The sequence below is a fragment of the Oncorhynchus kisutch genome, linkage group LG3, assembly GCF_002021735.2.
Source record: "Oncorhynchus kisutch isolate 150728-3 linkage group LG3, Okis_V2, whole genome shotgun sequence".
NCBI lineage: Eukaryota > Metazoa > Chordata > Actinopteri > Salmoniformes > Salmonidae > Oncorhynchus > Oncorhynchus kisutch.
Genome location: NC_034176.2, coordinates 28,752,101 through 28,807,818, shown reverse-complemented (window position 1 = coordinate 28,807,818; position 55,718 = coordinate 28,752,101). Strand labels below are relative to the sequence as shown.

General features: G+C 43.2%; 1 protein-coding gene across 4 annotated transcripts; it reads right to left on the bottom strand.

Annotated features, from left to right (window-relative positions):
* Positions 1–3,024: 3,024 nt before the first annotated feature.
* On the bottom strand, positions 3,025–51,912 carry LOC109879721 (transcription factor 7-like 1-B). Of its 4 annotated transcripts, none has more exons than XM_031820293.1 (12): positions 50,999–51,912; positions 50,747–50,819; positions 50,503–50,630; positions 24,051–24,134; positions 9,584–9,719; positions 9,283–9,385; positions 7,312–7,395; positions 5,534–5,680; positions 5,120–5,282; positions 4,894–5,001; positions 4,612–4,663; positions 3,025–3,919 (listed from the first exon to the last, which is right to left on the bottom strand). In XM_031820293.1, the coding sequence occupies exons 1-12, from the start codon at positions 51,182–51,184 to the stop codon at positions 3,441–3,443; spliced, it is 1,743 nt and encodes a 580-aa protein (XP_031676153.1). In that variant the 5' UTR covers positions 51,185–51,912; the 3' UTR covers positions 3,025–3,440. The 4 variants fall into 4 exon arrangements, with proteins under 4 accessions (XP_031676153.1, XP_031676140.1, XP_031676159.1 ...); XM_031820299.1 differs by having other exon boundaries at positions 3,174–3,919; positions 5,120–5,279; positions 50,999–51,905; XM_031820280.1 differs by lacking the exons at positions 24,051–24,134; positions 50,503–50,630; positions 50,747–50,819; positions 50,999–51,912 and adding an exon at positions 22,222–24,044.
* Positions 51,913–55,718: the final 3,806 nt, after the last annotated feature.

Below are 55,718 nucleotides of genomic sequence, written 5' to 3'. Positions count from 1 at the left end.
CAAAAGTATGTGGACAGCTGCTCGTCGAACATCTCATTCCAAAATCATGGGCATTAATATGGAGTTGGTCCCCCCTTTGCTGCTATAACAGCCTCCACTCTTCTGGGAAGGCTTTCCGCTAAATGTTGGAATATTGCTGCGGGGATTCAGCCACAAGAGCATTAGTGAGGTTGGGCACTGATGTTGGGAAATTAGGCCTGGCTCACAGTCAGTGTTCCAATTCATCCGAAAGGTTTTGGATGGGGTTGAGGTCAGGGCTCTGTGCAGGCCAGTCAAGTTCTTCCACACCAATCTCAACAAACCATTTCTGTATGGACCTTGCTTTGTGCATGGGGGCAATACTGAAACAGAAAAAGGCCTTCCCCAAACTGTTCCCACAAAAATGGAAGCACAGAATCCTCTAGAATGTCATTGTAGGCTGTAGCATTAAGATGTCTCTTCACTGAAACTAAGGGGCCTAGCCCGAACTATGGAAAACAGCCACAGACCATTATTCCTCCTCCACCAAACTTTACAGTTGGCACTAGGCATTTGGGCAGGTAGCGTTCTCCTGGTAACCGCCAAACACAGATTTGCCTGTTGGAATGCCAAATAGTGAAGCGTGATTCATCGCTCCAGAGTCCAAAGGCGGTGAGCTTTACACCACTCTAGCCGACGCTGGGCATTGCTCATGGTGATCTTAGGCTAATGTGTGGCTGCTCGGTCAAGGAACCCATTTCATGAAGCTCCAGACTAACTGTTGTGTTGAAGTTGCTTCCAGAGGCAGTATGGAGCTCAGTAGTGAGTGCTGCAACCGGGGCACACGATTTTTACGCGCTACTCACTGGTCCCTTTCTATGAGCTAGTGTGGCCTACCACTTCGCGGCTGAGCCGTTGTTGCACCTTGACGTTTCCACTTCACAATAACAGCACTTTCAGTTGACCTGGGCAGTTTTAGCAGGGCAGAAATATGACGAACTGACTTGTTGGAAAGGTGGCATCCTATGACGGTTCCACGTTGAAAGTCACTGAACTCTTCAGTAAGGCCATTCTACTGTCAATGTTTGTCCATGTAGATTGCATGGCTGTGTGCTCGATTTTATACACCTGTCAGCAATGGGTGTGTCTGAAATAGCCGAATCCACAAATTTAAAGGGGTGTCCACATACCTTTGTATATATAGTGTATGAAACAAGGTATATCTAATACTATTGCCTTATCACAAATTCTGCACCTGTATTCCTATGATAATTTTTCAACAATAATGCAGTGATGGATATTGACTGAAATTCATTGACATTGCTTGAGCCATGTTTTGAAGCAGTATTACATGGCTTGAAGCCAGCCTGGAATAGCCAGCATATTTTAAGTCATTCACCTGGAGTCTCTCAGTTTTATGTGTTACTGACTATAGAGAATGCAACATTACAATAGATGTATAGCCTTGAGGAGACAGTTTCATCGGCTGTTTTTGACAACTCATTACCTGTCATTTCAGTGATGGATTGGAGAAGTAGCTGAGGGTAGGCAGGCATGGCACCAGAGACCACTGCCTCTGCCTGTGGTGACATAAACAAGCAGAGACTAATCATTAGTTAAAACATTGCTGGGAGACTGACATCTCAGTATCTCACCGCAGGGCAAAAATTGAAACAAATCCTCTGTGTGCACATGTCCGTCAGTCTGTCGTTCGCAGTTCAGGCCATAAAGAACCCAGTCTAAGAGAGAGCGAGACACCCTTGTCTGAGGGCATTGTCCTACAGCTGTGTTTAGGAAAGGGTTCAATTTATAGATTATGGATAACACTAATGAATGACAGCTATTGGTATTGGTTGCATACGTATAGAATTAGAATAAAACTCATAATTTTGTGTACAGAGCCATATTATTTTACTCTGCTCCATCAAAACTAGGCTAATCTGTATGTTCATAGCCTCTCAATCAGAGCTGATAAGGATGCTGAGCATGGTAAGCAAATGAGTGTGCATGTTGTCAACCATCGTTAGTGTGACACAGGAGGGGATACCCTGGGGAAAACAAAGAGGAGTGGATTTGGGACAGGAAGGCTGGTCAGTCTCCTACCATCTGGATGTTACAGGAATACAATGACTAATTGCTTACTTCTTCCATTTGATTTTTAGAATACCCAAACTACCAATTATCTCAATGGCAATCTAACTGTAGCCCTCCTCTCTCTCTTCTTTGTGGGAAGTGTGGTTAAGGACAAGGTAAGGTCTAAAACATAGAGTCACAGGGTGAAGGAACTTCAATGTGCTCTTCCAGGCTAGTACCAGAGCTAGAGGGTAATTGGACCATCCCTGGCACTGGTCCTCATCTCCAAAGCCACCAAAAACTGTAACCTACCTTGTGTATTTTTGACTAACTGAATATCCTAATTAGGTCCCAGGAGCTACATCCCATTACCTCGGAGTTAATTAAGCCTCAGCACTGTGCCAAACGGTGAATAAAGATGCAGTAAAACTGTGCGAGGGAAAGGGCTTTGGTGTGCTGGGGAGGAGGCTGACCTGCTTGTTTGTCGTTGTTATGGAACTCTACATTCCAGGATGTCTTTTATTTTTATTTTTTATTTATATTTGGCTTAAAATGTTGTTACCTTGGCACAGGTTCTCATTTTCCAGCATGGTTAGCCTAAATTCACCCTATTAAAGATGAACTAGTGATTCTTCCCCCACTATCGTCATGATATATTTATTATCCACAACTAAAGTGCCCAAAATACAACATATCTGTTACTAACTGATGAATGACCACTTCCAATATGTATCTTGAAGAACTTCATAGTGCCTCCATCAGCTGTTAAGTTTTAAAACTCCCAGCAAATAGGTTCCTTCCAACTTAGCATCTGCACCTGTATTTACATCTACCGGTTTGAATCTGTAGGAAATATGTACATTGTTTCAAAATTCATATAAATGTAACAATTATGTTATTGATTCATATTCAAAGGAATGCGCATGATCAGAGAGCGATGAAAAGAACACTCATCTTGCAGAGTGCATGGAAGAAAAGAGAAGCAGGCATTTCTAAGAAACAATCTCAAAGGTTTATTTAACATGTCAAAAGGAAGGTCACACACTTGGGAATTTAAAAGGGATCGTTGAAATTACTGAAATAATTGGCAAAAACTATGAATTAAACTCAATACTAACATTAAATCAGGTTTTTTCTTTTCCTTGTTTTTTCTTAAACATTTTATACATGGGTTATTTTATACAACTGGTTCATTGGATAAATGCATCAAAAGGAGAAACCAGTTCTGTAGTAAACTTTACAAAAAAATACACTTTGTTTCATTGAGAGTAGAAAAGGACGGGATCAAATATTGACCAATAATATTTCTTCCTTTTCATCATTTAAAAAAAGTTGTTCTAATATCTATTTTTTGAAAAGTAAAAGCAATATACAGCACAATAAAAGAGAAAGGAATTGCTTTTGTAGATTTAGTCAGACGATTTGGTTACCAAGGAAAGGGGCTGTGACTGGAACAGGGCATGATGGGAATGCAGGGCTGCTTGATGGAAAGGAGAGGGCGGGGAGAGCATCGAGTGGTGTAGGGAGCTGAATGGGATTGGCCGAGAGAAAATTGGTGCGGAGTGGCTGCCTGAAGTACCAATAGGGATAGAGATGCTTGGGTGGGACGAGGAGGAAGAGGAAGAAGATGAAGATGACGAAGAAGAAGCAGATCCAGAGGGCTTGCCAGTTAGGAAATGATGGTGCAGGCGTCCCTCTGGTTTGGTGGTGAGGGACAGTGGCTGGGCCTGCTCTGAGTGGGTGGCGGCAGGCGCAGCCGGGGAGGCCAGAGCTGCAGAGGGTGTGGCTGGAGAATCCAGCATGCTGCCGTGAGACGAGGCAGGGCTGTCACACATCTTCTCTGAGGGTAGGTACTGCACACACTGATTCTTGTTCCTGATTGAGAAGTCTGGGTAAACAAAAGGAAGGGGCTTCGTCAATATTGCTGTTAAAAAAGCCGACAATCGTGTCCTTCAACAGTGCCCATTTTCTTGTACACATGATAGCTGGCCAAAAAATACAAAACATTCACAGACAATGTACAGAACATGGAAAACCAAAAGGTCTTGGACAAACAGATAAACTTGAATTAATTTCTTTAAAAAAAGGGGAAGTTGCAGAAGTGAAATTAATAACAAAATGGCATATGCTTTTATAAATAAAACAAATCGGGCGGAAAAACGTCTGTGATCATATAAACAAAGTGGATGACACGTTAAATGCCTGCATGTAAATTAGGTTTGAGTGTTGTGCTGCAACAGACCAAACCACTGCGGGTAGAGTGGAGAGCAGTGGCCTGCAGTTCAGCCACACTGGTTCATAACAGCAGACATACCTGCCACAACGTCACTATTAGCAGTGAACCTCATATGCTGCTTGTCAAAGTATAGAGGGAATAGAGGAGTTAGTAAAGAAGGAAAAAACTGAAGTCAAAAACATAAAAAGGTGTTATTGCATGTTGTATTGGACCACTGCCAAGTCACATGACCAGCAAAGTGAAGCTTGAGGTACTATTTCACACAGGCCTATAGATGGAGTTCTTTCTGCCCTAAATCGAGAAGTACGAACCAAGAGAAGGACAGAGAGAAAAGGGCCCCTTACCCTCTGGTGTTGAGTCTGGCTTATTATCTCTCTTCCTCTTTTTCCGCTTTCCCTGAGCAGATAAACAAAACAATGTGTTTAGAAAAAAAACTGGTCTCTATCCAAGTGACAGCAACATGCTTCAGCACTACCTCATACAACTTCAGTGTATGAGAACACCAGTACAGCTATTATTACAGATACAGTATTGAATCATTTTTAAACCAAGTGGAAATGAGGGGGCGCTAAGCAACCCACATTTCCCTCATTGTTAAAAGATCCATGGAAAGATGTCCTACTCACATAGTTATCTCGTGCTGACCAGCCTGGGTAGAGTTGGGAGTGGAGTTGCCTCTCTTTTCTTGCCAGCTCATAGTATTTCGCTTGCTCTTCTCTTGAAAGTGAGTGCCACTGAACACAAACATGACAAAAGTCAGAGAACTAGTCGAAGCATGTACAGAATTTACATCCACAAACACATTCCCAAACTGTTGTGTGTTTGTGTGGTCAGGCAGTGTGCTGTGCTCACCCTTCGACCCAGTATCTGGTTGATGGCAGCGCTCTCCTTCAGAGTGCACTCAGCCACCACCTTGGCCCTCATCTCCTTCATGTACAGCATGAAGGCATTCAGAGGCTTCTTGATGTGGGGCTTCTTGTCCTCCTCCTTCTTCGCTGGGCCAGGAGACTTCCTGCTGAGACAACAAAACACACATTCAAATGTCACTTAAAATAGTCCTTTTGTGTGAGGTCTGATTCCCTTCCAGAAGACCTGGCTGACCCATTACAAAGGTCAGGATATTCTTGAATCCTGGCCCTTTAAATGGAACTATGAATAGAGACTGGATACTCAGTCAATCATCCATTTGAATAAGATCAGAGTATAAAGAGTTTATATGTTTGGCAATAAGTAAATGTGAAGAATCTGTTAGTTAATGGTCCTTACGAATGCATAGAGGGGCTCATGTGGTCATGACTGTTGGGCTCCTGCTTGATGGCTGGTGATACAATAGCAGGATGAGGGATGCCAGTCTGGTGCATGCCGTGAGGGTGGTGGGGCATCATGTGGGGGGAGAAACGGCTAGACACCAAGCTGGAAAACAACAAAGACAAACACCTGTTAAACTTTTCACAGGCACTTTTTGTCTGCCCTGTCATGTCAACTTCGACTGCTTTGACTGTCTGTCTGGAGTCTAGACTAAAGTAACATCCAAAGTTAGCTACCTATTTTTTTTCTTCTTCAAATAAAGGCTCAAAAACCCCTTTATCCGACCATGCCTGGAGAAAAGTGGAGTGTGTGGTAACCATGGTGACCAAGGGGCCCTGACACCTGAAACCACTTTCCTCCCTGTGTTCCAAACCATGGAGGGACTTCCACAGCTACCAGAACAGAACATTCAGATAACTGTCGGAAAATGAGAGTGGTGCTAACACAACACAATGGTACATTGTACATGGACAAAGGGGGAAATTAAGGTCCGTGCTCCTCTGCCACACATTCCTGTTAAATACATGATTGAATGGAAAATCCTAATGCTTCATAAAAATCTCATAACATTTAAGACAGATATGGTCCATGATTTACTATAGCCTTGCACCGTAAGTTTGTGAGTGTGCACAGACGCTTTCCTTGCTTTACTTCCCCAGAGTCAGGTGAACTTGTGGATACCATTTTTATGTCTCTGAGTCCAGTATGAAGGACGTTCAAGGTAGTTTTCCGAGCGGTTTCCATAGACTTCCAGTCATTGCGATAACGTTAGTTAGCAACTTCCATCAACTTGCACCCAGACAAATGGTATCCACAAGTTCATCTGTCTCCAGGGAAGTAGATAAAGGGCTTCATTGCCAAAATCCTGAAGTATCCCTACAACAGTAACAAGTCAAATTGAGGATAACCCCATAGGGTAAATTTTATGAAAATAATCTCTCCAATATTTTTGGACTTAAAACTATAATCTCATATGTAAGAGGGGCGGGCCTCTTTCAACCATTTGGTAGCAGCCCAAAAAAACAATGAGGAAAAGAAAATATAAAACATAAAAAGTCAAGCAGACATTTTGCTACATACTGTATGAGATACCGTACATAAAGTAATATACTTGTGACGAAACTGTCAAGTATTACCTGACACACGTATCAAGTCTTGTTCAAGGGGGGGCGGATGGTAAGACAAACTTTGTAACAATGTGGCAGGAACTGAGAGTACTATTGATCCCATTGAGACCCTGATGAATATTTCATCCCATACTAGCACCGGAAGGCTCGCTACAAATCTTTCACATTTTGACAGAGGGCAGAGAGTTAAACCAGATGGGAGTTGTCGGTTCAGATTAGCTTTGATTTGTCCTAATCGATTCTTAGCCCTTTCATCTTTGTGTGTGTGTGTGTGTGTGTAACAGAGCAACTCAGAACATTGGCCTGAGCGAGAAAAGACAGTGCTGTCTACCGGGTAAGGTTTTGAATGCCAATAGTCTGTTCGCTTTCTCTTTGGAAGGAAGGCTGATCTCATCTTTAGAAGACTTAGCCCCCACATTCCTTTGTAGTCCCTACCCCACTGGCTGTCCATGGTTGGATACCCCTGTCCTAATACTGTTATAAACTAATGAGCAATGACAAGATCAGAAACATGACTAGAGTGTAATGTAACCACTAGATATTGAATATCTCAATTTTTAGGGAGGGTTAGGGGTGAGTGGGTGACAAAAAGCACAGAGATCCACTCACCTGGACATGGATGCATTCATTGCGAGGGTGGGATAGGGGTGACGGAACCCCCCTGGGGGGATAGAGTACATGTGCTGGCCCTGCCTGAGAATGAGAGAACGAGAGGGAGGCAACAGTGAGAAGAGGATCCGACACAGCTGAGAGAGAACGCAGCAGTACTAATCCAGCCCTCATCAACTGCAATCCCCTGCGTGAGGAACAGCACCATTCAAATTGATTAAAGACCCATGGCAAAACCCATCGAATGTGAAGTATTTATCGTAAATATCTCAAATATGACAGTGTTTTAATATTTGAATATCAGAACGTGTTTTAACGTTTAAGAAATGCATCAGATTGTAGTCAATGTTTCTCCTATACTATAGTTGAAGTCGGAAGTTTACATACACCTTAGCCAAATACATTTAAAAACTTGTTTTTTCACAATTTAATCCAAGTACAAATTCCCTGTCTTAGGTCAGTTAGGATCACCACTTTATTTTAAGAACATCAAATGTCAGAATAATAGTACAGAGAATGATTTATTTCAGCTTTTATTTCTTTCATCACATTCCCAGTGGGTCAGAAGTTTACATACACTCAATTAGTATTTGGTAGCATTGCCTTTAAGTTGTTTAACTTGGGTCAAACGTTTCAGGTAGCCTTCCACAAGCTTCCTAAAATAAGTTGGGTGAATTGTGGCCCATTCCTCCTGACAGAGCTGGTGTAACTGAGTCAGGTTTGTATGCCTCCTTGCTCGCACATGCTTGTTCAGTTCTGCCCACACATTTTCTATAGGATTGAGGTCAGGGCTTTGTGATGGCCACTCCAATACCTTGACTTTGTTGTCCTTAAGCAATTTAGCCACAACTTTGGAGGTATGCTTGGGGTCATTGTCCATTTGGAAGACCCATTTGCGACCAAGCTTAAACTTCCTGACTGATGTCTTGAGATGTTGCTTCAATATATCCACATAATTTTCCTCCTCATGATGCCATCTATTTTGTGAAGTGCAGCAGCCCCTTCTGCAGCAAAGCACCCCCACAACATGATGCTGCCACCTGGTGCTTCAAGGTTGGCATGGTGTTCTTCAGCTTGCAAGCCTCCCCCTTTTCCTCCAAACATAACGATGGTCACTATGGCCAAACAGTTCTATTTTTGTTTCATTAGACCAGAGGACATTTCTCCAAAAAGTACAATCGTTGTCCCCATGTGCAGTTGCAAACCGTAGTCTGTCTTTTTTATGGCGGTTTTGGAGCAGTGGCTTTTCCTTGTTAAGCGGCCTTTCAGGTTATGTCGATATATGACTCATTTTACTGTGGATGTAGATACTTTTGTACCTGTTTCCTCCAGCATCTTCACAAGGTCCTTTGCTGCTGTTCTGGGATTGATTTGCACTTTCCGCACCAACGTACGTTCAGCTCTAGGAGAAAGAACACGTCTCCTTCCTGAGCGGTATGACGGCTGCGTGGTCCCGTGGTGTTTATACTTGCATACTATTGTTTGTACAGATGAACGTGGTACCTTCAGGCATTTGGAAATTGCTCCCAAGGATGAACCAGACTGGGGTCTTGGCAGATTTCTTTTGATTTACCATGATGTCAAGGTTTGAAGGTAGCCCTTGAAATACATCCACAGGCACACTCAAATTATGTCAATTAGCCTATGAGAAGCTTCTAAAGCCATGGCATCATTTTCTGGAATTTTCCAAGCGGTTTAAAGGCACAGTCAACTTAGTGTATGTAAACTTCTGACCCACTGGAATTGTGATACATGAATTTTAAGTGAAATATTCTGTCTGTAAACAATTGTTGGAAAAATGACTTAGTAGATGTCCTAACCGACTTTCCAAAACTATAGTTTGTTAACAAGAAATTTGTGGAGTGGTTGAAAAACGAGTTTTAATGACGCCAACCTAAGTGCATGTAAACTTCCGACTTCAACGTCAATATGAGATTTGGACTGTATGATTTAATGCTGTGTGTTACTCACTGTGGCACCAGCCAGCCCAGAGGATGAGGGATCTGTCCCACTGCACCTGGAGACAGGGGGTAGTATGGAGAGAGCTCTGATGGGTGGGGAGTCCGAGGAATGCCTGAAGGGAACACAAAAGGGGACAGTTTAAGCATTTAGGTCATTATACTAGTCACAGTTAAGGTTATTTTCTCTAAGAAATTAGCCAATGATTAAGTCAGACATACCTCAGTTAAAGTTGAATGCAAGCCATGCAATGCTTTTGGATCAGAGGCGGTATTAGGCAGCAACATGATATTCCATGAGGTTGTGTGTGTACCTGTCTTTGGGTCAAGGATCTCCGGGGAGAGGTGTGAGGGAGGGGTTCCGGGGGAGAAGTGTTCGTTGCTGTAGGTGATGAGGGGGGTCAGCGGGTGGACATGGTGAGCATGCTGCACCACTGGGACCTTGTTGGACTGTAGGAGAGACAAGAGGAACACACAGAGGGACTTTATACATGGGAAAGAGAGGATAGGTTAGAGCAGGGGTTTACTGGTATTCCTGGGTCTCCAAACACTCTCACAGAAATTGGCTCATTCATAACTTACAGATGACACAGTCTGGCATTTTTAACACGTTGTGCATGATGTTTGACATATTCATTGACATACATGTATAGCCTTCTGCATCATAATGTTCCAAATCCACCATGGAGCCAGTGAGCATGAAGGTACAGTGCATTCGGAAAGTACTCAGACCCCTTGACTTTTTCTATATTTTGTTGCGTTACAGCCTTATTTTAAAATGGATTAAATTTGTTTGTTAATATCTAAAAAAAATAATAATACAAAATCGTAAATATCACATTTACATAAGTATTCAGACCCTTGGTTGAAGCACCTCTGAATGCTATTTGTTGTCTGCTCACACTGCTATGCTTTATCTTGGCCAGGTCGCAGTTGCAAATGAGAACTTGTTCTCAACTAGCCTACCTGGTTAAATAAAGGTGTTCTCAACTAGCCTACCTGGTTAAATAAAGGTGTTCTCAACTAGCCTACCTGGTTAAATAAAGGTGTTCTCAACTAGCCTACCTGGTTAAATAAAGGTGTTCTCAACTAGCCTACCTGGTTAAATAAAGGTGAAATAAATCAAAATAAAAATATTACAGCCTCGAGTCATCTTGGGTATGACGTTACAAGCTTGGCACAACAGTATTTGGGAGTTTCTCCCATTCCTCTCTATAGATCCTCTCAAGATCTGTCAGGTTGGATTGGGAGCATTGCTGCACAGCGGTTTTCAGGTCTCTCCAGAGACGTTCGATCAGGTTCAAGTCAGGGCTATGGCTGAGCCACTCAAGGACATTCAGAGACTTGTCCCGAAGCCACTCCTGCGTCTTGGCTGTGTGCTTAGGGTCGTTGTCCTGTTGGAAGGTGAACCTTCACCCCAGTCTGAGGTCCTGAGCGCTCTGGAGCATGTTTTCACCAAGGATCTCTATGTACTTTGCTCTGTTCATCTTTCCCTCGATCCTGACTAGTCTCCCATTCCCTACCGCTGATAAACATCCTCAAAGCATGATGCTGCCACCACCATGCTTCACCGTAGGAATGGTGCCAGGTTTCCTCCAGACGTGACGCTTGGCATTCAGGCCAAAGAGTTCAATCTTGGTTTCATCAGACCAGAGAACCTTGTTTCTAATGGTCTAAGAGTCCTTTAGGTGCGTTTTGGCAAACTCCAAGCGGGCTGTCATGTGCCTTTTACAGGGTTCAGTCTGACCACTCTTCCATAAAGGCCTGAATGGTGGAGTGCTGCTGAAATGGTTGTGCTTCTGGGATGTTCTCTTATCTCCACAGAGGAACTCTGGAGCTATGTCAAAGTGACCATCGGGTTCTTGGTCACCTCCCTGACCAAGGTCCTTCTCCCCCGATTGCTCTGTTTGGATGGGCGCCCAGCTCTAGTAAGAGTCTTGGTAGTTCCAAACTTCTTACAATTAAGAATGACGGAGGTCACTGTGTTCTTGGGGACCTTCAACTCAATTTTTTGGTACCCTTCCCCAAATCTATGCCTCGACATAATCCTGTCTTGGAGCACTGTGGGACCTTACATACAGTACCAGTAAAAAGTTTGGACACACCTACTCATTCAAGGGTTTCTCTTTATTTACTATTTTCTACATTGTAGAATAATAGAAGACATCAAAGCTATGAAATAACACATATGGAATTATGTAGTAACCAAAAAAGTGTTGTTAAAAGTTAATGCGTTTGAGCTAATCAGTTGTGTTCTGTCAAGGTAGGGGTGGTTTACAGAAGATAACCCTATTTGGTAAAAGACCATGTCCATATTATGGCAAGAACAGCTCAAATAAGCAAAGAGAAATAACAGTCCATCATTACCTTAAGACATGAAGGTCAGACAATCAGGAAAATGTCAAGAACTTTGAAAGTTTCATCAAGTGCCACAGGAAAGGAAGACCCAGAGTTAGCTCTGCTGCAGAGGATGAGTTCATTAGAGTTACCAGCATCAGAAATTGCAGCCCAAATAAATGCTTCAGAGTTCAAGTAACAGACACATCTCAACATCACCTGTTCAGAGGAGACTACATGAATAAGGCCTTCATGGTTGAATTTCTGCAAAGATACCACTACTAAAAGGATACCAATTAGAAGAAGAGACTTACTTGGACCAAGAAACACGCACAATGGACATTAGACCGGTGGAAATCTGTCCTTTTGTCTGATGAGTCCAAATTTGAGATTTTTTTGGTTCCAACCATGTCTTTGTGAGACACCGAGTAGGTGAATGGATGATCTCTGCATGTGTGGTTTCCACCGTGAAGCATGGAGGAGGAGTGATGGTGCTTTGCTGGTGATCCTGCCTGTGATTTATTTAGAATTCAGGGCACACTTAACCAGCATGGCTACCACAGCATTCTGCAGCGATACACCATCCCATCTAGTTTGCGCTTCGTGGGGCTATCATTTGTTTTTCAACAGGACAATCATCCAGCACACCTTCAGGCTGTGTAATGGCTATTTGACCAAGAAGGAGAGTGATGAGTGCTGCATCAGATGACCTGGCCTCCACAATCACCCAACCTCAACCCAATTTAGATCGTTTGGGATGAGTTGGACTGCAGAGTAAAGGAAAAGCAGCCTTCAAGATGGTTGGAAATGAATTCCAGGTGAAGCTGGTTGAGAGAATGCCAAGAGTGTGCAAAGCTGTCATCAAGTCAAACGGTGGCTACTTTGAAGAATCTCAAATAGAAAATATATTTTGATTTGTTTAACACTTTTTTAGTTACTACAAGATTCCATATGTGTTATTTCATAGCTTTGATGTCTTCACTATTAATCTACAATGTATAAAACAGTAAAAAATTAAGAAAAACCCTTGAATGAGTATGTGAGTTTTATAATATCTCCTAGGTATAGGACAGACATTTCTGTTGTTTTTTCATTGTTATTATGGGGTATTGTGTGTAGATTGATGAGGAAAATAAATAATTTCATCGATTTTAGAATAATGCTGTGACGTAACAAAATGTTGAAAAAGGGTCAATGGGTCTGAATACTTTCTGAATACCCTGTATGTGGTTGGTAGTCACCGTGGCACTGAGTCATGTGTGTAAAGGTGATGGTGAGCCCCTATGTCTGTGTCTGCCTGTCGCTCTTCCTCCCTGGTAAACAAAACAGGCTGTGGCAGTGCGTGTGACTGGCCCTATGATGCAATCTGGATCCCCACCAAGGCACAGTGAAAGCCTGCGGATACATGCCAACACCATTACGGCCATTTAGTGGCGGAGAGAACTGTTTGTTCAGCCTAACAGGAAAAACAACAGGGCCCAATATCCAACAGTCACACCTGTAAGTACTCTAGGTACCTCAATGCCCATACACATGACTGGATCCCTTATCTCACCCACGTTACCCCTATACACATTTTTCGGATCTCTCATTGATTTGGTCTGAGTACACTACACTGGTATTAGATCTATCTATATGGTCTATGGGAATAAAATCCTATAAACACTCAAAGCACTCACAATACAGCATAAATCACAATGGGAGTTGGGAAATACACTTCAAGAAGTTTTTTGGAGCAGACTCATTGTTATTTCAGCTTTTTTAATAGAGCTGTGTGGTGCCAGAGAAACTCCAGATCCCCGTAGTCTGCTAGCTAACTGCACTAGAGCTGGCCAGGACAGCCAGGAGGATGATGATGATGATGATAATAATAACCAGCGTCTCTACTTTCATTAGGCAGCGTTCAGCCTCAGTCATTTCCCCTGGCTGCCCCGCTCAATGGAACGCTTGTTGGCCCAACTCGTCACATGGGAGGGTCAGCGGTGGGGGGGAGAAAGGAATCTTGTTCCTCCAGACCTAACCTTTCTTCAGTATCCCTCCCCAACTCCTTCTCAACCTCTCGTCTAACCAACGAGGTCCAGAAGGGAACAAGGTTTGCATTGAGACGGCTGTACGCTCTCTTACTTCACGCTGCTTAGAATTGTTCCAAATATCAGGCATGCTTTTTCTGCCCTTTTTTATATCAGTTCCAACCTTTCCCCTTTTTTAAGTCTTAGCAAACTTGTTTCTCCTGCTCCCAAAGCCTGCTTTCAGAAATGCCAGTTATGACGAGGATAATATGCAAAGCGAAACGAGATAAAATGAACTTAAAATGTTTAACGCCTTGTAAAAGGTGAAGTATACATTTGTTCAAAGTGCACATTAGGTGTAAACAAACAAAGAACCCATGATACAGATAAAGCTTTCATATTATATGATGGTTGCATAAAGCATTATTGCATTATGTAGAAAACCCAGTGCTCAAATGTCATGTATACTTTAGGCAGGCTTTGTTGTTCTACTTCATGTACAATGTGATACAATTTCTCCTATATTGTGGATGCTGTTTGAGACCTCTGGACCTGAGTGCCAACACATTTTGGGAAGCACTTCAGTGAGAATTGGAAATGATCGGCATTAATAATTTGTACTTTGGAATACACCAATCGCGTGTTCACTTCGAACGGATTTTTAAGTTTAACAGCGCCAGCTTCAACATGGATACCAGACTCTGCATTTTAGTAAAGCGTTGCCAAAAAATGTGTGGAACAGAAATATGTACTGTAGGTGTGGGCTGTTCACATGCAAAACCATTTTGGCCAGCAGCCTACCTGCTTAAACCATCTCCAGAGGAGAGGTCCCTCTGTGGTCTACCTTAAGGGACATAGATGGTTACCTCATCAACTTCTACTGGCTTATTAGGTACTGACTGAAAAGTATTAAGTCCCTCCCACTAGATCTGAATATTATGAGTGGCTACAATTAAATAAGAAAACTTTTAAAAATGAAGGCAATGGTATTACACTTCTTCAGTCTGTCACCTGAACGTTCAGCTGGAATGCAGTTCAACAGTAATTACCAGTTAGTAAATGTGAAATTCCCACAACAAGTCGTCTTAACATGTAAAAGTGATTAAAAAAAATAAATACTGATCAAGTTAGTTTAAGATGTTGGGGGGGGGAGGTTCTAAGCTGACATATGGAATTGTTTTATGAAGGTCATACCATGGATCATTTAGCCATTTGATTTTGAATTTTAGGACCCCTTTAAGTAGGCCTCAAAAACATTAAATTTGATCAAATATTGAATTTGGCCTTTACTACTATAGCCCATAGATTAATACATTAATGAATTGAGAAATAGACAGTCAAAATAATACATCAAAGAAAAAGGTTTTGCAGTGTCTGTCCTATATCTAGGAGATATTAGAAAACTCAGGAAAAATACAGTACCAGTCAGAAGTTTGGACACACCTACTCACTCATTCAAGGGTTTTTCTTTATTTTGTACTATTTTATACATTGTAGAATAATAGAAAACATCAAAGCTGTGAAATAACACATGGATTCATGTAGTAACCAAAAAGGTGTTAAACAAATCAAAATATATTTTATATTTGAGATTCTTCAAAGTAGCCACCCTTTGCCTTGATGACAGCTTTGCACACTCTTGGCATTCTCTCAACCAGCTTCATGAGGGATGCTTTTCCAAACGTCTTGAAGGAGTTCCCACATATGCTGAGCACTTGTTGGCTGCTTTTCCTTTCCTCTGCAGTCCAACTCATCCCAAACCATCTCAATTGGGTTGAGGTCAGGTGATTATGAAGGCCAAGTCATCTGATGCAGCACTCCATCACTCTCCTTCTTGAATCAAATAGTCCTTACACAGCCTGTTTTGGGTCATTGTACTGTTGCAAAACAAATGATTAGCCCCACGAAGCGCAAACCAGATGGGATGGCGTATCACTGTAGAATGCTGTGGTAGCCATGCTGGTTAAGTGTGCCTTGAATTCTAAATAAATCACAGACAGTGTCACCAGCAAAGCACCCCCACACCATCACAAATCCTCATGAGAGCCAGTTTCATAATAGCACTTGGTGGTTTTTGCGACTGCACTTGAAGGAACTTTCAAAGTTCTTGACATTTTACATATTGACTGACCTTCATGTCTTAAGGTAATGATGGACTGTTGTTTCTCTTTGCTTATTTGAGCTGTTCTTGCCATAATATGGACTTGGTCTTTTACCAAATAGGACTATCTTCTGTATACCACCCCTACCTTGTCACAACACAGCTGATTGGCTCAAACGCATTAACTTTTAACAGGGCACACCTGTTAATTGAAATGCATTCCAGGTGACTACCTCATGAAGCTGGTTGAGAGAATGCCAAGAGTGTGTAAAGCTGTCCTCAAGGCAAAGGGTGGCTACTTTGAAGAATCTCAAATAGAAAATATATTTTGAATTGTTTAACACAGTTTTGGTTACTACACCATTGTGTCCAAGAGTGTCTCCCCTTTCTACAGTGGGGTCATATTAGTTTGTAGCCCAAACGGTTTGGAAGCAACAGACAAATGTTGGGACATCAACATTAGCATCTTCATATGAGTCCCGTGGGGCTTGTAAGAGCAAAACAGAGAACACCACCATGTTTGTGAGAGTCTTCCCTTTCGATCGAGTGATCATATCAGTTTGAAGGCCAAACCATTTAGATGCTACTGTGCTTTTTGTGAGAAGACCAAGAAGTCTCCTGGTCTGACAAACAGCGCTGTAGCTCTGCCACTTTCCACCGCAGGGTGACATGTGGGGATGCAGCTGACTGAGACGCAGCCCATTCAAAAAGCTAGATACTGTATTTCTAGCTTAAACGGACAGATTTTGATGGGGATTTTGTATTTCTTATGCTGCATTTAGATGGTACGAGGTAGACAGCAAACCAGATGTCATTCTTTTCAATGAGACCCCGAATGTAAATGCTGTAGAGGATGGCGGCGGAAGACGAGACTTGCCGCCAGAGTTCAAATACTTAAAGCTTTGCCGTCTGCTGCAGCATTTGTTTTCTACCGGATGCTGATTTGCACTGTTTGTTTACTGAAATCTCCGTAGCAACACATACTGTCGTGCTGGCCTGCTTTTGCTGTCACCCTCTTTCTTGCTTTCTTGTCCCGCTTTGCCAACAGGTAGTTTTTGCATCCCTCGTCTAAACGCAGCATTAGATTCCAGGTGTGTCAATAGACACTAGGTCAATAGACTCTAGCCCATCAATACCTCTATTCATCCTCTAATAACCCTCCTACCCATGACAGCTTCACATGCTTGGCTTCATGATCACACGGGCAAGGAACATAAGATATGTTTCAAATATAAACATCTACATGACGGCCGGGACAGAGAAAGTGCAATCTGGAGCCAGATGGGCTCTGCATTGACCTGCCTTCATGTTGAAAACTGCCCAATCCACTGTACCAAAACACAATGCCTTCACAAATGGCGTGTGGCAACACTGACTAATGATATTAGATTTGAGTCGACACGGTATAACAGGAAGAAAAGTTGCTGAGCCAGTGCAGAGACAAGGTCGCTGTCTGTTAAGCGGTATGAGGTGAAGTAGGCCGAGGTGGCAGTACCTCACTGGGCCATTAAACTTGGAACAACTGCTCAGAAAACCACACTCCTTGGTCAATGTGGGTGTAGGGGTGGATTTCATTCAAGCAAACATGTTTTTGGATCCTGCACATCTGAATTGAATTACTACGCAAACAGCCGATGGGGAAAGAGAGCGCAGAACAAACTTTGTGTATGCCTTTCTACTACGCAATCACTTCAGGGTGGGAAGCTCAGAGGCCTTTCAAAACTCCAGGAAAGAAAGAGTGAAAAGATCGCATGGCATGCTGAGAAATCCAAGCCTTGTTTGTCAATGACAAAAGGAAACAGACGTAGGAGTTGACTGACCGTGACACATGATTTTAGAATCAACCCACCAAAAACTATGCCATTAATCACAGAGGTGCTGCGCCACTTTGTCTGACCAGTCATCCCCTCTGAAAGGGTCAATTGCAAGAATGTTTAAGGTTAAGAAAATGACTGTGTCACTTTTCAGTGGCACGACTCAGCACCATACTCTACAGACCAGTGATGCATAACCAAATCCGAGCTGCACTATCCTTATATGCAAATAGACCATTGCCATATATGGATGTGTGCAATTCACTTTTAACCGGACTGTCTTTACAGCATTAATGGTGGCGAGTAGATGCGCTTGTTTTGAGATCAAAGCGAGAGCAGCATGTAGCCACACATGCACATTTGTTCATATAATTTGCTAGTAAGTGAGTTATTAGCACATTTATAGCTCATTTCTAAATCAGCAATGAGAGAGTGGTTGCTTCCTACAAGAGCACAACAAGTATGCATTTCTATCCATCTTTGAAAAGCGAGTCAGGTAAAGATAATTGTTTCTGTCTTAAAGGGACAGTGTTGTACTTTGAGACTAAAGAAGCCAATAGGCAGAAGGTAGCATAATTTGTCTGATTTTCTGTAAAAATGGTATGGGAATAATAATTCACTTTATTTTGTAAAGTGGTTTCTTCTTGCATTAAACAGCACATTTTCAGTCACCTCCTTGTGTCACTTTCTGACCTTAATTCCTTTGTTATGTCTTTGTTTTAGATTGGTCAGGGCGTGAGTTGGGGTGGGTAGTCTATGTTATTTTTTCTATGTGTTTGGCCTAGTATGGTTCTCAGAGGCAGGTGTCGTCCGTTGTCTCTGATTAAGAATCATACTTAGGTAGCCTGTTTTCCCCATTTTAGTTGTGGGTGATTGTTTTCTGTTGGTCTCATTCCAATGACGATCGTTACACCCTGTCTGAAGGACAAGTGGATAAACAGGTTAATGTCAAGCCCTGCATATTTTTTTCCAAAAGTCTTAAGGAATGTCTGCCTACAAATAACACCCCACATTGGCTGTTACTGTAGGCTGAATGATAGAACAGCTATTTCCATGTTAAAATGTTATGGGATGCATTATCTCTATTGTTTTTGATGGTAGGCCACTTGATAGGCCTATATTATGATCAAATAGCCACAGTAGTCTACTTGGCCACTGTTATAACTGTAACTTAAAGCAAGTACAGCCTCAGTGTTCACAATAAACGCATCCCAGAAGTTGCACAGAAATTTTACAATGTTCAAGTTTGCACTCAGCAGACCTGAAATTTGCTCAGTGCCCCCAAAAATTGAGGGAACAAGTGCAATTTCTTGTTTATTAGTGGCTATGTACTTGGATATTGGGACCTGATTCCTATCAGTGTGTGTCTATAAAAGCAGTGTTTCTGCAGAGCCATGGAAGTACTGCAGCCTTTCCATCAGTATTCAGTTCAGGCTTCCCAAAGCCTTTGATTTCATGATGGACTCTGGTTGTTCAATGCGTAATGCAACACTGGCAAATCTCAGAGGACACCCAGTCAAAGGTCTTTCAAACTATTTTGGACTGCGAGCTAGCAGAAAGTATCTTTGGCAAACCCAACCTGTACCATTCTCTGTCGTCTTTACAAAAACTTCTACTCAGTCTAATGTGCTGAAAAATGCACGGGCACTTCATGGAGAAGCCATCTTTGGAATGGAAATTCATGTCAATGCTGAGGTCTTACCACTTCAATTCAATTAACAAGCAACCAGGTGACTGCCATACTCCACTAAGTGAATTATGACATGCTGCTGACACACGGGGAACCAAGACAGCGCTCCTGTCATCATGATTGCGCTGTAATGGGGTATTGAGAAAAGAGAAAATAATTATTCTACTTTTGTCAAATTCAGAACAGGAGGCCATATTGGAGCTGAGAGTACTGATCATCTGATGACTGAACTGGGCAGATAGACACTGAAGTCAGGACTATAAGACCTCGTTAGGAAGTCACATTACTTTGTAAACTTGCTTAACAGTGAGTCACTTGTTACCAATGACATGTCTAACATGGAAAAATCAGTAGGAATGGTAGAATGACTTGAATGAGCGGAAGTGTGTGCTATTGACACAGCTTGATCACCATGGTGATGATTAGGCAGAGTTAGTCTAGTCTGAAGAGTATGTTATTGCTGCTGTGATCTGAGGAGGCAAAAGGCAGGCAGCTCTCTCCCTGTCCAGTCTAGTCCGGCTGGCATACCGCTACTGGTGACTGACAAGGCTGAGGCTGACACCCACAATGCATCACCTGACCTCGCATCGCCTTTGATGTATAATACATGAATAGGCAGCTCTCTGAACACAGGGTGTGATATTGGGGCGGTGGGGTGGTATTCACAGACAAGTTTGTTCCCTTCTCCATATCCAGCCCCCCACCCCAACTCCAAACCCGCCCCCATACTACCAAAAGCAATACCAACTGAATGCTAAATAAACCTGTCGTCTCGTGAATAATTGAGGATCTCGGCCGGAGCAGGCTCTGATTAGCATACAGGCCTTATGGACCCAATCTGCACAGCAGCGACAGGACAGACAGCCTTCCCTGTTTCCGGGCTTTTCAAATGCACAGAAGGGTTTCATTTCTATTTCAGACTCCTCTCACTCCTGGTCCACTAACACAACGAGAGACCAGCTCCATCATTCATTACAATGCACATTGTCTGCTGCAGGCCAGGCACCGTGAGGGACAATTGGTGATCTGAGGCACCAGGAATATGATCATAACCAATGGCATCACCATCTCATCACTGCTGTAGTGATCCAGCTAAATATGAAATCAGCAAAGACACTAAGGGGGAGAAGGGCTTTCAACAAACACATTTGAGTCGTATCAACAGTGGAAGATACTTGACGGTCATCCCCAGAAGTCCCACATAATCAATACCAGACAAAAACTCGTCTCCACACCAGCCGTCATGAATATACAATTATAACATGTAATGAGTGCTTGCAGAAGAGAGCAGGAATACATAAAGATGCTGCTGTCCCCTGGCTCCCTCTCCTCAGGTCCCTCTGACTGGCTGGCCCTGGCCCCTGGGCAGTAATCCCTGGACCCCCACGGACCCCATCCGCTCCCCCTGCTCTCATTAGTGCAGTGCTGGGGCCCTGCAGGCCTTATGGAGCCTGCCTCCTGCTCCCCCTCTCTACTGCTGGGGTAATGAGCACATAATCAGCCTGGCTCCCTGGCAGCAGCTCACCAGAGGGGCATGTGGGCATATGGCCATGGTGTGTGTGTGTGTGTGTGGGTGGGAGGTGGTGGATGGTGGGGGTAAGGGCACAGTGGGGTGTTTCAGTCTGAATGGGTATTAGAGGACGCTTCTGCTCACACATCTGATGACCTTGTCTCTCAGATCACCTGATTTTCTCTTGGCTACATCCTCTTCTGGTTAACATGACCACTCTAAAATACTCTGTGGACTGAAGAGATTTAGCTGAAGGGCAAGAAAATATAAACGAGAAAGGAGACCGTGACTTGAAATGGGAGCAAGCAAACTGTCCACTACAAAATCGAAAGTTAGGCAATTAAAATAAGTTAAATATTCTCCTTCAAAATCAACTAAATCCTTCACATCGGAATGTCAAAGTCCATTCACCATAAGTCTCTCACTATCAACCTTCCTGGTTCAATGGACATTCAATAAAGATCAAGGTCGCACAAATATAGAAGGCTCGTCACAGAGAAACATTCGTAGGTTTCTTTTATGCGAATCTTGAGTTCAGCCAAGGTAGGGCAGCATGGAACCAAGCCAAAGACCTCAGGTTCCTCGTCAAGTCTTCAATAGCCCCTTTCATTTCCTCCTAATTCAATTGCAATTACCCTGCTCCTTATTCACATTTTTTTGCTGCCCTAAAATACAGGCCCATGCATTTCATAATGTCATATATTAAGTAAATAAAATAAAATCCATTGGCAGGAACAAAACAGGGCACAGCGAGCCCTGTGTCCCGCAGACAAACGAGCCATACTCACAGAGAGTCACTGACAGGTCAGCACTGACAGGTCAGCACTCTAATAAAATATATTTAATTGGCTTCCAATTGGGAGGGAAGTCAGCCACAGAGAAGCTCTGGATTCCCCAGGGCAAGGCCTGCACTGCTCCCACTGACAACAGCTTCCCATTGACGCCACTCAATGAAGACTTTGTCAAGTGCATCATTGTGTTTATGCGATCCGACAAACACACCAAACTAAACAGACCCGTCTAGCCGGAATCACTAAGGTCACAGGCTGAGTCACTGTGATTATTCAACCACAGTGTGGTAACCATGGGTAGCTCGCTGAGCACAACTACAGATCAATTTCCCTAAACCCAGGTCACCCAGATATCAGGTACAATACTGGGAGCCGTTACTAGACACAGTGAGTGGCTGGATGGATGTTGTGGTGTACTCATTTGGTGTCCTGGGGTGGGAGAGCGGGGGTGGCTGGATGGATGGTGTTGTGTACTCACTAGGTGTCCTGGGGTGGGGGAGCAGAGGTGGCTGGATGGATGGTGTTGTGTACTCACTAGATGTCCTGGGGTGGGGAAGCAGGGGTGGCTGGATGGTGTACTCACTAGGTGTCCTGGGGTGGGGGAGCAGGGGTGGCTGGATGGATGGTGTTATGTACTCACTAGGTGTCCTGGTGTGGGGGAGCGGGGGTGGCTGGATGGATGGATGGATGGTGTACTCACTAGGTGTCCTGGGGTGGGGGAGCGGGGGTGGCTGGATGGATGGTGTGGTGTACTCACTAGGGGTCCTGGGGTAGGGAAGCGGGGGTGGCTGGATGGTGTACTCACTAGGTGTCCTGGGGTGGGGGAGCGGGGGTGGATGGATGGATGGTATGGTGTACTCACTAGGTGTCCTAGGGTGGGAGAGCGGGGGTGGCTGGATGGATGGATGGTGTACTCACTAGGTGTCCTGGGGTGGGGGAGCGAGGGTGGCTGGATGGATGGTGTGGTGTACTCACTAGGGGTCCTGGGGTGGGGAAGCGGGGGTGGCTGGATGGTGTACTCACTAGGTGTCCTGGGGTGGGGGAGCGGGGGTGGATGGATGGATGGTATGGTGTACTCACTAGGTGTCCTAGGGTGGGAGAGCGGGGGTGGCTGGATGGATGGTGTACTCACTAGGTGTCCTGGGGTGGGGGAGCGGGGGTGGCTGGATGGATGGTGTGGTGTACTCACTAGGGGTCCTGGGGTGGGGGAGCAGGGGTGGCTGGATGGATGGTATGGTGTACTCACTAGGTGTCCTGGGGTGGGAGAGCGGGGGTGGCTGGATGGTGTACTCATTAGGTGTCCTGGGGTGGGAGAGCGGGGGTGGCTGGATGGTGTACTCATTAGGTGTCCTGGGGTGGGGGAGCGGGGGTGGCTGGATGGATGGTATGGTGTACTCACTAGGGGTCCTAGGGTGGGAGAGCGGGGGTGGCTGGATGGATGGATGGATGGTGTACTCACTAGGTGTCCTGGGGTGGGGGAGCGGGGGTGGATAGATGGATGGTATGGTGTACTCACTAGGTGTCCTGGGGTGTGGGAGCGGGGGTGGCTGGATGGTGTACTCATTAGGTGTCCTGGGGTGGGGGAGCAGGGGTGGCTGGATGGTATGGTGTACTCACTAGGTGTCCTGGGGTGGGGGAGCGGGGGTGGCTGGATGGATGGTGTGGTGTACTCACTAGGGGTCCTGGGGTGGGGGAGCTGGGGTGGCTGGATGGATGGTGTGGTGTACTCACTAGGGGTCCTGGGGTGGGGGAGCAGGGGTGGCTGGATGGATGGTATGGTGTACTCACTAGGTGTCCTGGGATGCGGGAGCGGGGGTGGCTGGATGGATGGTATGGTGTACTCACTAGGTGTCCTGGGGTGGGGGAGCGGGGGTGGCTGGATGGATGGTATGGTGTACTCACTAGGTGTCCTGGGGTGGGGGAGCGGGGGTGGCTGGATGGATGGTATGGTGTACTCACTAGGTGTCCTGGGGTGGGGGAGCGGGGGTGGCTGGATGGATGGTATGGTGTACTCACTAGGTGTCCTGGGGTGGGGGAGCGGGGGTGGCTGGATGGATGGTGTGGTGTACTCACTAGGGGTCCTGGGGTGGGGGAGCTGGGGTGGCTGGATGGGTGGTGTGGTGTACTCACTAGGGGTCCTGGGGTGGGGGAGCAGGGGTGGCTGGATGGATGGTATGGTGTACTCACTAGGTGTCCTGGGGTGTGGGAGCGGGGGTGGCTGGATGGATGGTATGGTGTACTCACTAGGTGTCCTGGGGTGGGGGAGCGGGGGTGGCTGGATGGATGGTATGGTGTACTCACTAGGTGTCCTGGGGTGGGGGAGCGGGGGTGGCTGGATGGATGGTATGGTGTACTCACTAGGTGTCCTGGGGTGGGGGAGCGGGGGTGGCTGGATGGATGGTATGGTGTACTCACTAGGTGTCTTGGGGTGGGGGAGCGGGGGTGGCTGGATGGATGGTATGGTGTACTCACCAGGTGTCCTGGGGTGGGGGAGCGGGGGTGGCTGGATGGATGGTATGGTGTACTCACTAGGTGTCCTGGGGTGGGGGAGCGGGGGTCTTTGAGTCCGGCAGCTCCAGGGACATCCAGTAGAGGCCATTTCATCTGCAAGTACTGTGGGGTGAAGAATAGGTAACATGAAACACACGTCTGGACACTGAAATAATACAGTAAGGACAAGCATATAAAAACATCTAGGGGGGGGGGGGGGTGAAAAGAGTGAAAAGGAATGTATTTCTTATACAATGATACCAAATCTGCTTGGTGCACACTCAAATGTACCACTCACACAATTTTATACCACATGCTATTATCAAACTTGCTATAATGTGTATAGACCAGTCCTTCTCAAATATTGGGGCGCGTCTGTGTGACCCCCGGGGAACATGCTTTTTTTGCCGCAGGGAGTAGTTTATTTTTTTTCACCGAACAAGAGCACACAGCACAGAGCAGGAGGTATGAAGTGCAGATAACAAACCCTTAAGAGACACCATTGAAAAATATTTAACAGGGATGAAAAGAAAGGTGGAGAGAGACTGAGATAATGAGACAAACGTAAGTCTCCCGAAAGCTAAGACGAGGAAATATGACGAAGCGTATGTAGCGCTTGGCTTCACTGTGACTACAGTGGGAGACGAGGAAATATGACGAAGCGTATGTAGCGCTTGGTTTCACTGTGACTACGGTGGGAGACGAGGAAAGACCGGTATGTTTACTGTGTCTAAAAATGTTGGCAGCGGACAGCATGAAGCCAAATAAATTAAGGAGTCACTTAAAAACATTACACCTCAATCACGCTGATAAGCCAAGTTTTTTCAAGCACGAAAACGTGCAGAATATTGCCAACAATCGTCCCGCTTTGTGAATGCTACTTCAGTAAACCAGCGAGCACTGTTAGCATCATGTTAGGTGAGGTAACAAATTGCTCAGTGCAACAACCCCACTCCATAGCAGAGGAGCTGATACTGCCTGCAGCATTAGACATGGTCTCTGTCATGCTGGATGACGCAAGGGCTGCAAAAATAAAAGTACTTCCCTGAAAACAGTTCCCAATATGACTGGGTGAGAGATCCTTTCAATGCACCAACTCCAACTTGTTTCAGCTCTGCAGAGAAGGACCAGTTCATTGATATGACGTCTGACTCCACATTGAGACTGAGGTTCACATCACAGACACTGAGTGAATTCTGTCTGAGTGTAGAGAGGCAGTATCCACTCTTAGGGCAGAGGGCCATGGGCATTCTTCTTCCTTTTGCAACATCTTATCTTTGTGAGACTGGCTTCTCTGCTGTTGCTGTACTGAAGACCAAGTACAAGTCCCAGCTAAACATTGAGCAGGAGCTGAGAGTTGCAGTATCATGCTTCAAACCCCGCTTCGAAAAGCTGTGCTCTGCAAAACGTGCTCCTTGTAGCCATTAATCCTGACTTCCTCATTTTGATTTAGAATTTATTTATTTTTATCAGCAAATTGTTTTATTCATTTTTTGTTTTATAGGTCAAAGTGTTTCATATATTGTGCTCCTGAGTTAATGTTGCTGATCAATTTGAATGTATTATTTATTGATTATATTTCATTTTATTTTTCAGTATCAAATACAATGGATACAATGTTATGCAGAGGTGTACTTATAACAATTTTATAGACAAATGATACTATTTACAGTCGCGGCGGAGAGTTGGGGGGCGCGAAATGTTTACTTCTTCCTGGGGGGGGGGGGGGGGGAATAATTGAGAAGCACTGATGTAGACCAACTCGCTAATACTTGTTGAGACTGAACTGCATGAAATATGGTTGAGCTATTCCAGAGCAGATGTCATAAATGGTGTGAGAGCCAGCAGAAAGACAGAACTCTGACAGACACCTGTATGAGACTCACATGTTGTTGGAGTCAGACACTGGCTTTTGGCAGAGCGGGGGAGAGGGAAGTGAACACAGCAGACTGGAGGGGGACTGTGAAATCTCAGTTTGTCAGAGAAAAAAAACAAGAGTCCAGCTGTGGGCGCCCATCGACTAGCGGGTGGGAAGGGACAGCTGGAAGGAAGCTCCATCAGAACGGGCGGGAAAGGCAGGGGTGGGGTCTCAACACTAAGCCTATGGCATCCTGGTGAATTGTTTTGGCCTTTTGACCCAAACCAAACTAATCCACTTTCCTTGTTAGCATTTTTCATCTTGTTATCATAGTCATCATTATATGGAGCATTAGTGTTTTCCTTTAATTTGGAGGGGGGAGGGGACACTAATTGTTATTTTATGGCAGCCCAGCCCATGCATCCTCGCATTGGAACAGGATCATGTATACAGGAGTTGTTTTATCTCCTCCTGAAAGCAACACGTTTCAAATATATTTTCCCTATCAGTCTTGGTGCTGTGTGGAGCTGGTGATCTGTTCCATGCAGAGCTCCACCATCTGCTTTGTGAATCTGTTTAAATACCGGATACAGCAGATTGTCATGCATGTGGATTTTCTCCATGGTATCCAACGACTTCAAATTCATTAAAAGGGTTTTCATTTCAGCTTATAATGCATTTGTGCGAGCACACAGACATGTGGTATCAAAGTTCATCAGAATACCAACATGATTCCAACACCTCTGCATGTGTCATTAGTAATGTAAGAGCATTGCTGTTTAGTAATGGATCTACTAGTTGCGAGAAGTTTAGCACATTACTCAGTAGTTTAATTTATGTTGTGTATGGCACTCCCCAAAATGGCTAGGTCGGAAGCAGGCTTCATAGAGAGAGAATGATGGTCCCTGTAACCAACCTCAGCCACCTATGTGTAGGTATTATCAGTGGACCTTTGACGGTTTCCCTGCACTGATCTAAAGGTTAAGACCATTTTAACAGCTCAGCTGTTTCAAGGGGCTAGTGCACTTAAACATACATATGTGCTCACACACACACACACACACGCACACCACATTTGAATCATACCGTAATTGTGTCCTGCTGTTCAACTTCTCAAATCCACATCCCAGAATCAAACAAATGAAAGAGTATTTTGCATGGGAAAAGGCCATCTTGTACAATAAGACATGGCACGTTTCCTCATATTACATAAACCAAGGCTGTGCACTTTCATTAATAAATTATACTGTTGCACAAAGTGATGTATATATGGTGGGGAAAACTCACTGCACGCATGTGAAAGATGACAAAAGCCTATTCAAGGCTTAAAAGACTTATCAATCATCTGTGCAGGATTTGATTTTTAAAGCTTCATTCATCACTCCGAGTTTGTAGAGAGGAAGGAAACTTGGATGACTGCGGGTTAAAAATGGAAAAGACATTATAGCAGCAGGGGGAAAGGGAGAGAGGGGGAAAAAACATTCAGGAATGAGTTTGTCGGAGCAGGCAGAGGGTATTGTTTCCTGACAGCTGGGGTCCAATAGAGTACTGAGGGAAGAGGGAGGGGGACCCTTATTCCCATCTAAAAGGGGGGGAATTCTTGGAGTTGACATCAGCCCTTTTCATTTTCACCACACTGCTCAAGGCTGAATCGCAGGTTCCAACTAATGGGCCCAAGTCCATACAACTGTCAGAAGGCCCTTGCTTTTAGAGGCTGCTAGCTCCCCATTGAACATGTATTATGCGCTGTGCATACTGCCTAATGAATGCTGCTTTCTGGGGGGGGGGGGACAAAACAATACAGTTTTCACTGTCTAATCTATGTCATTCACAAGTCCCTCCACAAATGAAACAAGCCCTATTGTGAGCGTTTGGTCTACCCTGACCATGCCTACCCCCAGCTCCCCCACCCCCCCCCGTTCCCTTATTTGACAGCTTCTGGCAGGACTGGGGAACATGCCCTAGGGCACTTTTATATTCAGAAGAGTCAGCCTCCTTTAAATAATTGCCACTGTACACGATGGAGCGGCTGGTTAGAGAAAGAAACCCTCAAACTACCATCTTCCACTACCCTCCCTACAAATGTCTACTCAACCTTACACACCCTACCTCACTGTAGTCAACTACACACAACTCACTCACTCACTAACAAGAGAGAGAGAGAACAGTCCAGTGGGCTGTGGTAGGGGAGACGAGGAGAGCAAGAGGGAGAAAAACAACTCAGGAATCAACTCAGAGGAGCCTAAGTTATTCAAATGCTTCTTATAAATCTTTCCTGACACAGTCTTACACACACACACACTACATTCGGAAAGTATTCAGACCGCTTAACTTTTTCCACATTTTGTTACATTACAGCCTTATTTGAAAATGGATTCAAATTATTTATTTTTTTAAATATCACATTTCCATAAGTATTTAGACCCCCTGTACTTTGTTGAAGCACCTTTGCCAGTGATTACAGACTCGACTCTTCCTGGGTATGACGTTTCAAGCATGGCACACCTGTATTTGGGGAGTTTCTCCCATTCTCCTCTGCAGATCCTCTCAAGCTCTGTCAGGTTGGATGGGGAGCGTTAATACACAGCTATTTTCAGGTCTCTCCAGAGATGTTCGATCGGGTTCAAGTCAGGGCTATGGCTGGGCCGCTCAAGGACATTCAGAGACTTGTTCAGAAGCTGCGTTGTCTTGGCTGTGTGCTTAGAGTCGTTATCATGTTGGAAGGTAAACCTTCGCCCCAGTCTGAGGTCCTGAGCACTCTGGAGCAGGTTTTCATCAAGAATCTCTCTGTACTTTGCTCCATTCATCTTTGCCTCGATCCGGACTAGTCTCCCAGTCCCTGCCGCTGAAAAACATCTCCACAGCATGATGCTGCCACCACCATAGGGATGGTGCCAGGTTTCCTCCAGACGTGACACTTGACATTCAGGCCAAAGAGTTCAATCTTGGTCAGACCAGAGAATCTTGTTTATCATGGTCTGAGAGTCTCCAAGCGAGCCGTCATGTGCCTTTTACTGAGGAGTGGCTTCCGTCTGACCACTCACCATAAAGGCCTGATTGGTGGAGTACTGCAGAGATGTTTGTCCTTCTGGAAGGTTTTCCCATCTCCACAGAGGAACTCTGGAGCTCTCATCGGGTTCTTGGTCACCTCCTTGACCAAGGCCCTTCTCCCTCGATTGCTTGGCTTGGACGGGCAGCCAGCTTAGGAAAAGTCTTGGTGGTTCCAAACTTCTTCCATTTAAAAATGACAGAGGCTGCAGACATTTAATGGTACCCTTCCCCAGATCTGTGCCTCAACACCATCCTGTCTCAGAGCTCAACAGACAATTCCTTCCACCTCATGGGTTTTATTTGTATTTATTTTTTGCTCTGACTTGCACTGTCAACTGTGGGACCTTACATGGACAGGTGTGTGCCTTTCCAAAACATGTCCAATCATTTGAATGTACCACAGGTGGACTACAATCAAGTTGTAGAAACATCTAGGATGATCAATGGAAACAGGATGCACCGGAGCTCCATTTCGAGTCTCATAGCAAAGGGTCTGAATACTTATGTAAATCAAGTATTTCCGTACATTTTTATTTGTTGCAAACATTTCTAAAAACCTGTTTTTGCTTTGTCATTTTGAGGTATTGTGTGTAGATTGTGTGTAATGTAATCAATTTTATAATAAGGCTGTAACGTAACAAAATGTGTAAAGGGGTAAGGGGTCTGAATACTTTCCAAATGAGCTGTATATTGGCAAAAGATCAGTGTTCCTCATGAAGAACTTTACTTTACTCTAAGTATGGGGAGGAAGCTTCAAATCCAAATGGGAATGACATGTTCTCTCTGCAAAATAACAGAACATTTAGGCCAGAGGTTGTTAAAATTACCAGGAATTCTGTTAAAAATGTGTTTCATTTAGAAAATTGGTTCTCTAAGTATTCCCATGAGAAAAAATAAAAAGACAAGTGATCATTTCTCAATGTAATCTAGTTATGAAATGATTCTTATGTTCAAAACAATCTATTTTTGGACTAAGACGTGGTCATTTTGCAGTGAACAAATTATTAGAATTATGTTCCTGCCCCCTGACCATCCACTCCGGGAAAAAAATCAGCCCGCGGCTGAATCTAGTGTCCCCCCCCCCCAATTAAATCAAAATCAAATCCAAATGGTGTTTTTGACTAGAACACAGAAACCTGGTTAGGAGACTTCATTAAATCCCCCCAAATAAAAAAGGTACTTAAAACCCAGAAAGGATGGCACGGTAAATAGGAAGATACTATTGAAAAGGAGGTTCCCATGGCTGCAGTCTTATTGAATAGTCTGTAATAGATTGAAAACACTGCTAAACTAAAATCAGCAATTACATTTTACAGTAAACTTCAGGCAGTCCTGTAATGCTTGACAGATGTCCTTAATTTCATTAGAAACAATTTGAGCAGGCCTATGTTTGGCCTCCATCGAGATGCTGGTTTCACTGTAGAGACTGCTCTAGAGAAGAGTGTCAGATAAAAAGCTGTGAGAGCTGTGTAAATAGTCAACTTCTGCAAATATCTGATCCATTTCCATGCCTCTCTGTCTTCCAGCCTCCAGAACTCAAAATAGACATCAGTAGAATACTGTGCTACATGTCAGGGACCCAGATGCAACAAAGGTGGCAAAGTCGCCACAGAAAATTTCCAAAAAGCCAAGATTAACTCTTTGGTTTTTCGAACAGAGAGAATACAGCATATGCTCTGGGGCATGCTGACTGCCAGAGTTGGGTTCTAATTGTTCAATTTCTCTCACAGAGCAGGGGGGGGGGGAACATGGCCAAGTGTCTTTGTCATCTCTGAAGTGTGTGGTGCCATACTGCTGGCCAGGCAACATCAGAGCATGGAGGAGAGGAGAGGCAGATGTCTGGACATTTGTTGTCAAAGTAAATCAGACACTGCCAGAGAGAGAAATAAACAGGCCAAACTTTTCCACCAACTATCTGCAGACTTTGGAGTGTTTTAAAAAGTGTTATCAATCTGATGTCAATGGCATCCTCAGAGTCTTCTGTTCTAGTCAAACAAAACTACAAAAATGTGTCTTGAGTGTCTACAATGTCTATTTTAAAGAGCAATCTTGTCTTTTATTTTTACCTTTATTTAACTAGGCAAGTTCGTTAACAACAAATCATTATTTTCAATGACGGCCTAGGAACAGTGGGTTAACTGCTTGTTCAGGGGCAGAACGACAGATTTGTACCTTGTCAGCTCGGGGATTCGAACTTGCAACCTTTCGGTTACTAGTCCAACGCTCTAACCACTAGGCTACCCTGACGTCTAAAAACCCTATTGTAGACCCATTTTTTATGGTTACAAATTACTAACCAAATGACTTTAAAATGTTAATACACTGTTCTAAGATTACAATGGCAACAGATTAATTGACAGTGACACTCCAGCTCAGACCTGCCCTAAAGCTGCCTTGCGCTGTGGCATCAAGCCCCCTCCCACCCCTCTCCTCTCCAAACAGCAGGGCCAGAGGAATGCTTCCAGGGATTGCTCCAGTAGATAATGTCAATCACCTACTGTGTGGAGAGCCCCTCCCTATGGTTTTCTTTTGCCCTCCAACAGAAAACAAATGGGCCACACAGCTTGCTGTGAGGTGTTAATGATCCTCTACCCATATGAATAACAGCTCCACACATTTGCCTTGTCAACCTTACACCATAGTCCCCCCGTTTCTCTCCTCTCAAATCACCTGCTTATGCGAGCCATTGACACTTCCACTTGATCTATGCATGACTTTACAATTATAAGCTTGCAGAGCAAAGACAATTGCTGTAAGTAGTCCCACCTTGTCGCCGAGTTTGAATTAAGACCCATTGTTTGCAGACATTGCGGGCAATTACATAGACATAGGCAAAGTCCAGCCCTCATTGTGCTAATTAGTGGTTAATTGATGGGGAAACGACAAGCAGTTCCGCTGGTCAGCTTGGATGCTACTGGGCACAGAAATAGTTGTTAGTGGGTCGTTCCACCTCATAAAGCACAAGGAGGACCCACCATCTCAGATTGTTCTGAAATTGTTTCATTATTTTGTTGAAATATAATTTGATCTGAAAAGCTAATTTATTGCACCCAAATTGGCCATTTAAATGTATAGGATTCGTTTAATATGAATTACATATAGTACCTAACATCTGATTTGGACTAAACCTTTTTCTAACAATGAGTTAGACATGAGGAATCCAAAGAAAGGGACAAAAGCCACACTCCGCACCCCACCCCAACAACGAGTATATAGTATCAGTTCTGAGTTCTCTATGTCTCACATGTAGTATGGTGATGTTTATTTCTCCTGTTCAGAGAATTAGTCATTTAAGTTAGGTTTATGTCCCCTTACATCCTGATATTACCAGGTTCTGGCCACTAGATGGTGCTGTTCTAGGTCTTTTTCAAAGAATCCCCACACCTCAATGTTAAAGGGATAGTTCACCCAAATTCCAAAAAGACATTGGTTTCCAAATCACCCTGAAGTATCTAAAAATGTATTGTGTAACTACAGAATTTTACTTATAGAGGATTTGGAAATGAAGCGTGCAAATGCCAATATAGGTACCATTGATTTTTTGTGCCACAAATACTAAAGTATTAGCATTTGAAACAAAGGCCAGTTAAACAAAACCAAAGTATGGGTTGCTGCTATACCTTGTCCATAGACTGCACATAGAAACCAATATGTCATTTTAGAATTTGGGTGAAATGTCCCTTTAACATTTGGGGATTAAATTGTTTTATAAAAATCACCTGGAACAAAACCATCTAGTGGTCAGAACCTGGTAACATCAAGATGAAGGATGGGACATAAACCTAATAACTTAAATGAGTAATTATCTGAACAGGGGGAAAAAACGAAATACATTACATAGGATAAATAAATAATACTCCGAGACGCATCTACACTGAACAAAAATATAAACACAATTTGTAAAGTGTTGGTTCCATGTCATACGCACAAAATGCTTATTCCTCTCACAAATGTGTTTACATCCCTGTTACTGAGCATTTCTCCTTTGCCAAGATAATCCATCCACCTGACAGGTGTGGCATATCAAGAAGCTGATTAAACAGCATGATCATTACACAGGTGCACCTTGTACACAGGTGCAAAATAAAAGGCCACTAAAATGTGCAGTTGTCACATAACACAATGCCACAGATCATATCTCAAGTTGAGGGAGCATGCAATTGGTATGCTGACTGCAGGAATGTCCACCAGCGCTATTGGCAGAGAATAGAATGTTCTAAAACAAAGCTGAAAATGTCCCAGTTCTTCCATGGCCTGCATACTCACCAGACATGTCACCCATTGAGCATGTTTGGAATGCTCTGGGTTGACATGTACGACAGCGTGTTCCAGTTCCCGCAAATATCCAGCAATTTCACACAGCCATTGAAGAGGAGTTGGACAACATTCCACAGCCTGATCAACTCTATGTGAAGGAGATGATTTGCATTGCATGGTCACACCAGATACTGACTGGTTTTCTGATCCATACCCCTACCTTTTTTAAAAGTATCTGTGACCAACATATGCATGTCTTTTTTCCCCAGTCGTGAAATCCATAGATTAGGGCCTAATGCATTTACTTCAATTGACTAATTTCCTTATATGTCGTAACTCAATACAATTTTGCATGTTGCGTTTAGATTTCTGTTCAGTAAACATACTACTTGTCAAACATAGAAAACTGATATTGTATACTTCTTGTTAGAGATAAAATTATACTTCAACAAAATAATGTTGCGGGAATGCTAATATCTGTTTCTAACTACAGAAATGATTTCAGAACTATCGGAGATGGTGGGTGTCATGGCTTGCTGAAATAACATGGAACGATCCTAGTGGAAAAACAGCCCATTATCCAGCCTGACTCTCTGCAGTAAAGTGGATTACCTTAGGAGGAAGTTGTCAATGAAAACAATCCTGAGGAAAACTAAGGAACTTACAAGGAGAAATAAAACATGGAGAAAATATTATGGTGCGTAGATAATTGATGGAAATAACAATTATTTACTGTGAATATATCCACACACTGTATTTATCATGTCATACCTAAACATAGATATACACTGGCCACCTTTTATAGGGTTGTCAGTAAATAACAAGATGCTCTTCACATTAAAGACAAATATTGCCTTAAACAGTTATATTCTTAAACTAAACAATGTAGTGTTTACATTTATCTTGGTGTCTCCTACAAATGTATGAACTACTCCAAGGCAATACAAAGAGACATTATCAAATCACTTTCAATGTCCTTATCAGTGTTGGTACCATAATCCCCCCCCCCCCCCCCCAAAAACGATATTTTCAGGAAAAACTGTGTTCCAAATGCACATGCCATAAAATGGATACAATACCAACTCCACCATTTTGAATACGAGTACATCAAAAACTATAGATGTGTGTGGTAGGATATGTGAATAACAGAATGATATTGCTCAATGCCCCCCAGCCCAGAGCAAACATCCAGTTTATGTGTGGGGCTAACCCTGAGAAGGTCGCTGTTTCCAGCAGTGTCACTAGCATCCTGCTAATGGCTAGCACATTTGAAGTATCCATTAGTAAGTAGAGGAGTGAAGTTAAGTGACTGTGACAGGGGCACTCCCTCCGCTAGTTGGGCCTCTATTGTGACCCGGTTGGTCGCCCTGCTCTCTTATTCACAGCCGGGGAAAATGGGTCAAAGGTCAGCCATCCAGAGTGCACTGGTTTCTATGGCAACATGGCCTATGATGGCCAGGCTCATTTGCCTCTTAACATGCTCTTGTACACAAAATAACTATTAGTGCAAAGAGGGAGAGAGGAGAGTGAAGAGGGAAGGCAGGCTGAGGGAAGTCTTAAAAACACAGTGGAGGGGCTTTTCGAAGATTCCCCAACAGACTGTGCCAAAGAGTCCCAGATAAATCCAACAAAACATCCATCGATGCTTTCTCACAACTATCAGTCTTAGTCCAATACAGAGCTGACATCATGGCCACAGTCGTCTACAAGCTACAAAGTAGAGGTTTAAGACACAGACAAATAACTTGCTAATTCATCCACACTTTTGGTATTGGTTTGATACTCAACAGGGAAAATACTTCTAAATATTTCACAAACATACCAGAGATTCAATTTCATTGAACTCAATGAGCTTTCGTGTCATATGACTAGCTCATGCATATTTTGAAAAATGCCAAACTGGTCTTCAAGCCCTGAGTTATTTAGGCTGCAAAATTTAGGTTTTGTTTGTAAAGTCCCACTAATGAATTTGGACTTCAGTCTCAATACACAATCTCTTTTTACATGAACATGAAGTGCAAGCCCAAGTTATGTGTTGGATTTTGCTTACTCTTATTTTGGCCTTTCTGAATAGTGCCTTGGGGGTTTTACTAGAGAGGAAAATACTGTGGCTTTTTTGAGACTATGCATTTTTACAGCTCACGCAGTTATTTCAGGGTTAATTTTGGGGGGTTTTGATGTGATCCTGAATTATTGCTTCCTGTAGCCAGAGCTTAAAGTGTGTTGCTACGGCAGCAGAGTGAATGCCTTTTTTAAAGGAAGCACAGTATAGTTTTTATTCTATTTAATTGACTTTAAGGCAATTTCAATAAGATGTGGTTAAGGAAAATAAGCACTTTGTGAGGCCTTGTTGGGGCGAAAGTATGGAATAAGTGAGCAATTGTATTACAGAACACAACAACAGGCAGGTCAAATAAAACAGAATGTATAATTAGAGCCACAAGAAAAGAATCATGCGTCTGGCATGAGAGGACAGGAGGCTGCCATGCTGTTGTAGTCAGTTATGTGGTTTTCCATACCTGGGGTATCTGGTTTCAATTCTGATAGGCTTCTCTGTTAAGCCTAGTGTTAATGCAGTCCAATATCAAACCATGCTACACCAATAACGAAGAAGACGTCGTCTGTCTTTCGCATCATTTCTACGGCATGGTTTGTCCAGTTGTGCAGGAACACAACATTTTATTGTTTGGGGAGCAGCCTACTTTCATTGAAATGCACGGCCGTAAAGCTCTGTGTAATTAACTCCAGAACATGTGGTGGTTAACAGTGATTGGCTGGATGTTTACTGTAAAGCGCAACAGAGAAATCAAATGCACATACATGCACATAGAGTTCATGTGTGTGCATGTATGTGCGTGTGTATGTGCGTGTGTATGTGTGTGTGTGCGTGTGTATGTGCGTGTGCATGTGTTTGCATGTGTGTGCATGTGTGTGCATGTATGTGTGTGTGTGCGTGTGTTTGCATGTGTGTGTGTGTGTGTGTGTATGTATGTGCGTGCATGTGTGTGCATGTGTGTGCATGTATGTGTGTGCGTGTATGTGCGTGTGTGTGCGAGAGCGAGGGACGGAAACAAAAGTGCAACATCTAAACAAATGGCACATCATTGAAACCTGCATTTTTCATGTTTAACCAAAACACAGACTAAAAGGGACAGCATGGGTTACCAATATAATGGAGAGTGTGGTGCCTGCCAAGCTGATTAAGACACAATAATAAGTCCACCATACACCCTCACACAACAGGGAAAATACCACTACACAGTAATCACTTCTAAACTGAGGGAGAAACATAGAAATACACTTTTTACAGAAAATGTAGATAAATATTTACACCTCAGAGTAAATTTGATCTTAAATCGATGATAAGTCTACCAACTTTTCTATAAGTGCTTTCTGACAGAGCAAACCAGGCCGATTTTGTCTTTTAAAACTTCCTCAGAGCAGCGGACAGAGGTAGGAGACCATGAAGCATCTTTTAGAAAAAGCACGTTTGAAAAAGTGGGGTCAGTGGATGGGGTGCTGGGGAGAAGGGGAGAGAGAAAAAGGGCCTAAATTAAACACATTTGTTTCTGCTCTCACATACCACAAGTCTTATGAAAACAGAGGGATGATTGTGTTCTCTCTGCAGCCACCCCCCAATGCCACCCAGCCTCCTCCACCAGCTCCACCCTCCCCACCACACACACACACACACACACACACACACAGCTGCCTGCAGATGCCTCCAGTGTTTGCACTGCAAGCAGGCCCAAATCTCAGGGCCTGAAGTCTCAGCCCTGCCTCGTCTCAGTTTTACTGCCTGACATCCCTCTCACCCCACTGCTAACTCTCTCTCCCTCACACACACACACACACACACACACACACACACACACACCGGGTATGTATGCCTGAACACTATGTTCCTCTTGCGGTACTTTAGCCCATACATCCAAGTCACATTGTTCAAGTTCAAGTTTAATATGGCAGCATTTTGGACATCGTATTCATGTAAAAATTATTAATCAAACAAAGTTAGATTGTGTTGCTGACTCACCTTTCAAGATGAAAATGTTAAAATGGGCCAAACAACGGTTACCATATAAAATCATTCAAATGTTCACTAGTACAAATGTAAATAAAATGACACTTTCTTAAGAAAGTCCATTTAAACCCAGAGCAAGCATCCAGCACATACTCCTGCTTGCCAGTTCCCCAATTCCAGAAACATCCGCCTTTAGGAGGAACACAGAGCAAAACGAGCCTGGGTCATAAGGTCATTAAACCTCTTCAAGGATCACCAAGTCGCCTGACAGCTAAACAATGGAGTAGTAAACATGTGCAGGGGAATCCCAAGCACACATTAACCTCTCAGTCCCTGTCAATACTTAGGAAAAACCTCTTGAACAAATCATTTTGAGAGGGTTTAGAGGAAAGGGGAGGCGGATGAAATTCAGTGATCTTAAATAATAAAATCTTTACAGATAATAAATGCCATGTCAAATGAAATAAAATGATCTGTATCTGAGGCACAATGTTAGCCAGTAGTCTTGATGAATGCCAATGATATCATGGAGGCTTTTATCAGGGAGAATGGAGGGCCACTAAATGCCAATGGAAAGATATTGAAATCCATAAAGATGCTGTAACTACACCAACATCAACTAAAGGCTGACCTTGCCATTTTGCAAAAATATTCCAGTCGCTGCATATTACTATAATTCAGATCGGTATACATTCTTATGAGAGGGGCAAGGTGGTTATGTTCAGGGGCTGCATATTACTATAATTCAGATCGGTATACATTCTTATGAGAGGGGCAAGGTGGTTATGTTCAGGGGCTGCATATTACTATAATTCAAATTGGTATACATTCTTATGAGAGGGGCAAGGTGGTTATGTTCAGGGGCTGCATATTACTATAATTCAAATCGGTATACATTCTTATGAGAGGGGCAAGGTGGTTATGTTCAGGGGCTGCATATTACTATAATTCAAATCGGTATACATTCTTATGAGAGGGGCAAGGTGGTTATGTTCAGGGGCTGCAGCAGGCAGATTCCCAGGCAGGAACAGGGCAGTGTACCAATTACACTGAGAGTGTTGGGGAATGTAGTGCCAAGACCACGCAGCCACAGACCTGAACACGGACCACTCTCCACAATCACTACTGGCCATAGCAATACCGCACATGCTGTTTAGCTCACATAGTAGTTTTGTTGATGGAGAGTGGAAGAAAATATATTTATTTCCAAAAAAACGAAACCTATCCTACTTTACAGTGTAACAAACTTCTTCCAAATCCAAAGTGGTCACTCCTGCAAAAGAAATGGAGATGACCTGAGCACTGTAAGCTGTGTCTCAGAGTGAGACAGAGACAGAAAGAGAGAGGGGGGGGGAAGCTGATGGAGGAAAGAAGGGGGAGGGTGGAGAGAAGGGAGAGGGGAGCTTGTGCACAATTACAGTAGGGATTTATGGCCTGAGAAACAATTTATAAATCACATCGCCTGAGATAATGTGATCCAGATTGCTCTCCACGCAGCTGCAATTTTGGTCTGCGTGAAACTGCATAATAAACCTGACTCGAGGACATTTTGGGGGTGGGGGAGGTGGGACGGAAAGAGGCTGGAGTTTTTGGTGGGGGCTGACGAGAGAGGTCTTTGGCTCACAAACTTTGGAGGTGTTATAGACAAAAAGGCTGAGAGTCTTTTATATGTGTGGTGTGAAGTTTTGCTGAGGTGCAAAACAAGATTGTTGATCTTGAGACGGAGAGTCCTTGCGTAAACCTCACAAAATGACTTTTCACATGCAAATAATAAGTCAGACGTTTATGAAAAGCTCAATCAATCTCAATGCCATTATGTATGGAGGTGAAGGGTAATTATTGAGGGAGAACCACAAAGTAGGCCTCCAGCAAAAATACCAATAACAGTTATACAATGGCACTAGAGTAGCCTGCAATAAGACACCATATCCATATCTCGAGTTCTAAGCCAATGTCATTACATCCATGTGAAAGTATTTAACCACCACGATCACATCAATGTATTAGAGGGAACCCAAACATTTATTTGAGATAAATCATTGTGATATAATTGCTTTTTTTAAACAATAGAGTGGCCTTTTCCCTCTCTTTTCACAGCTTAGAGCTGGTCCGAAAAAGGGAACGGATGTGCTCGGTGGGGTTTGGTGCCCACTCAGCCAAGTGGCCCTGAACCTTGACCTCTCACCCTTCACCTTTGGGGGGCAAACAAAGCTCTGAGTGACATCTGAAACAGGAGACCCTATGGGGAGAGAGTGTTTGGACAGGGCTGAACTGACCCATTAACGCTGCTGATAAGATTGTGCCTTTTTCTTCTTATGAGCATCTTAAACCATGGGGTAGCAGGCACACTGCTCAATCAAAATAACGAAGCAAACAACTAATTTGAGGTCAAAGTCTTCATCTCATTTAATCTAATTTATTTGCCAACACCTCCGTATTATCCGAGAGCAAACAAAACTGCTCCCTAATGAACAACTTCACCCGCCTGACGCCAAGCAAAGCTGTGGTTACCAACAACAAGCGAGAGAGAGGTTCCATGGAGCTAGTTATACATGTTTAACGAGGGGCTTTGTTAAGCCAAAACTAATATGAGTTATAGCAAAGAAGGAGAAAATAAATGGAATAACATGGCAAAACAAATTATCGAAAAATAGATGAAACAAACCAATAATAACCAGTCTGTTTATAAGGAATTCACTGAGGCATATGTACTGCTCTTCCAAAGATTCAACACAATAGCTCACGTAAATAGCCTCCAAGCAGTAGCATGTTGTAAACAAAAACACTGGAGAGTGTTGATAGCAAATGTGGCATATAGAAGTGAATGTAAGCCTTGGTCTCCAGAAAGCTTAAAGCCACTGTAGTATTTAAATCAGGCAAGGAGAGAGGAACATTGGGCGAAGGCAGCATTCTGTAGCTCAGCTGTGAGGCTCGAAGTAGTTGCCCTGGGGTCTTTGTCCTGCTTTTTAGGGCAAGTCTGAGGTAGTCAAAGACCCTATTCATGACCAGTGCTCTCGCTGCCAACACACCCATACAGCCCCAGTCAACTCAGCCCACAGCTATAGATCCTTCCCATTTCACACGAGAATCAGACCTGCCCCCCAAAGCCTGCTTCAGGGATTTCCAATAGCAGGCCTTTCCAGCCCATGTACAAATCAAACAAAAGGACTCCTTGGCTTACTCCATGTCATATAGGCTTGATTAGAGATTTTTTAATGTAGCTAACTGGTCTAACTATGCAGCAAAAAAGTCATTCACATTTGTAAGGATTTTGTATCAAACCATGTAAATGGATGAGAAATTATACCAATGGAAGGTGTGGAGGAGTTGCCATCTAATCATTCCAACTCGCCATATTGCAACTGCACCTATAAAGACCCCTCTCTTAAACATGTTTAATTCTGGACATTTTTCCAGAATAAATTTGAAGTCTTATCTTTTATTATACTATTGATCATGCTAGGGGACAACTGTTTCAAAGTTTTGAAAACATCTTTAAGCCAAATAAGGACAAGAGTCAAATGAACAAATCACAAGGATAATCTAAAGAATCAAAAACACAGAGAATCTCACTTCCACTAGGTACTTATCACAGTAGGGGGCCATTTCTACTCTTGCTAGAACAAAAGTGGTACCTGCTGCGTGCCGACATGGTAGTGGCGAATCTGCCGTTCCCACTTGTAGAATCGCAATGCTAGTCAGTGGCCAACAACTTGACTTTGAGTCAATCAGTGAGCACAACCCCCCATGTGGGGGAGCCAACAGGGGTGACAACAACAAAAAAGAAGAGGGAATTCTCAGTACATTCATGGTTAAATGTCATGAGCCAGTCACACTTCATATTTGACATTTTTGTAATTTAGCAGACGCTCTTATCCAGAGCGACTTACAAGAGCATTTCGAGTTAAGTGCTTTGCTCAAGGGCACAGACAGATCTTTCACCTAGTCGGCTCTGGGATTTGAACCAGCGACCGTTCGGTTACTGGCCAGCTAGGCTACCTGTCGCCCCATATGAAATGTAGGCTATGGGATGGTAGCTAGCTGAGTGCACAGACGCATTGCAAACAACACTAAATACTTCCTCCAAGCTAGATAACCACAGTAGCTAGTATTGCCATTATAATTCAATCACAGTGTATTAGTTTCCTGGAAACAACTGCCTTTGTTAGCTGCCGAGTTGGTGCAATGTCCTTAGCTAGCTAACCAGCTATGTTGTGCTAACTAATGAATATGCTAACATTAGCTAGCTAAACATTTGGCTATGGGCTAGCACTGGCAGTATGTGATTATGGAAAGTGAATTAAATAGTTTCTTCGTCATCTTGGTAGGTAATTATCTAGCTAGTATCAACAAGGGCAAAAATAGCAATATTAGTGCAGCTAGCAAACTAACATTTGAATCTAGACCATAAACTAAGCAACACAAACGGACAAGCATTGCCAAACAACGCTACAGCCACCTTCTGGTTCGGAGTACTTTAACCAGGCTGAGTGACTGACGACCAAGGTCTTTGCTGTGTGAACACAAAAGAGAGTGACTGCCGACACTGTTCAGAGGTGCTAATTATTCGCGGCTGGCAAACGTTAGACAATCCTATGTGCATGTCCCTGCTAAAAGGCAGGAGAAGGGGAAATCCCAAAATCACTTGAAACCAAAGCTTGACGATCTCAGCTGGAATTCATCAGCGTGTATTATTCATGGTAATCAAGTACATTGCATAATGGTTTGAAATATTCCATGAAAGGCCATAAAAACTACACATATTTAAGGCTGTGACCATTTTACAACTCGTCTGATTAACTAGATCCACAAGTGGAGACAACGAAGCTACACATTTCAGGTGAATTGTGTCTTTGCTTTAATCAAATGTGATGCTCTGCAGAACATTGTGACTCCTTAACAAGTACAATTGGTTTACAGGGGTTACATGGAGGCAGCTAAGGCAACCAGAGGCAAATGGGGAATTTAAAATGTTAGGACAACATCCACATCAACAAGCTGAATGATAACTAAAATAACCATTTCAGTTATGGCATTACACTGAAAGCCCTGTCACAGGTCCAAAAGTGATGTTCCACCTACATGCCTTATCCAAAGAACCTTGTTTGAAAGTCTTGCATCTTCCCCAGACATCCTCCACTGAACAAGTTAATCCTTATCTCCAGAAGCTTAAAGTGATTTAACAAATGTTGACGTTCAGTCAAATGGGTAGCAGCTACTCTCTTCCAAGAAACATTCCAATACATCCATCTGCTGCTTGTAAATGTATGCAAGCTTACATTACACTAGTGTACTATAAACACTAGTGTTATTACACTGTAAATATGTATGAAATTGTAATAAGAGTTGAAATGGGAGTAGCACACCAGTTCACACTTTAGTGAACTTGTTTGACATTGTATTGATTACATGGACTGCATGTTCATTAACACACGTTTCTCACAAATCTTTCAAAGTGTCATGGAATCACCAAGTACGTAGGTCTTATGACAGAGGGACACTATGTCCAATGTCCATGTATGTCCAAGAAAATATGTCCTCATCTTACTGTGTTATGGTGGTATCTAGGACCTTTAGAATGCATGCAGGTGCAACGTGATGGCTCTACAGCCCTTCACCAGGAGACTTAAGCCGGGACCAGCAGTGCTGGAATGAGACACACTGATTTACAACTTCAACATGAACAACAGCTGCTCCGCTCACTGACAACTAAACTCATGCTGGAAAGATACCCAACCATTTCTTTATATAGTATAGATTGGAGAGTCTAATCTGGCCATAATAGTATATACACTTCACAATGAACCTATGGTAACCTACCAGTAGTTACTTACTTACTTTATCCTGCGTTCCTGAGAGTAAAAATGGCAGAGTAAGCCTTAAAAAATTATTTCCATGGCCGTTATATGAATTTAAGTGAGACCAGATTAAGATCTAAGTACCAGTGAATCTAGATCTGTAGGATCTGACAGTGTCCTGCAGCTCTCTGATTGGCCTGTGAGGAAAGGGCAATGCATTCTGGTCCATAGCAGAGTAGTGCAGCTCTGTGGGGGAGAGAATCCCTCAAATGAGAGCCTCAAGGTCTGGAAGCTGGCCGACCTCAGGATAACAAGCAAAGGAATAGTGAGGCCTATATCTGCCCCAGTTCATGCTCCCACCACCACATCTCATCAACAATCTCTCCTCTTACCTTCTCTGCTCCCCTCTCCCTCTTCTGCTGCATGCACAACTTAAACTGAAAACAGCTGTTTGTAATACCAGACTGATAAAACCTATTTAGATTAGATTTAGTTTGCTGTACAATCAGGCTTTATTAGCATGGAATGAAAACTTTAGTGTACACTTTGAGAGCTAACCTTAGTTAATGTAATATAAACAAGTCTCTGCAAAGTGCGGGGCCATGTACAAGGAACCCCAAAGCCGTGAGTAGTGGTGTCGTCACTGTGCCCCCTTCCCCATCAATCAGCCATTGGCCCACTCACCTGTGAGGCAGATTGATTACTCAGATCCCCTGATAAAATTAGGGAGAAAAACTCCCTCCTAAACGGAGGCTTACTCCTAATAGCGGAGACCATAGACATTAGTGAGCATGAGACATGCTGGCATTCATATGATATATGATCCAACCCCCACAACCTCCTGCTCATGTCATGGCAACCTTTCTACTTTCAATACAGTTAACAGCTGTATGGCCTTGCTGGGAACTCCGTTGTTTAGTGGGAGAATTCCACATATCACACATGGCTTAGCCCTTACCTTCATGCCAAAGATGACAGGTTTGTCAATGAGAATCATATTGTATTTCCACTACCTTGACTCCTCTGACTCTCTGAACCCCATCATGGCCTATCCTAAAGACACTAGAAAATAGGAGAATCTGCTACAAGAGGGCTGCAAATATCAACACGTCCATGAACATTAAACAGTGCTGTGCTGTCTTTCTTTTCAGGCATGGAGAGGGTCAGGAAACTGCCTACACAGTAACAATGTTGAAGATATTAGGTGAAATTAGTGATAGACAGGTATATATGATCAACGTGTGGTTTCCTGAAACCTGCTGCTGGGGTTTGATGTTGCACAACATCACATTGACTCAAGCCATTGACTCGTGGTCATAAAGACTTACTCAGATGCCTTCTAACCTGCTCCTAATGTAAACCTGGAAAACTAGGCCAGGTGTCTTGTTTCACAAATAACATATACATTTCTGCTTACTGTATCAAGTAAAACAGATGCTATCAAAGTGGATTTGAAAGGTATCCATGCTTTGGTTGGCAAAATATCTAACAGGTTTGACAAAAAGTAGTCCCAATTTTTTTTCATGAAGACAAGTACTGTACTACATCTCAAACTCTGCAGTAGTTCTGGTTAGACCAAAACACATATCTGGGATAAATTGATAAAAACACATTTGCACACATATTCATATGGGCACTTCAAAAGGATTCATTGATGTCACAGAACGTAGGGAGTCTGCGGCTGAGGGGGTGGTTATCCTTTCCTCAAAGGGTGCCGAGATGCTCCTGATGGGCCCTGCTCTTGAGAAGCCAGCGAGTGCTATAAACAGAATTTCTAATGGCAGGCGGGAGGGAGGGTGGGTAGGTGGTGAGCTAGTAGGCGAGGGGATGGCGGTAGGATTTGACGCCAGCTCATGCTTTCCACAGAGACCAAAGAGGGAGGAATAGAGACCAGGACTGGCACCATTTCACACACTTCAATACAAGTGCTGTTATGAACCGAACATGAACAACCCTGAGTCCGAAAGATGAAATACGGAGAAATATCCATCCTCCCCGAGACACAGGAAGATATTTGGGCTGAGAATCCAGAGCAAAGAGCACCTTCACCACTGCATGAAGTAATCATGGTTTATACTCTATTCATTCAATTAATATGGGTGGGTACTAGAGAAAGGTTTTCAAACAGTCTTTAAGACATATCAGAACTTAATCTGGGTTAGAGCTGTATATTCAAGGGTTAGTAGAACACCGTTCTTTAGATCTGTAGTTTACTTCAGTTTAGACAAATAATAATGCTCTTTGAGCATTTAATTTCCCCCATTGCAAACAATAAGACCATTTATGACAAATAAATAATTTTAGTTGTGAGATGTTAGCTGGTCTTGACATCCCTGAGGGCGCGTGCAATCTTTTTTTAATCAAAAAGCTGCTACTAAATTGATGTAGACTTGTTTGCCTTTGAAGAAAAAAAACGTTTCTAAAACATAAACCTAGTAAAAAAAATGTTAGCTCTGTTTACACAGTCCTTGTAAAAAAATATTTGCCAGCTAACATTGAGATTACTTTCAGCAGTCGCACAGTGTCGAGGCTTGTCAGAATGAGCGTCCTGGACACTGTCCCCTCTGTGGCAGAGCAGCCACAGAACCTCCCCTGATGCTCATCTCCTCAACCGCCCCTCCACCATTGGGACTGCAAGGTTAGTGGAAAAGGCAGTGTCTTACCTGATGAAAAGACTGCTCCACACAAACACTGTTTGCTTATACAAGGAGAGGTCAGTTTATTCAATAGGACAATGCCACTGTTTACTTGTCATTGTCTGCCCATTTTTAAACACCAAAACCATCAGCAAGGCTGGGAAAATGAAGACGTCAGTGAAGCATGCAATTGTAGTAACTGACATGTTCAGACATAGTAACACCCCTATTTCAAAGCCCATGATTGACTAGCATACATGCATTTGATTTAGGTGTATTCAACTGACTTTAGCCGAAATGACAGACACCTCTCACACAAGAGGTAAATCACTGTTACTGACAACATTGTTTTCTTTTTTAAAGGGACACCCTTTGTACAATCTTGACTAAAATATAATAGGGCCGATGAACATCGTAGTCTGGAACACCTCCCCCAGCACTCGTCACTGAGAGTTCTTAATTACATCTACACTAGGCCTAAAAACAACACCGTCTGACATTCTACCTCACAGGGGACAGCCTCCTTGGCCCTCCACCCATGACAAAAGTCTAGTGAAACGGAATTCCAAAAGCAAAGTTCTTCCTGAACCCTCAGCGGATTACAGTGGAATGTCAGCTCAGAACAGCCACTAAATCAGTTATGCTTCTCCATCTAGGGATTTGTGTTGTGCTGAGCCAAAGTGTCTTACCATTGCTCACATTAGGGTTGTCATATCCACATTCTCAAGTTGTGCCTCAAAACAATTGACATACAATACTAGATTAAACCAGAAACACTAAAAGAAACCAGGCGTATTCTGAGAAATCATGGTGGTCTCTTGAGAAGCCTCTGTCCCTGCTCTCTTCGTCTGGACATTACACTGCTTCTTCTACAACATGGCATATCAATTGACTGAAAATGCCCATGTATTATCATAGTATCTATATTACTGGGGGAGGCCAGAAGGGGGAGTTGTCGACAACATTGTCCCAGAGACAGAGAGAATGCACCTTGGGGAGAAAAAGCAAGACTTCCCAAACAATTCCACATAAAGGTTAGAGATATGAAGCATTCACTAATTACTACTAAAGTTATGATACATCCATTACGCTTGTTATCAATTGGTTGATTCAAAGCAAGGAAGACCGTGTTGTCAATGTACCTTTACTACTCCAAAATCTGTGTTTACATTCCTTATTCTGAACTCTGTTTTAACTGAGCTCCAGAACAGAATATTTGCAACACCAAACTACTTTATGAAACTGATTTGAAATTGAAGACATGCTCCGGTACTTTGGCAACTAGTAAATATTTTTTTAAACCTCCCGATTTAGGCTGGGATGTGCCAATGTGTAGTTCATACATGCATAATCTATGTGCAGAATTACAGTTTTACCTCAATTAGCCACAAAATCCCTAGTTTGAAAGCAACATTTACTCCCCCAACGTGGGCCTGCCCCCTGGCAATTCGAGTTTCAGCCAATGAGCTTCAGCCCTCGCTATTTGAGTGACAGCTAATAAGATGCACACACAGTAGAGAGAGAGAGAAAAATTATGTGGTGCACATATCTGCACATTTGTGACGTAGTACGCAATTTCTGGGGATCACTTTTGGCTCGTGGGTGCTACTTTTAGAACTAATGGATAAAAAGTATACAAAAGTACTGTAGAATATCTTTCTGCCCTTAATTCATTTCTGCCCAAATCTGGAGCCATGCTGTCAAACTCAACAAGACTAACTATCTACTCTATGAGCCTTTATAGAGACCTCAGTCACACTCTCCAGCTAACTAACCAATTAGGAAACATTGAAGGTATGTACAGAGCAAATGTTACTGTGGAACTCATTAGTTTAACAAACTTGTTAACCCAATGTTTGAGCGGAGACCAGTGACAATTATTCTCTATTAAATGCAGCTGTATCCAACTTGGCATAACGGTTCAATATATGTCATTGTAGGCTTAAAAGATGATAAATTATCAGATTATTCGAATTCAGAGCATTTTCTGTTAGATCCCAGGCAATGAGTTTTATTCAGCTCAATGGGGCAATACCAGTAAATGTGCAGTTTAGGACTACTTGTTCAGTAAATATCCTGAGTATTCCAGCCAGCCATTGTCTCACTGTAGTTTCTCTACCATGGTTGTGCTGATTGACAGAGTGGGCTCAATACATCCCATTGACCTGATTCTGTCCTCCCCATGTCATTAAGGGGATATAGCTCCAAATTGGAAAGGCTTAGAAGGAATGTGGATCCCTCCCTAAAGCGTATAACATTGAGAAAGAAAACGGACAGCTATCCTAACTAACTTTTTGTTTAAGAGTTTGTTTTTCTAAACCAAATCCATGCGGAGGTGGAGCTCTAGGTCCCAGCATGCTTTGTGTGAGGGGTCATGGAGGAACAACGCGAGTTCAAGACAGGGTTAAGTAAAATGTACTTACTTATTATTTTGCTTACTAAACATAATAAATAGGCTATTTGATCACAAGTTCTGCTAAAATACCAAGTGCTGCAAGGAATACAACATGGAGGTTATTAGTAAATAGTGCCTGGCACATTTGCAAAAAATAGCCATATTTTTTGCTGATATCACTGACCTTGGATAGGATTGACATTTTGGTCAACTCACACACAAAAAAAAAGAGGAAGTGATGAAAAACATCAATAAGGAAGCAGTGAGAAGGAAAATATTGTATATTTGTCCACACAATTCATATTTTTGTGACGTGAGAGAGCAGCATGGATTGCTTGCACAAACATGGACCATACAACATTTTGTAAAGAAAATTATCTTAATTTGAAAAACTTTTTTACTCTCATTGCCAAATTCAGGCAAGGAGTGTACAAAAAAAAATGGTGTGGTTCAAACCATAGATCGAAGGAACCAAAATTAAAGCAAGAATTGGAATAGATCTAGATAATGTCCATGAGAATGAAATTTAAACATGGCAAAAAACACAGGCATGCTAATTAAATGCAACAATTATGCTAATTGCCTATCCCTACAAATGGCTTGAGGAACAAAAGAGGATCTCCACAGTGGTATGCAACTTGTGTGTAGAGAGTAGCCATTTAGTTAATGAGCCCCAATGGAGACCTCCAATGAAGCCATCAAGCGCCTGCTCAGAATAACAATGGTCAACAAACGCCTCCCTAATTGAATGGAAGGTACAGGGAGGCAGGGAGAGTTGGTATGGAACAGTGAAAAGGAGGCAGGGAGAGTTGGTTTGCAACAGTGAAAAGGAGGCAGGGAGAGTTGGTTTGGAACAGTGAAAAGGAGGCAGGGAGAGTTGGTATGGAACAGTGAAAAGGAGGCAGGGAGAGTTGTTTTGGAACAGTGAAAATGAGGCAGGGAGAGTTGTTTTGGAACAGTGAAAATGAGGCAGGGAGAGTTGTTTTGGAAGAGTGAAAATGAGGCAGGGAGAGTTGTTTTGGAACAGTGAAAATGAGGCAGGGAGAGTTGGTTTGGAACAGTGAAAAGGAGGCAGGGAGAGTTGGTTTGGAACAGTGAAAAGGAGGCAGGGAGAGTTGGTTTGGAACAGTGAAAAGGAGGCAGGGAGAGTTGGTTTGGAACAGTGAAAAGGAGGCAGGGAGAGTTGGTTTGGAACAGTGAAAAGGAGGCAGGGAGAGTTGGTTTGGAACAGTGAAAAGGAGGCAGGGAGAGTTGGTTTGGAACAGTGAAAAGGAGGCAAGGAGAGTTGGTTTGGAACAGTGAAAAGGAGGCAGGGAGAGTTGGTTTGGAAGAGTGAAAAGGAGGCAGGGAGAGTTGGTTTGGAAGAGTGAAAAGGAGGCAGGGAAAAGCAGAGGAAGAAAGGGGATAATTGCTTTTCACTGAAATGCTTGAATGGTCCCATCCAAATCACTCGCTTTTTAGGGTGAGAAGGACTGGGGGATGGAAATGCTCTTAACAACAACATTATTTCATTAGGTGGTATTTTAATGATGTTTGCACTATTATTTAATTGATAATGATGCACATTATTTAATTGTGAATTACATACACAATGGATAACATTATCTACATGAAATGCATACAGATATCTAAGATGATAAGTTCGATTATTTCTTTAAAATATATATTTTATGCAGAAAACTATAATTTACCTGAACAAGCAGGTCTCAGTGTTTTTACAGTGGGCATTATTTTAAAGAAGAAAATGACTTTCTAAGTCATGGGCATATGATTTTGGGTAAATAACTAACTAAGCTAAAACTAATTTTGACAGGACAGTCAACTCCTGAAAATAAGCACATTCAGAATGACAGGTTATTGGACACTACTGTGGCCTACTACATCATGTTTTGCTCAGGTCTCTTTGACTGCAACATCTGATGATGCCCTGTGCATAAAGTGTCTGTTTGTAAGAGTACATGTTAGCTATCACCCACAAGTTATCATTATTGCAAAGTTTTCCTTCATACATATTGTTGAATTTGGGCGCTATGGAACATTAGATTGGCTTTGGAATTCATGGTTCTCAATGTAGTATGTACTTAGTACCTAATAAGTTGTTAATCACCCGAATGCCACAGCTTCCGTTGAAGAATCACATTTACAAAACACTTAACTGCTCATATTTATCATAATCACTTCTGCCTCGAAATAAATAGACCAACACATAGATAATCATGGACTTCATCTGAATTAGAGATCGAGCCTAAAAATGTGAAGTTAGTACCCTACAGAAGGCTGACAGGAGGAAAAAAATCCCAGAAGAACAAAGAACTAGTTAGCCTACTCCTTGAGAGGCCACTCGAAGGGAATATGGCGGTCTGGTTGTGCATAACCAATTTTTACACATGCCTTCAGTGGAAAGCAACGCGGATAACTGTCAACACTAAAGAGTAGCCTACATTGTAGATTAATTTTGTTATGGTCACTCACCGTTCTTGCGCTAGGGGAGAGGGCCCCATTGGATAGGTAGGGGTTGGTAAGATCTGGGATCATAAGAAACGGGTACCCAGGATAATGGGGACTCTTGAAAAAGCCACCATCTTGCTGTCTTCTGAGGGCTGCAAGGACAGAGCATGAATATCAGTAAATAGAAGGGACATCACATACATAATAAATGCATTAAACAATAGTCAAGCAAATGTAACAATGTAGCATTGCAAGTGACAGATTTTACCTTCACTAAAGTAATCCCTGGTTTTCTCGTAACTGTCCAAGTCTGGTCTTGGTTGAGGGCGCCGCTCTGCTTGCTGACAAGGACAGAGACGCACACAGAACAAAAAGGAGAAAACATGTAATAGTAGTCTACTTCAGCAATAGGCTATACCAAAAATAATCATTTTTAAATGGGCATGTAGTATAAAGCCTATAGGCTATAGACACGCGTTTGCAATAGATCAGACTTCAGATCAGCATACAACGGCCTTACCTCGGAGTCTGACGAGCTACTGTTGTTTTCCGATTCGTTCACTAACGAAGACTTCAGATCATCCAAATCCCTCTCCGCTGATACATTTTCGGATATTTTTTCCTCTTGCTCGCCTTCATCTTTGAATGATATCATTTCATCATTCGCCCCCAAATCATCACCACCACCTCCGTTAAGTTGTGGCATTTTGCTGATGAAAAAGTTTCTCCCTGATAAAGTTGACAAGAATGCACGATCGCTCCAACAAACCGAAATAAATCGACTATCTGCAAAGGGGGGGACCGTCCAGTTTACGCACTAGAATAAACCCAAAACTGACAGTGTGAAAACAAAGTGCCACGTTTTCACATCTCCATTTTGATATACTGAATAATCTCCAACTTTTCCATGATGATGAACTCCCCAATAATCCACCAAATGCAACTGTTTTAATATCGGCGTCAATAGCCGGATAAAGCAACTTCCCAGAAGTGTCTTCTTCACTCTACCCAGTGGGCTAGTTGCAACCCACTCTCCCTCCGTATGGGTGCTGAAGAATGCAACTTCGATATTCTTCCCGAGACGCTCACAGGCAAACAAACTGGGCACGAACCAATTTAAATTCAAGGATGACGTCCCATTTCACCTCTTAATATCATATGTGAGTTTCAATTCGACAGGCAAAAGATGAGTCTTATTATAAGCATGGAAATCGAACCACAGCTATTGCTTTCTTCACAGGACACTCGTTCAGTCAAGAGTTTCGATCAAAACTATATTTACTTCGAGGAAGTTTACCTTTAATAACCGACCTTCGTATGTTCTTATATTAACTGTCAAGTGATATCCGGTGCCAAATCTATATTTTCGGGTAGGTAAAAAAAAAGAACCCTCTTTCCCTCCACATTAGCTAACGGGGAATGCGCTTAGAAACTACTTGGTTGTTCAAGTGTAAGAAACAGCGCAACTTGTTCAGAATGCAAAGGAGGAGTTAACGCTGAAAAACGACACTTCATTCACCATGTAGACGGGAATGCTTAAAGGAACAGTTTGACCATATTATACATTACAACGTTACCATTCATATGGTAATAGTATCCTGTTGTTTCAACATCAGCAAGATATCAATGGTTATTATGTGACTAACAATGCTTCCAAGATCCATGACAATGTCAACTAATAGGTCTATACTTTAATTTAAATATTTAAAATTCAACGTAGCCTGCCTGCAGTAGCTACTTTTTGTTGTATCTTATTTTTAGATAAATTGTTCCACGAAATAGAGAAAGTAATATTCATAAACATTTGTTCCAGTGGGCACTTACTGACAGAAAGAGAAGTCGGGGTTTCTATCAAGCAGACCAAATATTATGATATGATAATACTATACAGTAATCTTTAGAAACACCTAATCCTCCAACAACGCTGTATTTATTTCGTTAGTGCTGCTGTATCCAGCAGCAGCACTATCTCTCATGCTCATGTCATCCCATGCATCCCTGTCTCCTGTCCAAGCTGTGAACCCAGCAGCAGCACTATCTCTCATGCTCATGTCATCCCATGCATCCCTGTCTCCTGTCCAAGCTGTGAACCCAGCAGCAGCACTATCTCTCATGCTCATGTCATCCCATGCATCCCTGTCTCCTGTCCAAGCAGTGAACCCAGCAGCAGCACTATCTCTCATGCTCATGTCATCCCATGCATCCCTGTCTCCTGTCCAAGCTGTGAACCCAGCAGCAGCACTATCTCTCATGCTCATGTCATCCCATGCATCCCTGTCTCCTGTCCAAGCTGTGAACCCAGCAGCAGCACTATCTCTCATGCTCATGTCATCCCATGCATCCCTGTCTCCTGTCCAAGCTGTGAACCCAGCAGCAGCACTATCTCTCATGCTCATGTCATTCCATGCATCCCTGTCTCCTGTCCAAGCTGTGAACCCAGCAGCAGCACTATCTCTCATGCTCATGTCATCCCATGCATCCCTGTCTCCTGTCCAAGCTGTGAACCCAGCAGCAGCATGCAGGAACCATGTTGGGCTAAAGCCATGTGATAATGACAGGCTCAGAGAAAAGAGTCTTAATTACACGCCGCCATGCTAATTGTGTGTTCCTGGAACAATACACTTGGAAAGGCAAGGCTCAGCAGCATGGGATAAGCATGGTCTGTTAGCAGAGCTTAGGTTTAGTTTGGTAATGAAATCCTCTTGTTATGAGGTTGGATCTCCAGCCCTCCCACCTAGACAGGACTGTCCTGGCCATTGCACTAACCCCAGCTGCATGATGCCCTCTGCAGTGAGTTGGGGCTTTTGGAGGTACCATCGAGGGGAATCTACATGTGTGATGTTGACTAATAAACAGGGACGACGCCAACACGTATACCCACTCCAGCTAATATAACGAGAAATAAATGATTAAAGAAAATTTTCTACGATACTTATATATTTCCAAAGAGGTGTGCTATATTCTCAAAGATAAATAGATTGCATCTTTTAAATGCACCTCCCCCTCTGACCATCACCTATTACGAATCATGTCTATCGCTGTGATTATCAGATGAGTTCAGAAATGTGGCAAAAGAAGAAAAATTGTCAAATGATACCTGTCACTGTGCATTAATATTCTAGTACCTGTCTGTCGCATGCGATCTTTCCCTAACCCTGGAAATTGTGCATTTTTCTATGCTCAGCATTATATACTGATGTAGCCTAGTGCATTTAAGTGCACAGCTGTGAAGCTGAAGCTGACCAATGAAAATTGTATATATTGATTTCAACTCTATATAGTCATTTTTCCCCTGCATGGAATCTATGTACAGCATCTATTGATCTGTACTGAAAATAAAAATGGCGAAGTATCATTGAGGAAGGGCATAAATGATTATAACTGTCAGAAAGGGATCTGTCTGATAATCTAGTTGAAGTCAGAAGCAAGTTGCCCTCATCTGAGGCACATACTTCACTCTCTTGCACTGGCTCTATGCACACTCACTGGACTCGACCCACACACATACTACACTGACACTCCAACACACACACACTACATTCGCTTACACACACAAAACACACACATGCATATTGACACCACACTCACATAAACACACTTTCACACGGTTTATTATCTATCCTGATTGCCTAGTCACTTTTACCCCCACCTATATTGTATGTACTGTACAAATGACATCAATCACATCAATTACCTCGTACCCCTGCAGATTGACTAGGTACCGGTACTCCTTGTATGTTGGCTCCCGAGTGGCGCAGCGGTCTAATGCACTGCATCACAGTGCTAGAGGTGTCACTACAGACCCTGGTTCGATTCCAGGCTGTATCACAATCGGCAGTGATTGCCAGTCCCATAGGGCAGCTCACAATTGGCCCAGCATCATCCGGGTTAGGGTTTGGCCTGGGTAGGCCGTCATTGTAAATAAGAATTTGTTCTTATTTAACTACTTGCCTAGTTAAATAAATATAGCCTCGTTAATTTATTGTGATACTGTTTCCTTTTTTTATTTACCTACTTTTTCTTACTTTTTAACTGCTTTGTTGGTTAAGGGCTGGTAAGCATTTCACCGTTACCTCTACACCTGTTGTGTTTGGCGCATGTGAGAAATACAATTCGATTTGACTTACTGAATGATTCATAGTAAACAGATCTACAATATTATTCTGGAGGAGTGGCACAACAGAAAATACACTACATGACGAAAAGTAGTGAACACCTGCTTGTCGAACATCTCCTTCCAAAATCACGGGCATTAATATGGAGTTGATCCCCCTTTGCTGCTATAACAGCCTCCACTCCAAGCCTCCAGGCTTTCCACTAGATGTTGGAACATTGCTACAGGGACTTGCTTCCATTCAGCCACAAGAGCATTAGTGAGGTCAGGCACTGATGTTGGGCGATTAGGCCTGGCTCGCAGTTGGCATTTCAATTAATCGCAAAGGTGTTCAATGGGGTTGAGGTCAGAGCTCTGTGCAGGCCAGTCAAGTTCTTCCACACCGATCTCGACAAACCATTTCTGTATGGACTTCGCTTTGTGCATGGGGGCATTGTCATGCTGAAACAGGAAAGGGTATTCCCTAAACTATTGCCACAAAGTTGGAGGTACAGAATCCTCTAGAACAGGCCTGGGCAACTCCAGTCCCCAGGGGCCTGATTGGTGTCACACTTTCACCCATCCCTAGCAAACACACCTGATTGAAACTAATTGCATTTTTAACTGAGGATCATGAATAATTGATTATTTGAGTCAGGTGTGTTAGATGGGGCTGGGACTAAAGTATAACACCAATCAGGCCCCCGGGGACTGGAGTTGCCCAGGCCTGCTCTAGAATGTCCTTGTACGCTGTATTATTAAGATTTCCTTTCACTGGAACTAAGGGGCCTAGCCCGAACCATGAAATACAGCCCCAGACCATTATTCTTCCTCCACCAAACTTTACAGTTGGCATTATACATTGGGGCAGGTAGCGTTTTCCTGGAATCCGCCAAACCCAGATTCGTCCGTCGAACTGCAAGATGGTGAAGCGTGATTCATCACTCCAGAGAACGCATTTCTTCTGCTCCAGAGTCCAATGGCAGCAAGCTTTACACCACTCCAGCCAATGGTTGGCATTGCGCATGGTGATCTTAGGCTTGTGTGCTGCTGCTCGGCCATGGAAACCCATTTCATGAAGCTCCCGATGAACAGTTATTGTGCTGACATTGCTTCCAGAGGCAGTTTGTAACTCAGTAGTGAGTGT

What these genes read in the sequence shown, in the direction of transcription:
- LOC109879721 (XM_031820280.1), bottom strand. Translation starts at nt 23,085, where the DNA reads ATGAGTACACCATCCAGCCACCCCCGCTCCCACACCCCAGGACACCTA. An exon ending in ACCAGATACTGGGTCGAAGG is followed by an intron (nt 5,002 to 5,119) that starts GTGAGCACAGCA and finishes GTTTGTGTTCAG; the next exon opens with TGGCACTCACTTTCAAGAGA. An exon ending in GGTCAGCACGAGATAACTAT is followed by an intron (nt 4,664 to 4,893) that starts GTGAGTAGGACA and finishes TTATCTGCTCAG; the next exon opens with GGAAAGCGGAAAAAGAGGAA.